Raw genomic sequence first — 72089 nt, forward strand, 5'->3', positions numbered from 1 at the left:
TGTTTCAAAAACAAGAGTTTGACTGCAAGCTATTTTTAATTTCCTTTTAATAATCCAAGAAAAATGTTCCCAGACTATCTGTAAGTTTTTTTCAGAAGACTTTCTTATGCTTTCAGAAAATAGGAATTCTTTGGTAAATCTGAGAAACGTTTTTATCATAAGACCTTTTAGCTCAGCACTCCTTGTGGAATATACTAAGAAGACTAGGAAAACATTATTAGGTGAAGAGGTTGCTATCCATTTGAGGGACAGGAGTTAGAATATTGCAGCTAATTCATAAAATTTATCTGCATCTCTACATTCTTTGCATCTAAAAATAAAAAGTAAAAGCACAGATGAGGATTTCATTCACCAAAATAAAATGCAGTGAATCGTAATTCCTGGTGGAAAGGGAATTCTTTCAACATAACTTCAGTGATGGAAAGATATAGCACTGAGACTTGCTGCCAGGAAATAACTAATATTCACTTTACATTTTATGCTATCGTTTGAACTCATAATGGAGAGGAAGATGTTCAAGGTGAAAGATTTTTTGCCTTGGTGGGACATTAAAAGGATGAGCTAAGGCAAGCAAAGTGATATCTTACTTTTTCCGAAATTCTCTTTTGAGTAAAAGAAAAAATAGGAGAGATGGAAGATTATTTCCTTTTTGTGGACCCATGTTTCAAACATCTAAAACAAATCACAGAAATACACAAAGAATTGGATTGAAAGGGACACTGAATATCATCTAGCTACAAATACCCTGCCTTGGACAGGCCACCTCCCACTGTGCCAGGTTGCTCAGCCCTTTCAGTCTGGCCTTGAACACCTCCAGGGATGGGGTATCCACAGCTCCTCTGGGCAATCTGTTCCAGTATCTCATCACCCTCACAACCGAGATCTTCCTCCCAACATCTAATCTAAAGCTACTCTCTCAGTTTGAATCCATTCCCCCTTATCCTGTCAGGCCCTTGTAAATCATGCCTCTCTCTTTCTTGTCAGCTCCCTTTAGTTTGGAAGTTCACAATTAGATCACCCCAAAGCCATCCTTCTCCTCTGCAGGATGAACAAACTCCATTGTCTCAGCCTTTCTTCATGTGAAAGGTGCTCTATCTCTCCAATCCCCTTGGTGATGTCCCGCCTCTGCACTCTCTCCAGCAGCTCCATGTCCTTCCTGTGCTGGGACCCCCGAGTTGGATGCAACCGTGCAGCAGGTGGGGTCTCAGCAGAGCAGAGGGGCAGAATTCCCTCTCTCACTCTGCTGGCCATGCTCATTTCTATGTAACCCAGGATATTATTGATTGGTGATCAGTGCAAAGCAAGAGAGAGAGATGGAGAATGAAAAACGTGCTTCCAGACAAGGCACGGACAGCTCAGGCAGGACAGTATGGATTTAACACCCTTAAAGTGGAATTTATTAGAATCAAAGCAGATGTGACATTATTTTACCTTGCTAAGTTCTGAATAATTTACTAGAATATGAAGTGTAATTATTATAATGTGTGGGACTATACCAAATGCATTGCAGATGCTAAGAATTTAGCTACACTGGGCAATGGAAAATAACTTTTATTGACAAAATCTGAAGAAAATACAGAAAGAATTTTTGTCTATCTTCTCTCAAGTTTAAAATTAATCCAAGTGAGGGTCTCTGATGAGTAGCTGAATTTCTGTTATGACAAATAAATGTTTCATAACATTGTGTTCCTATGAAATGGTCAGTTAGAAGAAACTGTAGAAGATAGGGTAAAGTGGGCTGGTTTTCCAATTTTGCCTCTTTATCTGCTCCCTTCAGAATGTGAATAAAACCTGAAGCCATGCTACTCATTCCTTTAGGCAGTATCTTAGGCTTTAAGTTTAGCTTAATGTTGTGCTTTGCTCCAGTGTTTAAGAGGCAACTGGTAAATAGTCTTTCTCCTTCAATCAGCCTTCCTGGAAAAGTAAGTCACACAAGAGCAAGGGATTTTTCTTTTGGATGGGTGGGCAGGAAGAATAAGAAGGCCAAAACTGAAGGTCAGGATCATGCTGGCAGACTAATTTAATGAGCAACCCACTACCACAGAGAAAGAGGAACAAAAGGAATGCCTCGGCATAACTGTTTTGACTCAAAAGCAAACAAACAAAAGTGCTATAAAGAAGAGATCTAGAGATGCTCAGCCAAGATAAAATAACACTGAAGCTAACATGCATGAAATGAAATGTTTATTTTTATATAAGTCTTGTTCATTTGAATGGTCTTACATGGATATCTCAGATATTTAGGAAGTTCTAACTTCTTTTCAGTAGCATCATCTATAGAGAACTAACTTAAAGGTAAATTCGTTTAGTGAGTTAAGGCTATTATTTACTTCTTGTTGTGTCAACCTTAGTTTTGTAAGGTAAAGCCAGACAAGGCAGCAGCTATGACAGTGAGTTGTATATAATACCTTCCTAAAGCTGAAATAAGTGAAAAAAATGACACAGCTTTGAACCTCTGAACCTGGCAGATTTGTCCCTCTACTTGTTCTTGAATATACTGGGGGCGAATAAGAGAGAAAGCTTTGCTTTGGCTAAATTTACTACAATAGAAATATATGGGAAATCTTCAAAGCTTTGCAAGAAAATGGTAGAGAACACTGCCAACAAAGGAAATGGAATGACAGCTGTTTAACTTGATCTGCTTTCAATTCAGATAAAAAAGAGGAAAAGAGTATAAGGAGAAGAACATTTTATTTCATATCCAGGTATGTAAGATTAAACTTTTACAGTGATCTGATATTTTCTCTTGAAATTACTTTAGTTGTCATGAAAGGATAAATTACTAAGAAAAGAAGTCAGTGAAGAAAGACAAATAGAGTAGATAACTTTCTCACTTTCGGGTCTTAAAAATATATTGTTACATATTTCTTATAATTCATTTTATGGGGAAAGAAAATAGACAAATTTTTAGAGAAAAATAGGGAGATGAAAATAAGGATCAAAATGGATATTAGAGGATATTAGTGAATAAAATGCGAACAAAGCCAGCACTTCAAAATCAAATTTCACTAAACCTTCAAACTTTTTTTTCTTGTCTTCTTGGTACAGAAGTACTGATGTATTTTCATTCATTTGGAGTCAAAAATTGTGGAATGACTGGAAAGGAAATTTCATTCCAGGAAATATTAAAGTGGGCTGTTACTTTTTTGTAAAATCTACGCTTTAACAACATGCATAGTCTTACCCTGGCAAAAAATCAAATCTCAGCTTGTTTCTTTTCTCTAGCATATGCTTGACTCCATTTATGATGTCAGGCTACTTTCTACAGTGAAAAATTAAAGTGATACTAAACACCAATAGCAGTCCAGGAATGGGAATGTTACACTGAAGGAAAAAAAAAATTCCTGCTGTTGTTTACGACAAAAAAATGTGTAATAAAACAATAGCCATTGCATAACATTTACCTCATTTTCCTGGTCTTAGAATTTTATTCTGAACTAAGGCAAACTGTAGCTAAATATTTTTAAAGAAAAGGAAGAAAATCAAATGCTTAAACTACTAGGCAGAATTTAGTACAACAGTGTTGATTCAGTTCCTATCTCAATAAAAGTGGCTAATTTTATCTTGCATTTTAGCAAGTTAAACAGGAACTGGAGATGTTTTATTCCTTTCTTTTTAAATGTTTTATCACTTAGGCTACACATTTCAACATGAAATGGCACCCAACTGTGCCTGATAGACACCAGTGAAATGAAACACGGATAGTTTTCAAATCAGTATTTTATCTCCAGTAATCATGAGATGATTTAAAATTGATTCAATTGAGTGGAGCACTTTATTCTTTCTAATAATATGATACTTTCTCAATCTGAGAAGGCCCAGTCTTCTGTTTTCACAGTTAGCATACATGATATTGCTTTCCACTTTGGTGATATGAGATCCCAGCTAGGCCTCTCACTTCAACCTGTTTCAGAGTATGTTTTACTGTGTCTCTCAAAAATATTTTCCTGTTTGTCCTTCAGCACATGCACACAAAGCTTTCTCTAACACAAGTGTCTACAGCTCACAAAATTAACTTAGAATGGCTGAATAATACCAGAAGAAAGAAAAATCTAGAGATATCTGAAAGTGAATCACAAAGAACTATAAACAGTTCAAGTTCAAAAGTGTCTAGAAGCAATTACAAAAGCAATATAAATTGTGGGATATGTTGGGTTCATATACTCATTTCAACAGCATTGATGAAAAAAGATGGTATTATTCCAGGGCACATGGAAGTGTGTGATATACTAGACCTGCCACAGGCTATCTGGATGAAAATAGCACTGATGTTTCCACCTTCCTATCTACACACCCAGCTAAGACCAATGAAAAAGCTCCTAGAATACATTCCAGAACTTGCAATGAAAAACCTCCTCTGACTACCTTACTCCTCAGAGAATATTTTAATTTTGTTGTTTTTAATAAAGTTGCAGATAAAGAGTGATTAAGTAAGGCATAAAGGAGAGAACTGAAACAACTGGGCCCTCTTGGAAGCCCCATTCCACATTACCCATCTGAACTCTCTTTTTCAAGGCTCCATTTATAAAATGAGTGATGTTTCTCTGCTTGCACAGAGTGATGGTTTTCAAGAATGGTATGCTATAAAAAATAATTTGAGAGATAAATAAAGACATGACAGCACAATGCACTTTTTGCTCCTAAACAATTGTGAGTTTAATAGGTGCTTTGTTCCCTTCAGTACATTTTTCACATCTGCATGTTGTTTTTTTCTCATAGAACAGCAAAACTTTCCTGTTTTGAGTCCTCCCCACACAGCCTCAGATGGGACCAGGAACTGAAGGAATTTTTAAATATAATTTTTATTTTTCTTTCTCTGTCAGTAGACTAAAGCCCTTTTGAACTTTACATATGTTACCACTTCAGAATCCCCTTTATCAGACCCATCATATGTTTGACATAATTGAGTGACATTTGCTATTTCTATGTCAGATATTCCAGTGAATCTTTGTGCAACAGACTAAATAATACTACTTTTTTTTTTTTTTTTTTTTAATGACACACCAGGTCCCATTTATCTATTTGAATAAGGTGTACAGTTTTACTGCTTGTATGGAAAACAGACTGCTTTTGAAATTAAGTTACACATTTTATAGAATGAATGACCCACTAGGTTAGTTAGATGCAGTGACTTTAGTGTCAGATATCACATTTTTACACATCAGCTTGTTATACCTGCATCTGAAGATTTAAAGCCTCAGACCTTTCTCAAGTAGTTTGTGCTCTAAGAAGGGCCTAACTGTTGGCCTGACAGGAAAGAATGCTGCTCTTTTCAGGGGAAATAAATAAACAAAATCTCAGCCTTCTCTGTTTAGTCCATCACTCTGTTTTAGGTAGTCTTTCCTTCTGCTTTTCTGAAGCTTTGTTGCTACTGGAAGTTTGTAGGAATGGATGGACATTAGAATCAGAGGGGTCCAAAAACAAGCACGCAGGAAAACTACTCATTCAATTCACAGAAACTTGGGGAGATGAGTGATACTTCAAAAAGGAATGGACACAAAAGTTGCAAGGTTCATAATTTACATGTATACAAGGGCAAATGTATTGCCCTTGAGATATTTGTACAGTTTGATATGATCAAGAAGTTTTAACCACAGAATTATCATGCAGTGAAATGAGCCATGTTATTCTCATATGGTACAAGCTTCTTTCTCTCATTTCATTTCTTGATTTTGTAACAAAAAATAAAAGAAAGACTGTTGATGTTTAATTCTAAGAGTTCATGTTCATGTCTCTTTTTATAAGATCAACAAAATTCAGATAATATTATTACCAAGACTGGCAGTGTGTGGGCTGTGCTCCACTGGTTCTGACTCACACTTACTCCCTTTTCTATTAGTACATAATTTTTAATACTATTTCCTAATAGTGCAAGCTTTGCACAGTGTGTAGTCTACATAAGACACAATTTCTGAATTGATAGCCATACAGATTTTTAAAATAAACTCTGATTCTCAAAACCCAGAAAAACCTTTCATTCTCCCCAGTATCATCCAAAAGCTTTCAGGAGGTGCTATTTATGTACCAAAAAATGTAGCAATACCCTCATCCATTAACACAGAGAGAATATAAACTCATTGCATTCATTTTTTCATTAAAAAAATATAACATAGTATTTTTTAATTCAAGCTAAACGGTAATAATGTTTTATTAAATAATTCGATTTTAATGTTGTTGGTTAAGGTAAGAAGTATAGATGTTTGTGAAGAAAAATCAGTCTGATCTCTCCCTCAATATGACAATTTCTCTTAAAAAGTCATAACTACATGGCAAGCTAAGGATCTAATTTATGATATTATTCATAGAATTTGTTGTATCATCACATAAAGTAAGAGCATAAGTTCTGTAGGAGATGACAATTGTCAGCCCAGTCTTCTTAAGTAGTGTAGTTCTGTGTAAAAATCAACAAACAATGTCCATCAGGTTCAAGACAGAGAGAAACATTTGAGTGGAGGATCCATTTCATGCATTTTCTTCTACCAGGAGGGCATTATTGCACTATTGCAATTATATGTTCTACATTTCATGTGAATTTACACAATTTACTCTGTGCTGTCATTTATTTCCTGGTCTTGGTTGGCTTTGGTTTGCTTTGATCAGTTTATTTTGCTTTAGTTTGGTTTGCCTTGGTTTGGTTTGGCTTGACTTGGTTTTTGGTGGCATTGGTGGATTTTTTTTTCTTGTTGTTGTTTTGCTGGGGATTTTTTTTTTTTTACATTGCAGATAATTTATTTTTCTGCAACCTGCATTTTCTCTGAAACAGACAACTTGTTCACCGAGCATTCAGAATACTGAGATTATCTTTACTTTAATGAACAATACAGAAGTAAAAAACCCCTCAATTTTGTAAACACAGCAGAAAGTAATGAAGGTGACATATTCTTTTCAGTAATTTTGGTTTGCAGGTTTGGAGAAAAAAGTATAGAAGCTTTCAGAAAATGTAACAGAATGGAACTAGAGCTAAATAACTTCAATGTGTCTAGGAGGGAAATAATATTTCTTTCAAATGGGTTCAGCAGAAGGAATGAAGGAAAACATTCAAAGGAAGTAAAACTCTTTGAATTGTTGATCGTTGTAAAATTTCCATGCTACTCATTCCAAAGGAAATAGTCTTTGCCTCCATTTCTCAGGCTGACAACCTCTTCCAATTTCCTTACTATGTCCTTCCTTAAAAATATTAAAAGCTGTTCAGATGAAAAAAAAAAAAAGTACATGCTCAAGAAGTGCATCCAGACATGCATGTGTCAATGCCTAACCAGTGCAATTTTTCTTTCAGAATGGCCCTTTTGTTGCATTTTCCATTCATCTTACAAGTTGTGTTTAAAAATGTAGATAAGTAAACTGAATGCCCTGTGTAACTTGAAAAAAGCTCCAATTAAGCATATTGTGGAACACATGTTTGAACTTGATTTGCTGACCTGAACAAAAGCAGTAAATATGTTAGCAGGCATCAAACTTTCTTTTTCTATGACTGCATTAGAGTCAGTCTGACAGATAAAATAAACATGGTAGCCCTAGTGAGGTTGATGGATTTACAGCCATTAAGGAGGTAGTTCATTATACTAAGCCAAGAGCCACTTTTGACAAGAAAAATCATTTAACCTTTTCACATATAGCCTTCCAATTAACTTCAGTCTGAGACATAGCAGACCCTTCTCTGTTTTCTCCTGTCCAAAGAGCTATGTGGCTAAGTATGAAGAGTCATGGTTTACAAACCCAATTATAGAGCAATTAAGATAGAGAATACTGCTTACTTTGCAATCAGAACATGTTTCTCTCTCCAGAATTTAAGTTTTAGAATTTAGAATTCTACCATTGTTTTGTAGGACAAAACTATGTAATATGTTTCTTTTATTCTGTTGAGTCAGATTTGGGGAGTGGTACTCGCCAATTCAGAGCCCCACAAAGAATCCAAAACCAGGCTGCTGGTCTCTGTCATTCCCCCAGTTTTGCCCTTCCTCTCTCCTTTGCTATGGGATGGAGTGAAGAATGGGAGACACAAAAAGCAAAGATCACTGGTTGAGATAAGAAAAATTTACTGGAAACTGCAAATGGCATAAGAAAATGAACAGTAACTGAACCCACCCCACACACCCCCAGTGACAATACTCAATACCAGATGGCTCCTCCTGCCATGTTTTCTGAACTGGAAGTAACCCTTTCTCCCCAGAAGAGAACTGCTGTCCCACACCCTCAGCCATGATTTGAGGTGGTGTAGAATAACCTCCAGGTCCTGGCCATCCCCGCTCCTAGCTACTAAGAAAAGTTAACTCTGTCCTGACCAGAACCAGATGTTGTTAAAATCATGGAAAAGACACCAAAACCCTCTCAATCCTCATGATTACCAGGCACATCTCTAAACAAGTCCTCAAATGCCATATCCACATATCACTTTTTGAATGCTCCCGATGATGGTGACTTTACTGCTTCCCTGGACATACTGTTCCAATGCCTGACCACCCTTTCAGTAAAGATTTTTTTTCCTAATATCTAATCTAAACTTCCCCTGGCACAGCTTGAGGCTATGTCTTCTCATCCTGTATCTTGTTACCTGGGAGAAGAGGCTGATCCTCATCTTGCCACAACATCCTTTCAAGCAGTTATAGAAAGCAATGTAGTTTCTACCCTCATCGTATTGGCCACACTGTTCTTGTTACAGCCCAGGAAGCCCCCGGCCTTCTTTGGCCACCTGGGCACATACTGACAGGTGTTCAGCCAGCTATCAACCAACATCCCCAGGTATTCTACCACTGGGTGGTTTTCTAGACACTCTTCCCCCAGTCTGTAGCACTGCCTGGGGTTGATGTGATCCAAAGGAAATAGCCAGCATTTAACCTTGTTGAACCTCATGCCACTGCCCTCAGTCCATTGATCCAGTCTGTGCAGATCCCTCTACAGAACATTCCTGTCTTCCAGCAGACCAACACTCTCACTAAAATTGGTGGGCGTTCTTCTTTTTTCTTCTAAGTACTTTGAATGGCAGTCTTTTTGCTTGTTAGACACCTTCATCTGAAGCCAGCCCATGTTTTTAATACAGATGTGATTCAAACTGCAGAAAAGGGCACAAACATTTCAACTAGTAGATGCTTCTTCAAACAAGACTTTTTAAAGTAGAATCATAGGATCATAGGAATCTTAAGCTGGAAAGGAATCTATAGAATCAAAAAATCCATCTCCTCACAGGACTACACAAAACTACACATGATTAAGATGTTTGATGAGATGGTCCTTGAAATATGACAAGCCTGGTGCTTTCACCACTTCACTGGGGATCCTGTTCCAGTGATGGACCCCACTCTGGGTGAAGAGGCTTTTCCAAAAATCTGGTCTGAACTACCCCTGAAGAAGCTTCAACCCATTTCCTCATGTTCTCTCCACTGAACATGCCAAGTGAACTCAGCCACTCATTGTAAGTCTTGCCCTCGGGATTTTCCACCATGTTTGTTGCCCTCCTCTGGACACACTCTAACAGTTTGATGTTCCTGTTTATTGTGACACCCAAAGCTTCTCAAAGTACTTGAGATGACACTTCAACAGTGCAGTGTAAAGTGGACACTAAAGGTCCATTTCCTTCCTTACTGCTGAAAAGGCATGAAAGACAAATGAAACCAGAAGAGGAACCAGATTAGAGATAGCAACAGGCTACAATTAGGTGATCTCTTCCTTCCAAGAGCAGTGCTGGTGGTTCTTTTTACCCTCCTCTGTGGTTCTCTTTAAAGTCACACAGGCTCTGAGAAGAGGTCAGATTTTCCTGATGGAAAACTGATATACATGGGGGGATAGCTGGGACAGAGGAGCAAGAGGGACAAAACCTCACTTCCATGAGCTGGCTGCAAAGTTGGTCTGCTTAGCTGTCCAGCTCCACAGTAAGAAAATACCTGTGCAGCAGAGCAGCTACAGGGTGCAGTGGTTGGTCTTGCCTGGTTCTTTCACTTCTCAACTACACACTGAGTCCTTGGAACTGGAAACCATTATTCATTTTTATATCTCAGTTTTGGTGTGGTTTTTTTTGTTTTGTTTTGGTTTGGTTTTGGTTTGTTTGTTTTTTGGGGTTTTTTTTTTGTTTGTTTTTGGGGTGGGGTTTTTTTTTGTGGGTTTTTTCTTTGTTTGGTTTGATTTGGGGTTTTTTTAATTAATTGGTTGAGGTTTTTGGTTTGAGTTTGGTTGGTTTTTTTAAAGAAATCTGGGCATGCAGAAGTCACCCTGGTCTGAGGAAGATGAGGCAACAGGGGAGACACAAGAGCTTGGAGGCTTAGAACGTTTGTGGAGATGGATGTCAGACTATACATGCTTAAGTTTAGATCTGGTCTAAATATGTTGATTTCATTCTCATGACTACATTTCTATTAATTATCCTAACTATTATTTCCAATTCATATGCCCACTAACTGAAACTTCGTTATAATTTCATATTTGGAAATCTTGATGAAGAAGATGAAAGCCAAGGATCCCTAAGTCAGCAAGGTCCTGTGTTATAGTTTGGTTTTTCAGCACAAATCAGTCCAACACCTAACAACAACAGGTAAAAAATTATTTTCTTAATGTTAGTATACCATGTTAGCACAATTCATGTGAACATCATATTCTAACTAGAAGGAAAATATTCTATCTTCATTGAAAAGTGATAAAAACGATTTCTTTGGGCTGCACTAGATCTGCTCTGATCCGAACCACTGACTAGCAGAGACTAAGTTGTCATAGATATTGAAGATATAAAATCTTTATATTTACAGTTACTGTTAGTCATCACTTATTCCATTTACAATAGAAAACAAATGATTGACTCCAAACTTCAAAAATTCTTTCTTAAAATATATGTCATGAACTCAAGTCATTCAGTGTGCATACAGTCATAAATATGGTGTTTTGGGGAAAAATTGAGTATTTCCCAGAAAGTAGTCCTGCACTTGTGAATGTGGCCTGCTATGTAACTTAAAGAAATGATATGCATAATAGAATGTGAGCATATTAAAAAAAGAACACTGATTCCATTGTCTTTACATTTTTGCTCTACACTGGTTTTCTTAGGATTCTCTAAAAACACTTTTTATTCTGATTAACAATGAACTATAACAAGCTAGATAGAGTATATATTTTGTGGCTATAATAGATTCCTTGGAAAAAATTATAATGTTTCTTTTTTGTTTCAGTGGGGCAGGAATCTCACTGTACACTTTTCATTTTATGAGCAAGGCTATGATTTACATCCTTAGTGAAGAAAGCATTTAAGTGTTTGTGCAAATTCAACACCATGTATGACACACAGAAAGTCATTGTTTTCCAGGTTTTGTTCACTAAAAATAAGCTTATTCATATGCCTTCCCTTGCCAAAATCTGCACTCACAGAAATTGGGATTAGACTCCTTTCTTCCTTACTAATGAAGTCCAACCAATATTGTAGAGATTACACTCCTCAGATTTTTCCTCTAAGTTACATGTTATGTGCCAGCGGCCAGCATAATGTATGGATAAGATCACAAACTTCAGAGATACCAGGTAAGCACTCTACAGAGCAAGCAGGGAAATAGTATAGGGAGAGGTCAGCAACAGAGAATGCAGGAGACACAGTCGAGCAGTCCCCATGCCTGGGAGATGTCCTGCCCAGAAGGATGGTCCTCTGCAGCTCCTCTGCCCAGCAGACAAGGACTCTGACTACCCATGCAAAATCCCCACATTTGGCTTTTGAGATACAGAAAGAAAAATGAGGTTTCAACCCTCTGGCTGCTGTGAGATGCTGAGTCTGAACCTTTCTTAAGATGAGAAGAAGGTATAACAACCTCTGTGTTTTTGAGATAAAAAGTCCTACCACAAAGTTACAATACTGCTGGAACACACTGCCCTACCCCCACATGGCAAGATGTATTTTCTTTAAAAATCAACATTCTCGTCTGCAAGAGAAAAATGTTCAAATTAGCTTGACCTCTTTGTTTATGATTTTTGCACTCATTCACATCTGTACACTAGATAAATCAAACGTATTTGAGTACTTAGCCTTCTCTCCAGGAGGCTCAAGCAAGACCTGGTGTTTAATTGTTGAGACCAGGGAGAAGTTAAGATGTCAAGAAGTGAAACTATAAATGCATGAGAACTTTTACTTTTCAATGTAAAGCATTTTCAGGATATTCTGAGTAATTCTGGGGTTGCAGGTTTCCATGAAGAGTTTTTCCATACTGATCTCGACCATACATGCTTCAATAGTCTATAAAATAAAACCAGATAACAATCTAAGAAAGTAAAACAATATATCACTATTAAATTTTAGGAGTTCCTTAGCACATGCATCCAGCCCATTTATCTGTGGAGGTAGGAAGTGGTCTGCAGCTTCTGGAAAAATTCTCACAATGGAGAAGTAGCAATCATTCAAAAGAAAAGTTAAGGCTAAAGATTATCCTGAGTTTTTATTTTTTTTCCTTAGCCAATGCATTGGTTCTTGTATATTAATCTTTCTGTTTTACTGTCTGTTATCATTATAAACAATATTATGAAAACGTACATGTTTCTCACAGAAATATACTATTAGCCTATTCTAAATTGTTATTAGTAATATAAACTTTTTCAAAATCTATCTATAGGCTAACTACACTAGCATTTTAGAATGAGAACACAACAAAATTGGGAAACTCTCAACTGGGAGATGAACTTTGTAGCACGTATTGATGCTTATTGCTTTAATGAATCATTCAGTTTTCACTGTGCCAGCCAGCAGAAATGCAGCAGAAACTCAGCAGAAACTCAGCAAATTGTCAGGGCAATTTTCAGCTATTCATAAACATGGTAGTGCACACCCACACTTGGCATGGAAAATGTGGTGTGAAACAACAGCAGATGATGGGTTATGATGATGGTAAATAACAATGATAATGGCTATTGATTTTTTTTTGGAGGGACATTTCACTGCGTATTGTATATGTAAACAGTGATACAAACAGCTGGTGTTACTAGAAATGGTGAATTCACATAAGGAAGCACAACATTTGCACAATTTATGGAGGTCAGGAAAGTCAACTCCATTTCCCATGTGGATAAGAGGCAAACATATCGTGCATTGCCTTTCTTTGTTTTTTGGGAATGTTTTTTTTGGGGGTGCTTGTTTTCTTCTTTAGTTTTTTTTCATTTTGTGGTTTTTTGTTCATTTGGTTGTAGGATTTTTTCTGGGTTTTGGTTTGTTGTTTTTTTTTTTTTGGTTTTTTTTTTGTTTGTTTTTTTGTTTTTTGTTTTTTGTTTGTTTTTTTGTTTTTTTGTTTTGTTTTGTTTTTTGTTTGGTTTTTTTTTTTCCTTTGTTTTTAGTTTTATGGGGGTTTATACAAAGTATATATAATATTATGAAATTATATTTAGTAAAAAACTTGGTAATGTCATTCATCAGGATGTTGTGTATGACTTAAGTGTTAAAAAGTGTGAAGCTTGGCCATTTTGTACCTATTGTATATTGATAAATAGAGTGGAAAGTTTCAACTAATTTGTGGGTAGGTGCATTTTTTGTAAGAAATAAATGGCTTTTCTAGGTACTTCAGGTTCCTTTGTTTTTAAAAATGTGCATGCAGCATATATCTACTGTGCATGTATGACATGTATAATGTGATAAGTAGCTACAGTACCTAGAACAACATTCAAGGTCAACATGTGCTTGGCTAACATACTTCAGGATACTATTGTTAAATGTGAAAAATTAAAATCAACACCAGTTTGCTTGGTTAGCTCCCATAATTTTCAACCTGCAACTTTAGTGATTTGTCTTTTCTTACTTCAGAGGGATTGCCTAAAACGAGGAATGCAAGCAAATGTTTAGAATACTAGCACTTCAATAACAATGTGATATATGGAACCTATCTTTTATCACTTCAAACTCACTCTGCCTCTTAATTTATTTGTATTAGGTTTGGTGAAACTACTTCATATCCTGAGCAACAGCAGTTATTTCCATCCTACCTGTAAATTATGTCTAGATTTTCCCCAGATTTCTTTTTCAAAATACTGAGTGAGTTTTCATAGTGAATTGGGAGTATATGCTTCCTCTCTTTCTTGCAGTTTTGCATGGCATCTGAAGAAAGATAAGAAGGGGTTTTTTGGCTTTGGGAAGCCTGGAGCCTCATTAGGTGATGGAAGGGAATTTTTTCCTCTAACGTGCCACACTAAAAAATATGCTCATCACAGAATGGCAAGAATCCAGTCCACTACAGCACAGACTAGACACCCAAACTGCTAATATCAATGCTAAACTTTTGAAAGTGTTTGCCTCTGTGGAGTGCAGCCAGATTTCCCATGTTAAGTAGAAGGCAAATATGTTGAAATAAATGCAGCATTTCCCCACCTCCATGAGAGAACAAAGATATTGGAGTACAGCTCTGCTGGTGGCCAACTGCTTATATATTTTCATGGATCTTTCAGAGTGGCTGGAATCTTTGATGTGTTATGAATTCCTTTGAACTTTAGGAATGCTTCAGTCTTGTTTATATTGCTGATTTTCATCTATTGCTTCTGCTGCATTTCCTCACAGTGTATATGGGGGCGGAGAGACTTTCCTTATGTGACAGAAACTCCCATTCTTTTGTTGATGGGTACAGATCTGTATTTAAATTACTTCTTTACGCTAGCTACAATAATAACATAGTTTTCTTTTAAGGAACTACCACTTTATATTTGTTGATCTGGAGAAAGAGTATCTTGCTAAAGGGTAACTCTAACTGAATATATTTCTGAGGCCTTGCTGAAATGTTTTTTATGTTTTTTTCTATGTCACTTGGAACAGAAAAACAAGCCAGAAGACACAATCATCCAGCTTCCTGTTAAAGCCCACAGACTCCAGTCTGGGAAATATGTAGAACTATGGAATGGAGATCACACACCACTTCATGACACCACATGTGAATTATTTTGTCATATCACAAGGTACAAAATAGCTGTTTAGTAAGAAGGCAATCTTTTGCTGTGTCTTAAAGCAGAAAGAGTGCATGAGCAGGCAGATATCAGGGTTTGGTGAATCTAACACAGGACTTGTATAGCTATTCTGCACATAATCTCATTAAACCAAAAGGATCTATATTAAAAACTTTAATAATTTGTGGGTGGTGATCATATTTTCAAAAGCATAAAATAACTTGGAAAAAATTCACTAAGCCAGTGGGAATTAATGATTCTTTTCAAAGCCAGTGGTTCTCTAAGTAGTCACATTTTGATTTCCAGTTTTAAAAATTATCTTTCTGGCACATTCCATTTAGCACATACGGCAAGATTGTTTACGTGCCATAGAGAACATTGTGTTTTGTCCACATAGATGCATGTGTTCCATAAAGACTATGTCCCTCTCCTGGAAGCTTGCACCACCCACAAGGTAATCTCAGATCAGGTGAAAGAGATAAAAAACTCTCTCCTGTGGATCTTAATTACTTTATTGCTTTTATGAAAAACCTGTAGTGTTCCTATATTTTCAAGGAAAGACTGATATTTTGTATCTGGTTTTCCCTGGGAAAACAACAACAACAATAACAACATCAATAATAATGATAATAAAGCAAGCTAAATGTCAGCTGAGTTTGCAAGGCTTTGCAAAGTAACAAACCTCAAATTACAAGTGCTAGCAGAGGTTGGCAACTAAATTTGCCACTGCAACAGAGCTATGTGAGAGAAAGAGGATCGCTGGGACTTAGCAAGACAACCTTGGAATTCTTCCTACTGGCACCCAAGATAGATTAATTGTGAACAGGAAAAAACTCAACCTTCACAGTCCTCCTTGCTAACAAGCAGGAACATGGAGCAGGGAAACACATATTGGAGCAGAGTGAGAGAGACAAACACACAGGAATGACATGAAAGCAGGTGGAGAAAGAAACAGGAACTGGGAGGAGATATTTCAGAGGGGCAAGGACACCACAACTGTAGCAAGCTGCAAGGAGCCAGGACAGAATTTATGCTGTGACAAAATGTTTCTTTGTACCCTCAAAGTTTTGGGTAACATCCCCAAATCCATGGATTTCTTTATTCCTTTACTGCTCTTGAGTAGGTATGGAAAATATGTATCAGGCCTCCTGGGATATCTGTTGCACTTGCTGCCAGTGTGGGTGGTAGCACATGCAAGGGAGGGTTGTTACTTGTTGTTCTAATGTCTGCTGAATATGATGCAAAATTATTTTCTGTGGTGAAATTCTAATATTTCTCTCTAATTTAAGGCTATCTTCAGAAACACGAAACAGGCACATGACTGTGCAATTAAAGGTTGTACCAGAGCTTGCATGCAAAAATAGGAAATTAGTATTGCATGTGAATAATCCTAATGATAAGAGTCTTTCACTTTTAATGTCTCTACTTTGTAGCTTCAATATTTTTAGTGATGATTTTGTGTACTCTGGTATATGTGCATTTTTTATTTAGAAAAATTTGTAGAAATGCTTTAATTGCTACATGAACACTTTCCTTTTCTCATCTTTACCCACAGAATCAGGTGACTGGAATGTCTAAGTTTCTGAGTTTGCCTTGCAGAAATATACACAATGAATTAACAAATTTTGTTTTCTCAGTTAAATCATTCATAAAATTGAAAGCAAGGTACTGAATTTTCTTTAGATGTGTTTCAGTTGTTTCACAGGGCTGTAAGTTTGAGTACTTTCTTTTTTACTTTTTTTTTTTCCCTTCCTCTTTTTTGTTATTTTTACCAATCTGCCTGCTGGTAATTCTCAGCTTGTGGCAGAGGAACAGAAACATGAACATATGCTCTGAAAGAGAGGTTCTTTCACATTTGTATTTCAGAGAGTTTTGTTGCTTGTTGAGCCCAATAACCTCACAAATTAATTCCTTTTGCTTGCAGTGACATCTGTTGGTGAGGGCAGAGCTGATTAACTGTGGGGCTGGTATCACTGAAGCATTTAAATGCAGCAGATGTTTCTTCTCTCTTCCCACCATCTTATTTCCAAGAAAGTGGAAATATTTTTGGAGAATTGATATAAACCTTGTTCACACGGATAAATTAAATCCCTAAATCTGGATACTTACCATGGCTGCTAACTAAATGACCACTGGGCCAGGGGTATTAATCACCAAGTCTATAAACACAAGAACAAGCAAAACAAACAAACAAACAAACAAACAAATTTACATAATCAAAGGATGTTTCTGGCAAGAAAATACCATTTGTCGGTTACTGTGTGCACACAATAATTGGTCCCCATATCCTTGTAGAACTCTGCACTGAGTCAAAGGAAAAGAATATGAAAAGAGATACTTCAAAATTTGAACCATAGTCTTTATTAAACCAAAGAAAACAGTTACATTCTTAAGTCTCAACATTTTTACTTTATGTTTTTTTCCATTAACTTTTTCTCTAATGTTTTCTTACTGCGCTAAGAAAAATATCATATGTTGGCTTCCAAGTATCTTTTATATTTAGCATCCATTTCTGGTTTTAACATTAAAAAAACCCCACTTCTCTACCAACAAATGCATGTAAAGTTTTAGAAACTTTCAAAATCTTAAGTAATACTTTTGCATATGTAATTAACTGTATGAGACAAAAGTTGGTCTTTACTTTTGAGTCAAAATTGAAATATAAACTGTTGTTAGTCTTGGGCCACATCATATTTTCCATGTCTGAAAAGATATATTTGTTCCTTTTTCTGTAACCCTTTTGATATATTTGCTCCTTTTTCTGTAACCCTTTTGACATATATGCTATGGAAATATTTTGGCAACCGATATGTTACTATTTTTTAAAGAAGCAAGTTTGGGGCATCTTTTGAAAGAAAAATATTATCTAGGATGGTTTCTTAGTTTCAGTTGTGTGCAGTAAGAACACCACAGCTCGAGTACATTGAAAAGCATTTCATTTACGCAAGGATAAAGATTTGATTCTGTTGTGTTCTATTCAACCCCAGCAGTGAGATTTCATCATATACGTGGTCTTTTCTTAATGTGATTTTATTATTTCCCCTATAATTTTAATGAGAAACAATTTCTTGTGTCTAGGATTACAAATTATGTAGGACGAGCCATACAGCAGTGGCAGTCTCACATGTTCTGCAGCAGGATGAACTCACCAAGGCTGTGTTTAATAGCCCCAGCCTGTTATTAGCTTTCAACTCACATGGTAAAGGTGCAGCTTCTAAACACTAGTTGAGTGTCTCTAGTGGCCCACAGCACACAACATTAAAAAAGTAGGATAGGAGATGGGCTAAGGAATCAACATCAGCTTAACAATTCCCGCTGTCTCGGGACCTGAGATAATGAGCATGACACTTTCCTTTCATATCTGAGCTCTAGTACACAAATAAGAGGGGCTGCACATGGGAAGAATGTGCACGTTCTTTTCACTATGTGCATATGGTAAACCACCCAGAACACAAAATACAGTTAGACCACTCAAAAGCAGTCGAGATTTTTGTCAGACTTCCCCATTGTTAGACTCTCCTACAGATGTTCGACTCAAAAGTTAGGAGCAGGAGGACTGTAAAAGTCTATTCGTTGTTTCAAAGGATTGCATGAAAAACAGGGAGCTGACACTATTACAATCTTACCCTTTAATTTGCTATATACAAATTCGCAGAGAAAACACCCTAACTAAAACAAAATGCAAACAAATAACACTAATCCTCCAATGTGAAAAGCATTCATCTGTTCTTGTAGAGGATTTTTCCTTAAAATAATAACACGGATGAATGCTACAACATTGTCATTTAAGTCTCAGTCCACTTGCAGTTATTTGAGCTATGATTAATTCAATTGATTTAAATGTGAGTTACATCATTGGCTGTAGTGGTAGTGGGTGACTTCAGGTTACTAATGAAATCAAAGTCCAACTTTCATTGCAGCATGGATCTGCTTAAGACATTGCAACCACTGAAGATAAAATCTGGCAAAATATGAAAACATGGTGCCAAGAGAAAGCAGTGTTCTCTATTCATATGTGTCCTTTGGGATCACCTTTATAAAATAAGCTGAGTCTTCAGCCGATCACAATGTCTATCCCTCCAAAACTTAACTGTTAAAATGCCTAACAGATGGTCAAACGTACCAATAAGAGCTGATCAAAATTCTAGGAGGAGGTGTTTGTATCAATGCTAATTTCTAAGTGTCTGCTGAAATAGGATATTGACATTCACTGTTTCTAAGCAGACACAGTTACAAGGGGGAAAAATGTCTACTAATGTCACACAAGCCTGTCAATAAAAGGAAATCAAAAAGACAGAAGGCTGGTTGCAGGTTCACCATCAACATATCTTAATTCATAATACTGTTCACCATAAATTTCTCATACTTAAAAGATCTGTTGATTTTTTTGGTGTTATCCTCTTCTCATGAAGACAGTTGTCAGCATGTTTTTATGGAGTTCCTTTTGAGCCATTTAGCCATTGGGGGAAAGGGGGTGTTTTTTGTCATTTTTGAATGTCACCAAAATTTGACCCTTGAATTTTACAACTTAATTTACTTTCCTGTAAGAAGTAAGTGTATATATTTCTAAATAGCTTGAAAACTTCTAGTAAAATCTTGCTACTGTAAACTAAGGCCAAAGTTTTAAAACTATTTTGAAGTCAAGATATAGGCATTATGGAGTGGAGTTTTTTTAGTGTGTTTAAGTAGACTAGATCAGTAGATTCCTCTATAAGGAATCCCAGGGTTTCCTATCTCTCCCTGTGCTCTTGTTTCAGGGACTGTTTTCATGGTTTTGCAGCTACTTGCTGCAAAAAAACTTAGGGGATAGTTTGCATGTAATTTCTTTGTGAGTGTTGCAAGGCTCTGAACATTCTCTCTGAAAAAATAGAGTGGTCTGGTTGGTTTTTTTCATGGTGGATATTTGAAAAAAATCAGGTATGGTAAAACAGGTAAAAAGATACATAAATAACTTTGTAGCTTAATTTTAACACCTCTGAGAATTATGATGTTACACACTATTATATTTTAATATATTTGGGGTTTTTTCTGTGCCTGGCATGGATATCCTCTCAGTATGAGGAAAAATAAAATACTAGGAACAATGGAACTGGAAAAGCTATACAAAGGAATATCACTTACTGCTGCTTTGTAAACGTTAGGAAGTCTGACTTGCAAGACTCCATTACCTTTCTCAGTTACCCAATACATTCTTCGCAGCTGAGAGGAATTTGGATTCAAAGCCCTTTTCATCCTGTGGGATCACGAACCCCTTTGCTACACCCCGAGGCCCCAGGCTAGCTGCCAGCATTGCGGCATGAGCTGCAGCCTCCTCAACACCCTGCCCGAGCTGTGCCTCCTTTCTGCAGCTGGGGAGGGCAAGGAGAGCCCCCTTGGCATGTCCTTGGGACCACCAGACCCACAGGGAGCTGCTGTCCTCTGCCTGTTGAGGCGTTTCCACTGGAGGACAAGAGACTGGCAACGCCTGGGGTCCTTGGCAAGCCCTGGCAGTGCGGGTGTGCTGGCCTGCTCGGCCCCTTCTGTCACAGTGAAAGTGTGCAGAATTCCTCCTTTCTGCTGAATCAACTGCTGCTATGCTATTTGCTCTTGAGCTGGCTGAGAGAGCTGTGTCTCTGAGGTTCTTTCCAAACACAACCCATTAAAACACCAGGCTGAAAAATGAACCCAGAATGATCAATGGAAATTGGCAGCATTATTTTTCCAAAGAACTACCATTACCAGTATTCTCAGATTTGAAATTTTTCTATTTTTTAAAATATACTCTCTTTTTTAGATTTGTTTTTCATTTATTTTGTTTCAAGAATTTTCAAAAAATTGAAATATCAGTGTTTTCTAATTCCTTCCCCTTGGCAGGAGAAAATATAAGCTTTCCCATTTTTTGAAGCCTAAAAATATATTTGGCATTTTCAAGATATTTTGAAAGCAGCCCTTCAAATCCGCAGTGCATTTTGGTCTTACTTCTTACTTACAGGTTCACAATCTCAATTTTCATTGATAAATACATTCTCTAAAAATATAATAATTCCTTTTTATATTACATAACCAAAAAGAGAAAGAGTTGTTCCTGTCAAGCAAGACTTGAGCAAGAGATGAACATATCAGGGTGTCTTTTCCCCAAATGTCATTTTGACACCGAAACAGACAAGAAGGTGTGAATAAACCACATTTATAACTTTTTTGCCTGATAAGATGATACAGAGATATTTCTCTAGACTCAACGTCACCACTTGCTCGAAGACAATGAAACAAGCACTCCGTAGGACTCATGGACTATGTTGTTGTGCACTTTTGACAAAAAAAGCCTAATAAACAGTGTTGTTTAAGCTTTCCAAGCTGTCAAAACTAATTTTCAAACATTACATTATGATTTCTCTTTTAAATTATGTAACTAATAATCCAGTACCCATATTAGGTTTTTCAAAGATATATTCTTAAATATAATTGATATAATTTTACTTTTCTCATCATTTAAGTAGAAAAAGTCAATCATATGTTAGTTTCAGCTGTAAAACATGCAGTATAATTATGAATATAATTACAGCATAGTTGAGGAAATAGAAGAAATAAAACAGCATCTGTGCCTAGACTTTAACAATATTGTCAGGCCCATGAATCTATACTAAGAAAAGGTTAAGGACTTCTACAGTCACTAGAAAAAACTAGTGTTAGAAAAGTTTAAATACAGCATGAAGCTTTTCTCCTGACCCATGAATATTTTTCTTTTAAAAGTGTGCGTAACTATTACAATATCCTTAATTCCATGAATATTTATGAAAAAAATGTATATTTAACCTAAATCATGCTACTAAATCCCACTATGGCCCACAGGCCATGAGCAAGTGTTTAGTTTTATTAGATAATATTTCTCACTTAAGTCCTTTGACACTGTCATCTGGCAATTTGCTAGTAAGGAGAGAAGAAAAGAAAAAGAAAAGCTGCTACTGAGGCTCCCAAGACCAGTAATTTTCACTTTCAATCTATGTGGCTTAAATGTCTTGAAGGGTAAAGGCCTGAAAAACTGAGCAAAACTACACTAAGAAAGAAGTAACTTTGTCTTGCACAATATTTTTGATAGGAAGAACTGTTTTGCAGCTGATTAAACTATAATTAAAGTGATGTATTTGCATTACATATGAACTAGCAGCAGGTTTCAACACAGGAGTACATTTGGGATGAAAACAATTTTACATTTTACACAGATGAACTCAGCAACTCAAGGAGTATGAAGGAATTAAGAGAAAGGATGCCATATTTTGGGTTTGCTCCTACAGCTGAGGTAGTTCCAGTTCACAGAAAAGAATTCAAGGCAATGAGGACATTAAACCAACATAACTCCTTTCCTATTAGAGGTGCAAATACTCTTGCCTCCAGAATATCTCATTTCCTAGACAGGAAATCTTGAAGAAAAAAAGCCTTCATGGTAGCTCCACTGAAATATCACAAACAAACAAACAAACAAACCTAACAAACAAACCAAAACCCAACCAACCAAAAACAAACAAACAAAAAACCACCCCCCCCCCCAAAAAAAAAAAAAAAAAAAAAAAAAAAAAAAAAAAAAAAAAAAAAAAGGTCAAAACGGGTATTTGTTCTGGAACCTTACAAGAACAACGTTTTTCAGAAAAAGTTGGCACAATTCAGTGAATACACCCACTGTTTATACACGTGGGCTCCTGCTGTCTTTGGCAGAGAGAGGAGGGACACTCTCACATCAGTTCTGATGACTTCTGGTTCCTTTCAGATTTACTGGGTAGGAAATTTGAGAGTCAGATCAGGAAACTTCTGTTTGTCAATCTTTGTGGGAAATAAGCTAGACCATTTGTCAGCAATTCAGGTAGTCAGGAACCTTGTTAAGGGAAAACTGCAAAACTGTGAATTATCTGAGTAACATAGGAACAGTTTTACTTTGTATTGTGATAACAATTAATTGGCATAAATTTTTGATGCACAGCAATAATTCAAATTTCACAGAAATTCATCTGTTACCTGAGGAATAAAACATGTAGTTCTACAAGGCTCTCTCTCTCCTTCTCCTTCCAACAATTGCCTCTTGAAAATTTCACTGAAGTCATTAGTTCTAAGCATAATGTGCCAATAAAGAAATGAGAAAGCATCATTAAACCTCTGTAATAAGGAATAATCCTTTGACATTTAGTTCTAGGTCTTCTACTACATCTGCACACAGCAGAGAGTGCTCACAGTGTTTTTTATAAATTCAATTTATACCATTTTTCATAATTCAGTTTTCTCATTTCCAGGACACATTACTCATAATAAAGCACTGAGGTATTACAATATACGTTATTTCCAGCAATCCAAACTTGGATCAAGCAAACTTGTCTTCTTTCAGTTTCCATAGGTTTAGGGTTGGATTCTACTTGCTTTTTCCTTCTTTCTTTCTTTCTTTGCTTTTCTGAATAGTATTTCTGGTAAGACAAGAGGTTTTGAACATATCAAGACACTTAGTCTGAGCAATTTGCTCAGAAAAGGCAGAACACAGCAAAGATCCGGCAGCTAATGTCATAGCCAAGGTCGATGATACTGAACTGGAAGTCTCATTAAATAATAAAGGACAATGTAAAATGCAATCAGATTCAAAATTACTAGAGTCATTTATGTACCTGCATAATAGATTGCAAATAGACTTCACTGCAGATCCAAATACATTGGTAAATTCTAAAGTAAAAGAGTACAAGACATGAAAAAAAATAGTAATGCATGTAATAAACCAGCAAATATGTAAATTTCAAGGAAAGCATAGGAAAAAGCTGTACTAAAGAATATCAGGCTGTTCACTTCAATAAAGAAAACAGCCAGGAATATTTGTTGGAGAAAAGTTTCAAATAATAAATCCTATAAAGGGCATTCAGTTCTCCTTCCCAGAATGCAGTTATCGGTCTTATCATCATGTCTTCCTTGATTTGTGGTATAAAAAACATGAGAAACTAGAAATCATTCATGCTGGAGAAGAGCAAGATTTTATAAGGTCCTCATTTCAAGCTTTGGAACTGTGAAGGGATTGATAATATTGATCCCCATTGCACTTAGCAGTTGTACTTCTGCCTTGAAGAAGTTTGCAATCTCAAGAGTAGTAAATAATTGAATTTTATCAAAGGGTCCAGGGTAAGTAGAAATCAAGATCTTGGATATATTTATTGTTTATTTTTCATCTATGACAGGAAAAAAGATAACCAGAGGGGTAGACTTAGTAGACAGAATAGTTTGGAACAGTTCCAAATTTACCACTAAAAATTTGCACTAGGTTTGCTCACTGCTGATACTTGGGTTGCAGTCTCTGAAGTACTGGAGAGATTTACAGGTGCAATTATGCCACACTTGTGTAAAGCTCTGCCACTATTCATGGGACAGATATCAAAAGAGTGTTTTCCAGGGAAGATCCTAAAGACCATTCTATGCAGACACAGGTTATAAGAACATTTTTTCCTTTAAAAAAAGAGAAACTTTCCATCTCTTCATCATTTTAGATTTTAAACAGAAGGTGTGCAGTTAGAGGGCTATAGTTAGGACGAAGTGATAACTAACAAAAAGGGGCAAGGGTTGCAGCCAAGATTATTTTTTTACGTTTTTTAATAGGCCATGCAAAAATTCATAAAATTAGGGCAAAGAAGGGCAGGCTTGAAAACAGAGAGTACACTTTAGCAATCATTCTGAATAAATGATTTTGGTTATTTGTGGAGGACACTGGCGGAAAATAATGTGTTCTAGAAGAAGGATAGTGAAGGAGTCAACAAACACATTCAGTGCATGTTTTAGAAAAGATTTGGGAGCACCATTTTCCTTTATTTGGAAGTCAGAAGCAGTACTTCTGTGGTTAACCCTATCAAATTGCATCCAGCTGCTTTTCTCTAGTTGTTGTCTTTCAAACTGCTTTCAGCTTGAATGCCAAATAACAGGAAACAGAACTTGATTTTTCAAAACCCCAACATTTGGTAAGATTATGGCAGGTAGGACACACTCTAGAAATTTATAGGGGTTCGCCCCATTTTGACAGAGTTTTGAGCTCTACTACCAGCAGCTGGAGATGAGAATCATTTTATTTCAAGACTAAAAGGCGACTCTAAGAGAAAAAACTCTTCTCATACATCTGATTGTTATAGCCATCCAGAATTGTTTTCTTTTTGCTTGTTGGATATTAAGTTTCCTCTTTGCAGACCACTTAATCAGTGGAAATCCTCTCTATATTTGCATGGGGTTTGTAAGGTGGACATGACATTTCCTGGATTAGTGATGGAGTCTTGTGCCTCTACTAGTCTTATACTAGTTAGAATAAAGTCCTCATCTGAGACTAGGCAACAAGCTTGTATTCAATAACTGAATATGGAAATTTCTGTTTAAAATGAAATGCTATTGTAACCACTACTTACTAAACTGGTAGATTAGGTGGGGTCATTTTTGTTCTGTCTCCTTGAAGGGTTACTGACCACTGCATTATCTATGGTTCTCTGAATACACTAAATATTTAGGTATATTAGTGTAATAAATCAGGAAGGAAGTATTCACATGGAATATTTTTTGAAGATTCTGAAGGAGAATGTATCTGCAGTAAGCTTATGTATATATAAAAAGTACATGTATTTGCCTAGAGTAACATTTGGTCTTAATTCACCATATTATAAGACAATAAAACTATATTACTTAGTAGTTTTTTGGGTTATAACTGTCTTTTTTTTTGATGTTGATGATATTTCATTTCCTAATTCTTTGATACACTGACTAGAGATGAGCAGTTATGAAGGGTAAAATCCCATTCCTTTAAAAATATTTTATTAAAGCATTTCATTCTTGGATTAAGCTGGTTATATTTTAAATAAATATTCCTTAGGCCCATAGTAAATGTTCTTTTTCTTGTAAAGACTTTCCCCCCCCTTTTTAATAATAGCAAGATTTGCTAAGACTTAACTGTCTGAATCAGTATTATAACCATATCAACTCAAGACAAAAAAGTAAAATAATTACTGCCTCAGCTTTTCAGATATAGGGTTACACCTCTGGCACCTGTTCAAAATCAGAAGGAATAATGAAAGAAGTGGTTCAAACTTCAAACAAGAAATGCATTTATATAAAACTATGAACAATTAATCTGGTAGCCGTCAGCTCCTAGGAAGTGGCAAAGTGAGTCATAATTAATGATTCCAAAAATAATTTTAAGATCTAATAATTTTAAGACTACTATTTTTGCTTCCTATTTTACTCTTATTTTAACAGGTGAAGTAATGTTCTACTTCAAAATTACCATGACCTCTTCTTAGAATAAATGAAGCATAGAAACACATTTTTTTTAAATATGGTACAGATTTCATTAACACAATTACAAATGGCAAATAATGTATCTGAGTAACTCAAAATATGCAAGGATAGACATAGGGAACAGAAGCTGTTTAATCTGGAGGAAAGAAAGGAGGCTCAGGGAGAATCTTATCACTCTCAGCTACCTGAGAGGATGTTGTAGCCATGCGGAAGTTGATCCACGCTCCCGGATTACAAGTTATAGGACGAGAGGAAATGGCCTCCAGCTGCACTTGCAACAGGCCATTTCTACAGGTTGAAAGATCTTAAAGGTCCAAAAGCATTTTGAAGTTTATGCAAAATTGTTTATTACATAAATGCATGGGTCTGAAGGCAAAAGAGTTCTGAATGAGTGGTTTTACAATGGTTATAGGTATAAAATCCAAGAAAGATGAAACACCAGGATAAATGCCAATTTAGCACAGAATCCCAGCCTCAGAGCAAAGAAACATTCCACTCCAGCTCTGGTCCCCAGGCAGCGTTCCCAGGAGCAGCGCCACAGTGGCAGGAAGGGGTCCCGGGCTCTCCTGTCCCCAGGCAGCGTTCCCAGGAGCAGGGCTGCAGTGGCAGGAAGGGGTCTCCTGTCCCCTGTCCCCAGGCAGCGTTCCCAGGAGCAGGGCCGCAGTGGCTGGAAGGGGTCTCCTGTCCCCTGTCCCCAGGCAGCGTTCCCAGGAGCAGGGCTGCAGTGGCTGGAAGGGGTCTCCTGTCCCCTGTCCCCAGGCAGCGTTCCCAGGAGCAGGGCCGCAGTGGCAGGAAGGGGTCCCGGGCTCTCCTGTCCCCAGGCAGCGTTCCCAGGAGCAGGGCCGCAGTGGCAGGAAGGGGTCCCGGGCTCTCCTGTCTCCTGTCCCCAGGCAGCGTTCCCAGGAGCAGGGCTGCAGTGGCTGGAAGGGATCCCGGGCTCTCCTGTCTCCTGTCCCCAGGCAGCGTTCCCAGGAGCAGGGCTGCAGTGGCAGGAAGGGGTCCCGGGGTCCCGAGCCCCAAACTGAGTTCTTGCAGCAGACACTACAGAGGCGGGGACACCCCAGGGCCCTGATCCCAAGGACTGCAATAGACAGTGCCTTATAAATCCCGTCCCAGATCCCTGGCAGGGCTCTTCCCTCGGGCTGTGGATGGCGGAGGTTGGATTGATAGATTGGAAACCAATTGATTGATGCCTCCACTCCCAACACAGAGGCCTTTTATCCATAAATCATAAATGCATATTCATATCCTTATCTGTAGGCTACCCAATCTAAGTCCAATTCTTAAAGTCTGTAAAACTATGAAAAGCAGTATCAAAAACTTACACATATAGCATATCATATAGCATATCTATTAACATAAAAAGCTCTATCTTACTAACATAAAAACTCTATCTTATTGTGCGTAAAAAACTTTATCTTACTTGCGTAAAGTTTATATCTAAAGTTATAAGCAGTGTTATACTATATTTTTGTTATGTCTAAAATTATATCACTAAACCTGAAGCTCTGACCTCTATGCTAGCAGTTAGGCATTTGGAGTGTATTTTCTTAAAGTTAAAGCTTAAACCTCTACTCTATGTATGTGTGGCTTAATATGTTCTATTTTCTCTAAAGGCTTTAATTCAACCCCTGTACTTTTTTTCTCCCTCTCTGGAGAATACATGGAAACATGGGTTCAACAGCACCTGCAAGGTTTATGTTGGCTTTTAGTATAAATTTCTTCAGTGAAAGACTGTCAAATATTGTGACAGTCTGCCCAGGAAAGTGATGGAGTTACCATCCCTGGTTATATTTAAGAAATATGAAGATGTGGCTGTGAGGGACATGGTTTAGTGCTGAACTTGGCGGTGCTGGGTTAACTGATGGACTTGATGATTAAAGGTCTTTTCCAACCTAAATTACTCTATGATTCTATGGCTTTATTTTTTCTGACTGACCAGTGCTCTTAGAACTAAATTCATGGACAGAAAAAACTGTGTGAATGGATGTTCTTTTGGTCAGCACAGGGTCTATGTCCTTGACACCTGAAGGTCTTGCTAAGATTATTCATGGTAAAGCAGAAGGAAACTTGAACATGGGGACTCCATTTAAACGAAGAGATCATTTGACTACTATCTAATACTACTAGTTCTGAAACTAGATTTCCTTATACATTTCTTTCAAGTGTATTTATTTTATATGATAATAAATTACCGTAGCAAAACAGAGAACAAACTAAAAATCAGTAAAAAATTTTGATTCAAAACAAGAGTAACAAATTCTTCATTAACATTTAGCTTCTGATTTTGGTTTATCAATTGTCCTTTCCAATTCCTCGGCTCTCAGGAAACTCTTTTCTGTGATCTCAAATCATCAGAATATCTTTGTATCTAGACATCTTGTATCTGGGTTTGTAGGGGTCTTGTTCAGAACTAGCTGGGAACATTATTGTGTTTTGTCTAAAATGGCAGAGTAATAGGCCTCAAGTTCTTAGAAAGTTATATATAAACTTTATATAGAAATACTCTTGAAGGAGTGCTTAAAGTTTCCAGGTGGTTCCGTGTTCCTAAGCCATAAATCAACATTAGTTCACAGATTTCACATATAATCATTGTTATCTCTTTTTTCTTCAGGTTTTTCAGGTTTTTTAATGATTTTGTGATTTGTTTTGGGTTTGTTTAATTTCTGGTTTGTTCATGTATTTTAAGCTATCTTGTAGCTGTGAAAGAGAGAGAGATCCAACCTCTGTGTACCAGGTACCAGGGTTCACCACAGTACACTAAGTATGACTTCATACAAAAAAAATATTATGACTGATATGTGCTTAATCATTCATCTTGTGAACAGTGTTCTCTGCTAGTACAAAGTACATCACTTTGTTGAAACAGATGAAGCATTGATTATTTACACCAGTGACATTCACCCTGTATCTAAATGTTTAAGAGATTAAGAGACAACCCACATTTAGAGCCCGTACCTGATTTTTATTGTTTAACCAGAATCATCTTCCAATTTGAGCTTGTTGGTGAAGGGAAGTGATCAAAGTCTTAATCTATGACCTCTTGAAGGCCTGTATCTCTCACTGACCACGTGACTGCTTTTTTAAACCCTTGAAACCTGTTTCAAGCACTTATGACAACTAATTCTATTTTCTTGATTTTATTCCTGCCATTAGTAAGTAACTGTGGAACATTCATTTTGAAATATTGACCTTTGATATGAAACAGAGTTCTAGTACCCAAAAAAAGCCTTTTTGAGAGTAAGATAAATATGAGTCATAAGAGACCCTTGAGATGATGAAGACCAAGCATACATATTAGCAAGAATACAAACAGTGAGTGATAGAACAGCCCAGCTTGAAAGGGGCTGAATCAGGTCTAAATTTTTATGGATCAGGTACAGATTAGGTACAACTTTTCATGGGAAAGGGAGCCTAGATGAGATTGCCACCCTGTTTAACTGAGTCTTGAAAAACTACAGCAATGTAGTCAGAGAGAAAAGGTAATAATGATAGACATGTAGGAAATATATCCTTTGAGGAGATGTAGAGGGATGCTCTTGAACATTTACAGAAAGTAAAACCTAAGAGAGAAGTCTATGATGTAGTACATGTATTGTGGCAATATTCCATCAGAAAAAAAATGGTCCCAGAATCCCCAATTGTTTTCTGAAAAGAAATACAGAAGATTCAGACCTGATTTACAGTAGAGACAGAGCTTAGGCCTTACACAGTTCTTAAAAGGTGAAACAGTCACAGTATACCTAGAAGTTGTGGATGTCTTCCACTGAAAAATTTTAACAAAAGGTTTGATGAATCTGTGCAATGGGTTATGCACAAAAATATGTATGATGTTCCATGTTGTCCTGTTCTGGTCTTCACATTCTTCTCAGCCCCACGTTTATGATTATGTCCTTTCCCATAACTTGTGCTGTGGAAACTGCTTGTACTCTCAGAATAGTCTTATAGCCAACAGGCACGTATTATTACTATGTGTTTTGATGATAAAGTTGGAAATGTCAGTGCAGAGATTACTAATTCCATAAAGATTTTAATAACTGCCCAGACTTGATCAGACTCCACTATGCCACTGTCCAGTAAACCTACCAAGACTTCAGAACAATCTCAGTGGCCACCACAAAACAAGTAGTATTTTAATGATTCGGATGTTTTACACAAAAGTCTAAACCATCTTATTACAGCATTTGACAGCAAGTTTGGCTACCTGTGCTCAGAAATATTGTATGTTGATCCAGCATTTTACAAGTGTGAAAAGTGAAATTTTTAAATGTTAACATAGAATCTGAACAAGAGCTAGTACAAGTATCAGAATGACATACAAATGTTGTAATTTTAAATCATTTAAATCTATCATCAAATCTTCCATTAATTTAGTCTAATTAGTATATAATAAAATTATATCTCTCCAATTTGAAAATATTATTGTAATCTTTATAACAGTGGTTAAATGACTATAATTTCACAATTAAATGATGTTTCAAGGTTTAATAGAATTCTTCTTAGAATATTTGCTTTTCATCAAAAAGATACATACAGTTGTGAATTCATAATTTCACCTCTACTTTCTCACCTAATAAGTGATTGAAGTTTGTTTATACAAAGTTTAACTAGTTTTGTCTGCTTTCTTCATTCCAGAAAATGTCTATCAGCAATCCATTCTAAATAGCAGGATTTGTAAAAGATCATGTCATTCTATGGAAATATTTAATCAGTTTAGATGTGCCTTTAATAAAATTGTCATAATATAATATAAGGTGACCATTGCCAAGAGGTAATTTATTTGCATTCACTATGCTCCAGGCAATTTTTTATTCCCATTTCCCAGGAGTGAAACAAACATGACATTTAAAATTGCGTGCCATATTGTGATTATCTGAGGAGATAATTCAAGTCATCACACAAATATTAATTCTGAGCAGAAACTAGCTTAACAAGGCCATGCAGTACTTTTGTTTTGGAACAAAAACTTCAACTGAGCATTCACAGCAGTGTTTGAGTGACAGCAGTGCAAAATGCAGTATAAATACTACAGTTTCAGGCACAACCATGTTAAAGAATATTACACAGGATGATCAGCCTTCCAGAACCTGCAAATGTCATATTTTTCCTCTCAGACTGCAAAGTCTGAATCATAAGCTTTTGTATCTGCTTCAAGAAAAGCATAGATTTGAACTTTAGGACTAATGGTGCCGGGAAGCTGTGGATGAATGATTCATTGTAAGCCCTTTCCTCTCCAGAGGTAGGAGGCACATGATTATCCTTCTGTTTCCATTGCTCCATATTTTAATGACAATCACAACAATCTTCTGTTGGCAGTCTTTATCATTATTATTATACCTATCATTTGATTTATTATACCACCTCACATTTGGTTTTGGATTTAGGGATTTTTTGGGTTGGACAACTTCCAAGCTGCTAGTATCAATTAAGATTATTAATTATCATTCTTTATGTCAGAAATTACTCTAACCATTGATATGCTTTGTACCTTAAGAACCTTCTGTGCTAGGTTTTTATTTTTGCAAAGTGCTATAATTCTACAGAGGCAGATTCTGGTTCTGCTATTACTTGTGTTACACACGCAAAATTTAAAGATAGTAACTTTGGGAGGGCTAGTGCCAATGTAATATCTTTAAAATTCACTTGTCAAAATAGCAGTTTATGGTAGAGAACATGTGTATTTTACTGCTAGCTTGCAAAGAAAATGTGGAACACGACATTTAATATGAGAATATGAAAGACTATAAGGGCCAGTGTTTAGTTTATTGAAAAGGAATTTCTTGGCATAGAGTCATACATGCCTTTTTTAGAAATCTCTGTTTTACTGAAATCAGACAGTAGCCTCATTCCATTGCCCCCTTGATTCCTTGTCCAAGAAAGCAGTAATTTCTAAGTCCAATACCCTAATACAATTGTCAGTATAAATCAGGAAACTAGAGCAAGCCCTTGAAAGAATATGTGAAATTAATTTGGCAGCTGAGACATGTAACTAACACCTAAAGACAAAATCAGAGAAATATAGAAACCCCTAATAAATGATGTTACATTACCATAGATACTCAGTCTAAACATCCAAAGCCAAACAACAGCATAGGGCTTTTCATATAACAATAGCTTAGACATAAAATTCAGATTAGATTGTTTACAGGTTGGAATGTAAACAAGAAAATATCCAGAAAAAATCAACTTCTAACTATTTTAAGTTAATTATGAGTCATGCTTATAGAATCCTTACATTACATATTTTTCAGCAATGTTTGTGAGTTGGTGCACGGACAGATGCGAGAGAAGAGAGTTGCGAAAGAGAAAGCTCCTTTTCTTTTGAATCAGTCAGAACAAAAGATCTTTCTAAGAGCAAGTTTTCCCTCTGAGTAAGTTGTATGGGAATATCCAGGCTAATGACAGTAATTTTCTTTTATCTGGTCAGTGTGTTGTTGCTTCTTTTCTCTGCCTTTGATAGCTTATGGCTGACTTTGCTTTCTGACATATATGTTAAAACAACCACTCGGTCAGTCACTGTGCTTCTTGTTTTCAGTCACAGAAATTTGGAGGTCCAATCAAGCATTTTGCTCAGTCTCTTCATAATTCCTTTGAAGGAATGGCATTATCAGATTTCTACAAATATCACCAGAGATATTTTTGTTCACCTTTAGCAAAGGACTAGTGATTTTATGAAGGAAGGTATTTCCAGGCTTTTAGAGTCTCTTGTGTACTCAAAGGAAACAGCACTAGGAGGTTTGGGGTGACAGGTGCTAATGTCCTCTACCACTGTGATCCCTGAACTATCCAGCTTTGGTACTAAACAACATTTATGAGAAAACAGTTCTTTAGGAAAAAAAACTGGTTCAAATATACGTGCAGTGTGGAGACTACTTCTGGGGATAAAAGATGAGGTCTCTTTTCTATTTATCTGCCAACCAGCAACTATTTTCTCCTCATCAAAGATAGCCCAGCATGGTGTAGATTAGATTTTCTTTGATGTTTTCAAATGCTGAAAAGAAACTCCTTTGTCTGAGAGCTACTTGGCTTCAGGTAAAGAGAAAAAGCTTCATCCTTTGTGAATACCAGTTAAAGCCAATTATAACCCAACTGATTTTTCTTGGCATTAAAAAACCAACAACAATTCAATACAAAATACAACTCCACCACAAATTTAGCTCTAATTCTTTAGTGTTTCTGGGTGGATTCTTAACTGATAGTAGATATGCCCATGTGTGAGAAGGAGGTATTTTATGTTTAAAATGGAGATGTCACATGTGGAAAACACTGATTTTTAAAATCTTGCTAAGGCAAGAGGAAATATATAAGCCACTGTTCTTGCCAGGTGTAAAATGTGAAATTAACTAATTACATTTCGAGCATGGTTTACATTGTTACTTATTCAGTGCGCCTAAAATACCTTCCCCATAGTTTGTTAAATGGCAGAAAATGAACAGATTTTTCATGTGCAAAACATATTGTAAATGCCCTCTAGCTCTGATTTCACCAAAAGTGCATTTTTAAACTTGCTGTAGAGCAAAAAACCTTTTGGGCACCTTATTATACGTATGGAAAGAAGTTATTGTCTTTCCTTACACAAACATATAGCAGAAAAATCTCTTAAGAATCTGTAGGTGGTATTAATAGGGGAAGCACCGCATGCAACTCAAAATGAAAATTCAAGTAGAAATGATCCCTTACTTATAGTTAGTTTGCTAACAGAAAAATGAGAGGGTTCAGAAGAAAGGAAAAAAGTATCCATGTGCCTCTCTGTCTCTCTGTATACACATATATACATGAACACACATATATATATACACATATATATCCACAGATATATATATATACACATGCACAAGTAGCATATATCCATGTAAAGTTACTAGGGCATTAATAACAAGCAACAGCTTATGACAGGAAATGAAGAATGTGATATCTACTTTGTACAGAGCAAACTTGTAGGAATGAAGACAGATGTTCATTAGATGACTGTTAAATACAAATACCATGCTTTACTCTAGGCTGTTATTAAAGCAATTACTTTTTTTCAAGTGCACAGTAGCTGTAGCTTTGTGGTATTCTAGTAAGCATTATCATATTAATATAGTGAATTTACCTGATTTATCTTTCATTACCAAACCTCACAATGATATTCTGATTAATGGTGCATACTGTAGATTTTGCAGATGCCAGCCAGATGTTCAGAGAAAACAAATGTTTTTGGCCTGGGAAGTTAAGTATTAATCATATACATATGCTGACACACCTAGTGGAACAAACAGAAGGCATTCCTTAGTGTATTTGCTGTCTAGCTCTTTATTCTTAGACAAGATACACAACACAACACCCTTCAGCTTCTAGATAAAGCTAAATCTAAAGCTAAATAGATGAGAAGAAAATGCAAATAATTAAAAACAAAATTTGACCTCTATTGGGAATCTCTTTTGCTGTAAGTACTCCCTCACCTCTTCCAGCTGTCTGCCTCACAGGACAGGCGCCTGAGCACACAGCTCCAGGTCACTGTAAAGGAAAAAGGAAAGGAGGAGCTGCTGACAGCACAGTCCCCAGCAGGGAGCAGGGTCAAGCAGGTGTCTCATATCCATTACCATATCCTCTCCTCTACTCCTGTTTCTACTCTTGTATGTATGTAACTGCTGCTATGAAAGGATGAGTGCTTTTTAAATTAATTATTTTAATTAGTTAATATTGCTTTTTCTGCAATATTAATTAATTTCAAAGCCCTTATTTTTCAGCCTTCATAAGATCCTAAGATGGTGTGTCTACACTAGCATGTTAGTCAAGAGACAGGAGAAAGTAAACCTGAGTGCAACAAATCTTAGTGATATCTAGGAAAAAAAAGGGTGTATCCTTATCTGTCTCTAGGGCCACTCTCCTGTCCTCCAGACACTCATAGCAGCTTCCATGTCTTGTTTATCTTAGCAAAGGAAATGAAACATAAACCTCATAAATGTCTGCCTGGTCACTCTGTCCCTAATTACAAATATGTTGCTTTTAAAGACAACAGCTGAAGATCCTTTGCCCCACTCGGGTACGGATGAATGGCCAAGAACTGAAGTTTAGGGACAGACAGAAAATAGCAAGGGGAAAGTGTATTGTGTGCAGAGAACTCAGCAGTTCTCTGATCCCCGCCACTTTTCCTGCTTACTACTCTTCACTGCTTCCAGAGCATCACAAATGCATCAAGCTCAGCTACTGCTTGAAAGCTTTCTGCAGGGTACAGATTTTAGTCACACTGCATTGAACAGTGAAAGTGGAGCAGAACTGCCCTGCGCAGAAGCAAAAGAAACTAATAACGTATTTTCCACCTTGCCAAACAATAAAGGTTTACTCAATTTACATCCACTCAGGGCCTGCAAATGGTGGTCTGTTGGGTGAAGTGTAGTGCAAGCAATAGTGGGGATTTGAAAGCAAACATCATTATTGCTGTCAGATCCTGGTCTTTCATTTGGATTATACCAGTTCTTTTGATTTTTAAGGGAGATAAGAAAGCAAGAAGACATACAACATAGTTTATTTAATCTACTGCATCTATTACTGTTCATTGCACTGTGCACTAAATCTGGACAGTTTGTCCTTGATTCATTTGGACAGGTCATAAACTACTAAAGCAGCCCTCTTTCCAGTGCACAGGACAGTGTTGGTGATCTCCTAATTTTATCATGTCTTTCTCCAACACAGTACTGATGCTGGATCTAAGTGTTTGAAAGGGCAAGAAAAACATGTTTCCTCTTTTGTTTGCCTTTTACTCCTGTTCAGAATAACATAATAGGGGCTCCAGTGTGTCCGCAGATTTTTTTTATAACATAATAGAAATTAATCAGTGTATTTGGGTCAGTTTTAATAACTCTAGACTGCTGTCATATGATCATGCCAATTTTCTAACTCACATGAGATCACAGAACCACAGAAACACTAGCTGGAAGTCCAACCTTCTGCTGAAAGCAAGACTATTTCCAACACTGTGTTACTATCTCATCAGTTCTTGAGTAAGATGGAGACTTCACAGTGTCTCAGGGCAACAAGTGCTGCAGTATCCTTCCCAATGAAAGTTTTTTCCTGATGCAATTTGTCCCTAGGTGCAATGTGTCACTTGTTATATCCACCAACACTGAGGAGCTTGGCTGTGTAATATCTGTAAAGCCTCCAAAGAAGTTGACTGCTATTAGACGACACCGACCTCCTTTTCCACCAGGCTACAGAAGCCTCTTTCATTACTAATTGCCAGATTTTGAACCTTTGGCTATTAATATTATAGCATGCTATTTGTTCCAGATGAAAATGCCACTGGAGGCAGTGTCAGAAGTGTTTATAGGTATCTTCTGTTTGCTGCTGTCCCAGGCTGGTCAGGTATAATTTTATATTGACAGATACTTATTGATTGTTCCTGATTTTTGTATTGTTCTTCATGTATATGTCAATTTATTAAAAAATTACTTAGCCTATAAACTATCCAGAAAACCTAAGAAAAGTCAGCTTACATGACATCGACTCAATCCTGCTTCTGCCTTAAGCAGTAAAATCAAAATGCAGTAGAGGTGTACTGGTTTGAAAGCAAAACCAGTGAGACTCCAAGTCAGAAATACAATTTAATAGAGAGAGAACAAACAACAAGAAAGATAAAAATAAAATAAAAATAAAATAAGACAAATGCAATAGTACGAAGGACCACTGACAGAGTCAGAATGCAAACCTGACACCCTGTTGGTCAGGGTGTTGGAAACAACCTGAAACAAGTCCTCCTGGAGTGACAGATGTAGCTCCATTGGAATAGAAATGATCCTCAAGAAGTCCAGTTGTCCTCTGGGAATCCAGTGGAAACAGGCTATCTTGGTGTTTGGGATGGTTTTATGGTGGTGGAAAGGCTTTGGCTCCTCCCACTGGGTGGAGCATCTCCCAATGGAATGAGGTGATGTTATCAGTCACCTGAGAGGCCTTAAATGGCCCATTCACAGGTGATGTCCCTCGGAGGAGGATGGGTGGAGGAAGAGATAAGGAGGCACTGCCTTATCTGGTGTCATCAGGTGTCCCATTAACAGAAAGAATCCACCCTCTTTCCACCCCTAGAATTGCAAGAGATAAAATACAATATCTCCCAACCGACTTCAACAGATGGAAAATAGAATACACATCTTTGGTAACATTTCTCAACCCAAGACAAGAGGTTATACTCGTCCCTGACCAACAGGAGAAAAAACTGCATGATAGGCCTCACAAAGATACACAGGGAAGATTTTATGTCCTCAAATTCATATAAATTAAATAGCAATGCAAATCATCAACCAAATATTCACTGAGAAAGACCACTAGAGATCTTCTCCCTGGTTGACCTGTTCTTATTCTCCAGTGTTTGACATTTAGGACTTCAGGGAAGCAAGATATTCATGGTTTCATTTGTGCCAGGACATGTTAACCTAAATGATTCATGTTTCCATGTATTTTCCTCAGGCAGATAAATATAGAAATCCATTTGTTATAGTGTATGAGCAGAGCAGAGTGGCAGGAGAATGAAGTAGGGCTGTTTTGCCCAATTGTATTAACTATCGTAGGAATTAAAGATTATTTTGTGCTACAACTGTTGACTAGCACACACCAATCAATTTCCATGATATGTTATAGATATGCAGTATAAGTTTTCAATCTATTGCCAAATATGAAAGGCATTACTATGAAATCAAAGTAAACTTCAGTGCACTGTAGCTTTTCTTTTTGCTGTTTCCATTGTCTATTATCCATTGTCAGCATAATAACCTTGGCTGTTTTTTTCAACCATAATTTCAAAATTTGTTAGAAAAAAATGTATAAATCCCAGAATTTTATCAGCTCCTGCATGAGATTGTTAAAAAGCCAAACATTAGTGTCACAACTTCTATGAACTTAACAAACATATTTCATTAATCTTTTTTTCATTATTAAAATAACCTTATTAAGGCACCTGCTTTTTAGCCTTGTACAGGTAATACAATAGTCCTGTGTCCATTTTGGTCCTTACTTTTTAAAATATCTTTTGGAGAAAAGAAAAATTATACCATTAGAAACATTAGTGCCTTGTACATACCAAAAATTTGTATTTATTGCTCTATCTGCACCTATAAGACTATTTACAGAGTACTAGATATCCAGGGAGCTTGTGCTCCCCGAATTATGAGCTGTGTGAATATGTTTCCTTTACAGTGGCAGGTGGAAGAAATTATGACTTCCTCTGGTCCTGTGAAAGGGTAGCCAGAGGAGATAAAATACATTGTCAGTCTTGAAAGAGTGTCAGATTCCTTCTTTCTACAAGAGTGAAATGTGAGCACTGTGAAGCAGTCCTGGGTTTCTGCCCAGGTGCCCAAGCCATTAGTGCCTCCTCTCCGTGGCACTGGGTCACCCAACCCTTCTGAACCCCTCCAGATCAAATGTGTGACTGCACCTCTGTAATTAGACAAAGCAAGGCGTGGAGCTCATCAGGCACAAAGGAACCTGCCTGCGCAAAATTAACACATCAAAATGTTTTCACTGAATTTGAATTGGGTGGGTTTGTATCAGATCAGTGCTTTGTGTGAAGCAGCTACTGGCTTCTTGATTTGATATCAGGAGACCTAAAATGGGTATTACTGACAGAAGTACTTAATTCATAAGTATTTTTTCTACTTATTTTTGTATAAGGAGACAGCTCTTAGATTTAAGCTTTAATTAATTTGTTTTATCAAGCTCTGTCTAAAAATATGTTTGCTTTCATCATCTCAAGATCCATTGGTCTAAATTCAGAGAAACAGAATATTGTGATTTCTTGTCTGGAAAATCAAGTTTTTTCTCTCTTCTCCTTGCCTGACTTGGAACAGCAAAAAGCTGGACATATAAGTTTTTAATACTTGGGTTTTTTAGATAGTACTTCTGTCCTGCCCCATGGAAGTCATGACATAAAAGGAAGTCATGACATAAACAAAAGTCATGACATTTTTTGGTTGCTCATCAAAACCTACTGTGTACAGATACAGAACACAAGGGGTTGCCAGACACATTTCTGCAGTCTTTGCTTAAAGTGGTAATTTCCAGCCAGATGGAGATTTTTTTGGATGTGGAAATGCTGGCCCAGTCCCTGTCCAGCTTCCCATCCAGGTCAGCACACTGGGTAGGTGTGGCAGGCATGAGGCTGTCTAAAGCGTGGGAAGGGGGGCATTCATACAAGTGCTAACACACCAAGGCTTCCTCCTCACAGAATTTGTACTCTGAGGAGATGTTCCCAGGGTTGTCAGACTGCAGTGGTGGCTGGCCCCTATACAGACACAGACTCACGACAGAGGATAATGCTTGCGTGCCACACACACACAAGCTGGACCTCAGAAAAATACAGCGCCCTGTGGACCAGTCTGCCTTACAGGCTCTCAGGGAGGCTACGTGGTAGAAGTACATCCTTCTCCCTCAGAAATTCTCCAGATAGGGGTGTGGCTGCAGAAAACACCATCAATTTCCTTATTAATTGTGTTTTTATTGCCATTAAGAGCACTAACGATTCAGAGAAGTATGATGCTAGAGCACAGAGGAAGTTATGATGCTGCAGGTGAATGAATTTATCTCTTTCTCGTACTAGTGTTTATAGCCTTTTCATACCCATCTCTTTTTTCCTCCAAAAAGTGTCAGAATTTTTTTGAGTAGAGCAGCCATAAATGTGTTCTTTGGAAATATATCCCCTAACTTACAGAAAAATGTGCATGTAAGATCATTTTAGTATGCAGTTTAGTCATCTAAATTTTTATGGTTCTTTTTCTTTCTTCTTGTTGGTTTACTTTTCTCTTCCTAATCTACATAAACTATTTTTCATTTGTTATAGCTATCTTAGCCAACAGATGGTGCTATGTATAACATTTTTATGATATTGTATAAAATAAAAATAAATACTACAGTTAAATTGTACATGTAATTACTTTGTTAGAAAATAAACGTGGAATTGAAGTTCACAATAATAAACGCTTATCATAAAAATTAGATGCAAGGAACAATAAATGTTGAGAGTCACTGATGAATGTTCACTTCATCCTCCAGGTAGGGAAGGATGGAGTAGCATAGATAAAGCTGGCTGTGGTATCAGTGCTACTGTGCTTGTACAGAAGGATCTTCTGCAAAATCAGGACTTCAGGTTGGTAGATTTTACGAGCACTAAAATTATTGGGGTCTCTTCTGGTTTCTGCTTTCTGGGATTAATCTAAACTACATTTTATCTAAATTGAAATAGAAAGGTATGGTATGCCATGAGTACTCATACAACAGAAACAGACCATTCCAGTATATACAAACTATGAAATGCAATTATAAACACCAAAGTTGAGTACCACCAGTGTTTCACACTATGCCAATATTTCATCATCCAAACAGTGCAATTAAGTTTGATGGTACTACTCACGCCTATAGAATTAATCATGTACATGCATGATTGTACATGCAAAACAGATTCTGTTTTCTCTGGGCTTGGACTTTCTGTCTGTAAAAAGGATGAGAGCTTCACTAAACAAGACATGACCAAGTCTCCTGTGGTGAATATATTCTGCTAAAGCTGTTGTCAAGCTTGTGTAGTCCTTTCTCTTTCCAATAACAATTTTTTTTCTAAATTCACTGTTTTAGGTGTGGCTTTTATTTTGTGGTTTTTTTTTTTATTTTGGGGGGGATTTTTTTTTTTTTTGGTTGTTTGTTTGGGGTTTTTTGTTGGTTTGTTATTGTTGTTGTTTTTGTTTTGTTCTTTTTGTTTTGTTTTGTTTTGTTTGTTTTGTTTTTTAACTAGGACTAGGATTAATCTTATTTATCCAGTTTCATCCATCTCAATGAATTCAATGAGGATTTTATCTTACTTTTAAAATACTTTCAAGAAAGGTAGATATTTTTACAACATCAATATAAATAGACCAAGCCAATTACAAATATTACAAATATCCTATGTGGAAAAATCATGTACTTCATTCTTTACTGGAATGATGTGTCAAAGACACAATCAGTGTGGAATTTTATAAGAGGGCTCATCATATATTTCAGTGAATACTGAAAAAAATACACCCAGTCTTACAAATGCTGATACTCAGATCCTTGTTCAGAGGAGTAAATGTATTTTTTCCCTAGATTTTGAAAATACTTCATTTCATTACACAAATGTTTAAAGTTTGAGAAAGTGATCTTCATTTTACAGTTTCATAATACCGAATTTCTGGTGACAACTGCTAAAAATACCTCAATTAGCTATTTCCCATCTTATTTTATTCTGTTATTGTTCACACAATTAGGAACAAAGGCATGTACTATCCATGAAACAATCATTGCTGTTGAATGAGGATTTAAAGTTTCAGGCACAATGTAACATGTGAAATGATAATTTCACATACTCAAAAAATACTTTTAATAAAAAAGAAACTTCTATTTTAGTCTGCCTCATAGATTTCATTAAATTCTATATTGATTAATGATCAGGAATTATAGAATACTGCAATAATTTGGCAGTATGTCAAGACAATTTTTGACTGAAATTTAATTACTGGTGTTTGCTAGTCTGAGGGAGGAGAACATTTTTTTTCTTTTTAGAATGAACACAAGTTTGGAGTGAAAATTATTACAACTTCAAGCCACTTTCAGCATGGCCAAAATAAAACATGACGTTGTGTAGGGAGAGGTTTAGGTTGGATTTCAGGTAAAGGTTCTTCCCCAGAGGGTGTTTGGGCACTGAACAGGCTCCCCAGGGAAGTGGTCAGAGCAGCAGCCTGACCAAGCTCAAGAAGTGTTTGGACAATGCTCTGGGGCACATGGGGTGACTTGGAGCTGTCCTGTTCACAGGCAGGAGCTGCACTTCAGGGATCCTCTTGGGTCCTTTCCAACCCAGGACACTATGGGACTCTATTGTTCTATTTTCAATCATTCTTCTGCAGCCTTTAGTCCTGTTTCTGTAGAATAAGAATGCTTTTACAAAGAGCTCTTAGGGCCATTTCCCTGTCAGAATCTGGAAACAAGGAAAGGATATTCATTACTGGTGCATAGGTTGTATAATGTTTCATATCAACTGAGATCACTGAAAAAAATGTATCCTCCTTACAGCTGGTAGAATAGTTCTTCTGCTGGATCATCCAAATTTGCCACAAAGACGAGGAAGACAGGGGTGGTGGGGTTGTAAATGGAAAGAAATTATATGAATTTGGCCCTCAGAATTGTATTGGGGAAATGAATGCAGAAGCCTGGGAATAATGCCAGGAGTAAAACTGATGGGAAGTTCATGGGTTTTTACAGGAGAGTGACACAGAAGTGGAATTCTCTATCATTTTTTTAATCCTCAGTGGCACACTACAAACTGTGATCTGTATTACACATTGCCCTGTGAAGAAAGGGTACACGCGTGATCTCACCCTCTCTGTCTCTCTCTTCAGGAGGAAGATCCTGTTGATATAAAGACTTAAAGGCAACAATGGGAGAATGGCAACAGTTGCCATGATGATTCTACCAGAGATCCATCTCCTTACACTTCTAGGAGGAAAGTTTCAGATATAGTATTTGCTACCCAGAGTTTTTTTCTTCCCTGGAGATTCTAGTTTTTATTTTATTTATTGATTAATTACTTCATAATGTTTACATAAATTACTTTGTGATGACTACACATCTACAATGCAGTCTTGAAGCTATTCAAGCCAGTAAAATGTTAACTGTAGCTGAAGAGTCAGGAGATACCAAACAAATTGAATAGGTCTAAAACACATACTTGAAGAGCACTAGCACTGGCATCTCTATTTCAGCCAGCTAAGCAGCCCTGAGTTAATTCCAGTGTGAGTGTTCCTTGCCTCTGGGTTTAAACTCTGAGCATCCAGCCTGCTTGTCCACTCATACTGTGGATTAAGCCAGCTGTGATCTTACTGGATAGTTCCCCTGCAAAATTTCCAATCCATCCACAACAGACTCCCACCTGACCTAGGACATCCTCTGGCTTCACTTCTGTGGTGGATGACCTTGGCTGGATGTCTGATGCACACCAAATCACTCTATCTTTTCCCTTTCTCAGCTATACAGGAGGAAGGAACTAGTACAGAGAGCAACCCATAGGTTAACATAAAGCAATTTACTAAAGCAAAAGTGAAAAAGAGCTGAAAACAGCTTCTCAGCACCTATTTTGAATAGACACTATGGTTTTGTGTCCTCTCCCTGCTGCTCTCTGAGAAGAGGAGCATCAGCTCCAACATCAGCTGCAAATGTCTGCTTGGACCAGATGCAATAAAAGAAGGCACTTAGAAACCCCTTGACTTCTGTATATGTGGCTAGTGGAATCCTGGGGACTGGCTACTTACATCTGCTTTGGCTTCTCAATGGCTTTAGGTCTCCTTGCTCTAGCTTGTTGAAGAGTAGGGCAGAGGTTTTTCCTTCTGCACTGGAGCCAAATCATCTCTCACTCCTGAGAAGCCACAGAATAATCTTCTCCAGTGATGGGGTCATGGCCTGTACTCAGGTGGCATAAGGAAATGGGTGGCATACATGTCACTTATTGACATAGGGCACACACTCTACCAGTAAGTGCAGCATTCTCAACCACATGACATAAAAGTTGGGATGTCAGACTCATCTGATTTTTTAACAGTACATTTGAACTCCGAGATTTCATATCACCATGAGAGCACTGAGTGTTCCAAGCTGAACAGGGACCCACTTGTTCCCATGCTCAGTAAGGGACTATTGCCAGAATTGCACAGTTATTCTATGCCTCTCTTCCCTCACTTGCTTTATTCCAGCTCTTTTGACTTTATGTTCATACGGGTCTCAGATTCCTTCATCTGAGAAAATAGCTCCCACCAGGTTGGAATATGCTGCTGGGTCATACAAAAGTTTGTTAAGAGCCTTTTAACTGAAATTGTGGGAAGTCAGCTTTGATCAATTTGTGTTCTTACTTGCAATTTAGCTTTTTCCTGAGAAATGTCGCATACTGCCAAGAGTTGTTCACTACCTGAGTTGCTATAGCCTTATTTCTCTGGTACACATTGAGGTCACCGCTATAAGGACACAGGGGAAGAAAAATTTCATCCTTGGAATACGTAAAGCAAGTTTTATTTTTATTATAAGATTTTCTTATTAGATAACAATCTACATGAATATATATTCAATAATTCTGATCATAAGGAGGACTGCCTTAGTGAGGAAGAGTCTTAGTTATGACTGTCATGCCTCATTGTGTCATCATGTTGGATGTTAACAGGGGCACAGACAGGGAACAACACAGAATATCTTGAATTCCCTGTAAGCTGGATATGAATGTCAGCAATATTAATTCACAACACCATTACTTTGTCAAAGTTAGTTACACGTGCCATTGTTTTGAGAATATTTGACTGATATGGTTGCCTCTATAATTAGGAATCTGTCACATTTCAATTATAATTTCATACCACTTTCCTAAAGGCTTATAAATCAGATAAACTCCCTTTGGGCTGAAATGTGCCATGATAATTAGTGTGGGGACAATTTTCTTTGTGTGCTGTGGTCCAGTGTTTTGTTAGAGGAGTATTATGCAAATAGGGTAGGTGTGTTGTCATATCTCTTAGATCTTCAAAAAAAAAAAAATTAAGGATTGTATTTTCAGTTTTCACTTAACAATTTTGTTATAAAAGACATTCAGAGTTTTATCACTGCTTTGTCACAGCATCCTAGCAATCCTAAGTACTTACTAAAAGACATATGCAATATAAAAGTAGTATATATTTCATAAATAAATCATACTGTCTCAATAAACTGTTAAAGGAAAAAATAGAGCATCAAATGTTAAATTATCTTATTTCTGAACACCTTTCCAAGCAGCAGCTCTTGACAAGAGTACATCATGTAAGTGTACAATGTAAAACAGTTGGATAAGTTGCAATTGTATGTAATTAGAAATGCATTTTTGGAGATTGTGGAGGAAGAACAATTAATAACTTAAATTTGTTTTCTCATGTAAAAGTTTTAGGAAAAAACTATGGTGTCCGAGAAAACCCTTAAAACATAGGGTGATGGACAGCTGTGTTGTGAAATACTTAAAATGTGAGATAATGTTAAGAAGATCCTCACTGAATATTAAACCACCTCAGAAACTACTACCCAGAAATAGCATTTTTGCTCTGTTCTTGGTGTAGGGGTGGAGTGCCGAGAGCTCATTTTTTCAGGAAAGAGGCAGTTGTCATTTTTTTCAGCCTAATCCTGTTTTGTGTGTAAGTTTGAATGCAAATCCTAATCCTGGATTTGCATTCAGGGGTTGTTATTAGAGAGGAACTTGTGTTTTTAGAGCTGTGTCATGCAGACTAAAGAATCCTTAAGTTTTTGCCTGTATTTATCCATAAATATTGGAATGAATAAAGGCATCAAAAGGGTGGCAGTTTTTTGTCTAAGCGGGCAGTGCACTGGGGATGGCTCTTCCTGCGTGCAGCCCAGCTGCTTTCAGTGACATCCTTTTCTCTCTGGGGAGAGCATTTTACGGGTAAGAGAGGGAGGCAAATACGGCAAAAAGATGTTGGGAAAAAAACATAGACAAACATTCTGAAGTTCTATTTTCATGCTAGCAATCCAAACTGGAACTGTGGAAAAGAGTAGGCTTTTTTTGTATCTGAATACAAGATGTATTTTTCAATTACCTTTTCTCTTCCAACAGATTGTCATTATTCTTAAGCATAGAAAAATTATTATTGCAGAGGAAACTGGAGCAGGCCAGCTGTGAGACTGTTTAGCTTAACAGTGTTCATCTTCTAATGGTCACATAGATAAGATTTAGTACACCTTCTGTCCTGGGCAGAGAACAATATATTTTCAGAGAAACATAGAATTGTTTGGGTTGGAAAGGACTTTTAGAGACGTTTCAATACAACCCTCCACTGCCATGAGCAGGGATTTATTTCACAAGAACAATTTGCTTAGAGCCCCACCAACCCAGCCTTGAATATTTACAGAGATGGGGCATTCACAACTTCTCCGGACAAAACATGTTACAGTGTCTCACCAAAAGCTCTGGTTTATAGCTAATATAAATTTATTCTATTTTACTTTAAAGTGATTTTCTCTTGTCCTATATATGCTTGCCAAAAGTCCCTAACTGGCTTTCTTGTAGGCACTCTTCAGGTACTGAAAGGCATCCAAAGCCTTCTCTTCTCCAGGCTGAACAACCTCAACTTCCTCCATCTGCTTTCACAGCAGAGGTGCTCCATCCTTTTATCTCTGCCCAAACCTTTCTTGTGCTTAGGATTGGTCCAACAAGACCTTAGAGTTGTTCTTGTTGAACTTCAAGGTTTGGATGGCCCAGGACTAAGGCATGCTATTTTTATTTTTTCCATCACATTTCCTTTTGTGAGGTTCTCCCAGCTGTCTAGTACCTTCTGAGCAAGTTTCTCTGCATGGTGTGAGAGAGAGAGCCTAGGGTACAGGGTAGTATCGATGCCCTCATTACTTTCTGGAAATAAAAAGAACCCATCTACACAGATGAGGGATGCTAGACCCTCAGGTCCTACTTCTCTGTTTTGTCTATGAATATAATTTGGAATGGACACAATTAACAATACTAAAACCATAGTGTTAAATAGCAGGCAGAATTAAGGAGGGAGAGAAGGAAAATCACTTTTCAGAAATCACCTCATTCAGGAGAGTACAGAAGCATATATTTGTGTTCTTCTGGAGATCAGGAGGTACTGAAGATCCACTTATATTAAAACACGTTTGTGAGCATACCATTTAAAGCAAGATTTTCCTTTCAAGTCATGCAGTATTATAAGAACAATTAAAACTGCAGTTTCTATTTGCCTAATTATGGAAATCAGGATTTATTAAGCAAGGCTTCCTTTTTTTCCATACATAGGTTTGGTATTTGTCCTTTTATACAAAAAAAAAGCCTTAAAATCAGAGAGGAATAGACACCTTGTACTACTTTATGATATCTTGCTAAAATGTAAGAGAGGAAAAAAAATGTAAACTTCAATAGTCCTAGGATTTGGTTCTGCAGCTGAGATTTCTTCAACCTTAATTAACTTATGCTTACTTTTGTTTGCATTTAAATACAGTAAAATATTTGTTGTTAAGATCTCAAACATAGCCATAAAAAGTTAGTCTCAGTTGAATAATTATTTGGCTTGACCTTCACTGCTTGTTTTATTCCTTCTAGATTCCAAAAGTTGTAAGTGAACTTGGTTTTTCATAACTTGTCTGGAACACTACCAGCAGCACTACAAAATTTTCAATTTAATTTTCAATATTGTTTCTTCACTTTAGAAAAGTTAGGGGTTGGCTTTTCTTTTTTTTTTTTAAGACACACAGATGACTGCAGCATACATATTTACATACATTAAGTGTTGTACTTGTGTTTATATTAGGAGTTAAATTTTTTTAGTGCCAACATGTTCATTCATGTCTGTATGTCTAATGCAGTCCATGATTTGTTCCCGTTAGACGAAGTCTTCTCTTTCTCTCTTCAATAATAAATGAGCAGAACTCCAACAACAGCCAGGGACTGCCTAATTAGAGTGCCAAATAACAGAGCTATCATCTGCAAAGTCAGGTGTCAGTTCTCAAACATGAAGGCGATTGACTCCTCTGACATGTTTAAATGTATTCTAGATCCCAGAGATCAGCTCATGGTGCCACAGTCACCTCTGCCAGAAGCAGTGCCTCTGCATAGGCCCTGCTGTGGTGTGCCAATCTCCTTGGTTCATGAAAGAACCATCCTTAAGAGACATTCCTCTCTTCCAGCTGCTCTCAGTTCAAGGGTTTGGGACAGGAAATATCTTCCATTTGTCATGCTTCAGTCAAACAGAGGACAGAAGGCATCTTGATCTTTCACTTTCTACTTTGAGATCTGAATTCATTCTCCTAGATGATTAATTTCTGAAGGTTAAGAAGACTATACTAGCCTTTTAGGGAATCTGGCTTCAGAGTTTCCCCTGCAAAGGGGTTGTCCACAGCATAGTCTTTCACCTCATCATCCACTGTAATGCTGCAGTTAATATTAGCTAATATCTAATCTATTTCCTTGCTGTTAAGTACTGCTCAAAATAGTGCAAATGCCTCTGCTATTGAACTGCATCATGTTAGAAGAACCTTATTTTGGGAAGGATCAATAGTACGCAATACTAATATGAAAAGCCTTTGTGTACAAACTTCAGTTGATTAGAGCTATTAGCGCAAAGAGAAATGGGTAACTTCTATTTTCCTTGCTTTATTTTTTCCTAGACCAGAATTGAATGCCTACAGTGAATAAGAAGAAAATAAAACTCTTTTCTAGTTTTATTTTCATTCATTAGATAACAGTACTTGCATTGTGTCTATGCAAAACTCCATGAACCACCATTTTTGAGTTGTGTGCTCACCTCCAGACTAAGTCCTCTTGGTCTGTAATTTGCAGCACAATAGTAGTTGTGTCCAGTTGTGCCCATTGCTAGGCAATGACAATGAAGAATGTTGAATTCCCCTGAATTTTCTTGATACTTCATGCTTATTTTTTTTGAGAGATAAGATTTATTTTTATATTTGTTAAAATGTCTCACTTTGATAATAAAAGACATTACTGAATACTTATCATTGGATGGATTCAACAAAGTGCCATCAAAATGCCTTGAAGTGTGAACAAGCCAGTTTACAAATATTTGTTTGACAGCTTTTAGTCCTTCCTGTACCTGTACATACACTTCTCAACCATCTAAACTATCTAGTAATTTTTTAAGTTGTGCAATTTTTTTGTCCTTAATATGCTAGTCATAGAAGTTTTTCTGCTATTCACAAAGTACACTGTCCTAGATAGTGCAAAATATTGCAGGGTGTATGAGAGAAACCTAGCTCTTTGCAGGAAGATATTTTAGACAACAGAAAAATGGGAATAAAAATGTTCTTTATCAGATTTGACAGGACTCCACTTAACAGCTCAGTTTATAAATTATATGTGAGTTACAGAGCATATTGTTCTTTTTAATTCATTGTACAAGTACTCCCTGTTGGAATACAATGATTAGTTCACTTCTGAGAGATATCCTATTTTTCTGTGAAGAGCATAGATTTAAACCTTCCAAGCACACTCGCATTAGTAAATTCATGGTGGTAGAAGGGTGACTTGAAAGTCCTTGATAAATGTTGCAACAGTGCAGATGTAGATGGAAACACCTCCAAGACCAGTTCCAGCAGAGGAAGGGTGATGCAAGCCACAGATGCTGATTATACACCCACACAAACATAGGCTCCAGCTGTAGCTTGTGTTCCTGTACAACAAAAAAGGATATTGTGAGTACTATCTTCTATGAAATCATCCTAAGAAATGGTTGGAGGGCAAGAACACTTCCGTGGAAATGACCCAAGAGAGTTGTGGCTGCTCACCCTGAAGACAAGAGGAATTCACGGAAACCTCACATCAAGATTTCGGTACCAAAAGAAGCCAATAAGAAAGATAGAGAGGGACTTCTGACCAGACCAAGTCGTGACAGGACAAAGACTAATGGTTTTAGAGTAAAATAGGGCAGGTTGACCTTGGATATAAAGAAGAATTGATTTTTTTCCAATGATGTTGCCCAGAGAAAGTGTGTGTGTCCCTTCAGTGTTTAGGTCAAGTTGATTGGGGCTTTTAGCAACCTTGTCTTGTGAGCGCCGTCATGGAAGACAGTGTTGGACTTAGAAGGTCTTTCTAGATTCCTTCCAGCCCAAATAATTCTATGATTTTTGATCTACTAACTGACCACTTGTTATGCTCATTTACTCTAATTTTTTCTTGAAGGTACTGCTGCTGAGCTGCTTTTCAGCACCTGGGCACAACCAACTGTTCTGTGAGATTCCTTTTTCCATTTTGATAGTCTAGAAGAGTTTCAGGGCAGACCACTCAGAAATGGAAAATGGTAAAAGAGGGGAGCATCAATTCTGACTGTCCTGAGAGTGCAAGAGGAGAGGAAGTTGGTCCAGAGGTTTCACAGGCAGTGACCATCTCCTGTTTAGGACACCTTCCAGAACTCGTGTTGCAATGCTGGTCGCATTCCCGGTTCCTTTAAGGGTAAAAACATCTTGGGGATCTCCAAGCTGTCACAAAAGGAATCTGCCAGGAGCAACATAAAGGGAATAACTCTATTTAAATGCCTTGAGGACAGCTGAAAAAACCACATTTCATGTGAGGAGTTTTCTGGCATCTATTATCTCCTGTCACCTCAAGATAAGTTATGGGGCCTGGGATGGATATTTTGTAACCAAAAGAGAGAATATGAATTATTGAGTACCATTAGACCGTGCTGCACCTGTATATGATGTTGCAGTAACACAAAAGCTTTGGAAAGTTTCATATTAATATGCCACCCACTGGAAAACAGACTGAGAAAAACAAAGTAAAATTTAAAAAGGAAATTAATATACTGCATGTCAAAAGTTCCATCAGTTAAGACTAAAAGTGAAAAAAGTATTATTTAATTGATGATCTGCAAAGACAGTACCTAAAAATTAATTTTCATTATTTTTTACAAATATGATATTTTTTCTCGTCAATTACAATTTGAAATATAATATTGCAATCATTTAGCACTTTTAAAGATTTCAAACATCCCTCTAATGCAGGAGGCACAAATGGAAAACAGAAGTGTGTCTAATAGAAAAGCATTAGAATAGAACAGGTCTAGTCTCTATTTATGCAATAATAAAAAATAAACAAAAGTCCTTTTGTTGAGGGAATGTTGGTAGTCTGACCATTTTAACTTATAACTTTACCTGTGGCTGTAATGATATTTTTAACAACTTAAGAATGCACTGTGAGCTGGTTAACTTTAATATAAATTATATACTTGAACTAAGTTAGGAAAACACTTAAAGTGATATTGTCTTAACAGAACAATGTTAGGTGATAAGCAGTCCCTGGAAATACTGAAAGAAGTACTTACTGTTACAGGCTCTTTTCAGAGTTTTCAGTGATGGAAATCACAGTGGTAAACAGTCTTCCTGGCACTTAAATCTCCACATCTCCCTGTTAAGAATAAATTGATTGTGAGAGTTTTTGGGCCACTTCAGTGCCTTCCATTTTATTTATGGAGAAAACTTGGTACTGATGGTGTTTGAGAACTGAGTGGCTTTGCACAATCTGTATGCCTGTTTTACACCTGGATGACCAGAGAAGGTCTAAAGGGCAGAAGGACAACAGCACATCCTTCCTTAGAAATATGTCTTGATCAATATTTATCCAGATGTTTCTGGGAATGAGTTTGCTCTTGCTGTGATTTCACACTGGAATACTCCATTCTGAGTAGCTAATCTTACATATACTGGACTGAGTTCAGAATCAGACATGATTTTTCTGTCTCTACTGTATGCTGCAGTCTCTATTAATGTTTATAAACCACATCTGCTATTTAGAAAACCTATCCGAACAGATGTACAAGATCACTTAATAATTAAAGGTTTGCTCAGACTTCTCTAGGTCAACTGCTTCAGAAAAAAATATATAAGAAACCCCCATTGTTGAATTTTACTCCAGAAGTTGCCAACCCAACAGTCTAGGGTGACTTTGCATTTGTTTGTGTACTGTTTATCTTTCACTCTTCTAACACTTGATATGCATCTGTAGGACATTTTTACACTGCCTTTATTATGGGCAGGCAGATGGAGTAGAATTTTACAATATTTATTTCTTCTATGAGTCATTTTTGTGTTCCCAAGATATCAAAGAGCAAGATTGTTATAATGAAAGCAAGATTATGCTTTCATTATACTTCTCTCTCTTAAATTTTACTTTGGTTGTTTAAGTAAAACCTACATCTCAGATTTCTGTCATTGTCTCTAGAATCTTCTTATTACCTATCTAATAAATTCAAGGCATTTCTTATTTTTGTTGCATAGAGTTGTTCTTCAGCAGTTAATGCCACTAATAAGGCACTTGTCCTGAGTAGAGGATTTGGTGTCCATTATTATATTTTGTTTTTCTCATATGGCTATAATGTTTCAGTCATAATATTTTAATTTTCAGTAAATGCATTTGTCCTTTTTATTTAACGTGAATGTAGTTCAAGTAATTTAAATGTATGTAGCTTTCACTCACATAATGGACTTTACATCTGAGCTACAAAAAAGTGGAGGAAAATTGCCAGCAAATTAAAAGAAATTCTCCTTCATCTGGCATTTAAGCTTTCTCCTACAGCTTTTTAAAACATTATTTGAGTACAGTTTTACAAAGAGAAGAAATGTGAAGACTTATGTTTGCATATCATGCAAATTTAAAAGAAACACAATTCAGTCAGTCTCCTTAAACAGCAATTAACTGCTGATTTCAAATCCCTTCACTTCAGTAATATATTACTTTTTTTGAGATATGAGCTTATCAGAAGTTTAAAAATATAAAAAATCCCTCTCCTGTCCCTATTTTTCTGTTCTTCTGACATTTCAAGTGAGAAGGAAATTTTACCAACCAAATTCATTGGTTAAGCTCTCTTTACCAAACAGAAGTGTCTACCCTTACTTTGCAATCAAAATGGGAAATATCCATTACACTTGCAATGTTCACAGATTGGCTGCTGGCTGGCAGATTGTCCAAAATGGTAATTTCACACATATCAATGGGAAATTTAAAGGCAATTTATTGTGATATATACTTTCAAAGTTATGGAAAACTGATATTTTTACAATTTTTGACCTAAGAATTTTAAGGTGATGAGAGGGAGTTGCTCAAAAATACAACATACAATATTACTGCAGCAAAATGCACAAGTTTGGAAGCTCTACCTCATGCACATCAAATGCTTGGCTCATAGGAATTTCCTGATGAATTTTAAAAGCCATACATGTCATTTGCTGAATAAATTGCTGGTGGTTTTTCCTACCAGTTCAATTGCTCAGTGAATATCTTCGAAGACAAGGACCTTTACCAAGGTTGTAAGATATCCATGTATGGCAGTCCTGATCTATAGCCTACCTGACAGTGCCCTTCCACCTCATTCAGAACTGTTTCTGGAGACTTTGGAATTCTGAAGTTGAAAGGTATGGAAAGGAGAGATACTGCTTCTGATAAGATGCTGTTAGTGATAAAACTGGAATTTTTAACTCAGTTCTTTGATTACCAGTAAAAAAATTGATCTTGCCTTCAACGAACATTTACAAAACCCTAGATATTTTCAGTGAAGTTTCTCTCAAATTCTATCGCTGATATTTACATTATTATGTATGAGTTTTACTGATTACCTGAAGTCATGTCTGTTAGTGTCTTCATATTCATTAGCATCATCTTTCACTGTATTCACATTCTCAAATATCCTTAATTCTCAGCACCAAAAGCTTGTGGGCACCTTAAAAAAATATCCAGCACTTGAGTCAGCATTTGGTACTTAGCAAATTTTGACAGTTTAATAAATGGCTTGCATTAAGCTGTGGCAACTGGACATGCAGTGCTCCCCACAGTCTGGAAGGAGCCCAAATCCTTCAGTGCATAGCTAATCCTTGTTCGTAGACACACATAAACACCTGGTGGAAAAGGACCGATATCCTATACAGACGAATCTTTGGAAACACACAGGAGCCTGAACATACATGTTACGGAGTTGAAAATTACACTAAAGAAATGTGATATTTGGAAGGAGAACATGCCCCTGGGTTCCCAAGTCCTTTTGCTTTCAGAGCCCCAGGGAAGGATGTGTATAAATTTCCCCAGCTTGCCAGCTCATCCATTGAATCTGGCAATCTGCCTTGAAATAAGATAGGCATGGAGTCCTGCAGAGAAGGAGTCACTGTCTTTTACATTGACCAAGCCTATTATTTTGTCAATAAAATTAACTCACTTCAGTTAAAGACTGAATAGCAGAAGGCATCTACAAAGGTCTCACTATTACAGACAAACATGTTTAGCTAAATATGCAGAGCAATCCATACTCAATGTATTAATTCTTGCTAGGGTAGGTCTGTCCTGGTTTGGGATGATGGAAATAGGTTAACATAATATTTTTCTGAAAAACAGATGGAAAACCACTAAAGATCTGGTCTGGATGATTCATGTGGTTCTGTCAAGGAATTACCCTTTTGGCAAAAAGCTTTTGCTCTGTGAGAGTGCAAATCCTAAGCATCACCTTCATTTACACCTGTTGACACACAGGTGCCAAAAAATATAAAATCTAAGACAAAAAAGATGTAGAGAAGATAGCAACTCTAGGTTTTAGTGACTTTGTCACTAAAAAACTAAAAAACTAGTTTTAGTTTTTACAAGAAAGAAAGGTTGCCTTGCAGATGATGAATGGAAAAGTCATTAAGACCTCTCTGAGTGTCATTAAATCCAGGGTGTAACTTGAGAGTGCAGCCTACCATCACTCCATGAGCAGAGGGTAAATCCACTGGCAAGACAGCCCAGGCAGGAACTTAGCTGAGCTGCAGGCAGGGGCACAGAAGAGTTCAAGACATACATTGGGTGCTTTCCCCAAGAAGCTGTCAGCTAGTGGATGATATATAGGCATGGATGGTAGGGATGCCAAAACAGGACAAGGAAAATGCGAACTGGTCTGAATTTCACATTCCACATCTTGGGCAACATTGTTGATGTGGGAAGTGCATCTGCAAATAAAATCTCAGTCCAGAGAATGTTTGAATATATGATTTGCAAGTACCAAATCATTCCAGTAAATACCTTAATAATACTTGTAAAATAAATTGGCTTATTTGAAGGAACGGGCCTTGGTAAAACAAAGGATAGATGCTTCTAAAGGAATCATATATGTTTCACAAAGGTGAATAATCTGACATCAAAACAATGATGCAGTGGTAAAATACAATATTTCCACTGAAAAATATATTTCCACACTAACAACAATCTAGTAACAATAAGAAATGTTAGAATTGGGTTTATTTGCTTCAGGGGTAAAAACAAGGTGTGGGTTGTTGGTTTTTTGGTGGTTTTTTGTTTGTTTTTTGTTTGTTTGTTTTGGTTGGTTTGTTTGTTTGTTTGTTTTGAGAATGTCTTCTTTACTTTGAAAGTTTCTTTCATTTTCTAGATATTTTGGAAAAATGGCCAAACTGTAAAATACTTGTAAAATCAGTAACATCCTTTTTTCCTTAGGGTTTTCTCTTTCCATGAGTAACTGTTACACAATTTTGGTTCACTAATGCAGCAGACCACAAGAGATTTTTGGGACTGTGAGTCAAAAATTAAAATTAAGTTAGTTTGCAAACGTTTACACAAGGATTTTGATGGGGAGAATTATTGTTGTGCAGTACAATTAAAATATATGTAATGTTTCTTTCTCAATAAGTCTAACTCAAATTCAGAATTCTGAGTATCCAAGATTAAATTTGTGAGTCTAATGTAGAGATTTGCATCCTTTTTGGTGCATAATTGATGCATCTTTAAAAAAATATGATTCCATGTAAGAAAGTTAAGAAGAATAGTTGTAATGAATCTGGGTTTTCACAAACACTGACACCTGACAAAATTGTAGGAAACAGTTGTGCAGGTTTTGTTTTTCTTTACTCCCTACCTTTTAGAAAAAGGCAACTGATCCTACAAGCTGCTTTTTTAAAGAGTAATACTCTCTCTTAACTCATTAATCCTATAAGACCATAACTAATTATGAGGTACAGGACATAAATATTATTGGTGACTATTAAGCAACTTAGGAGGTCTGTAGATGTGAAAAACTAGATATGTCAAGGTGTGATACTGAACGCTAGATATTCTTTTCTGAACTCAATGCACTGTCTTTGTTTGTTTTCTTTGGTAAATGCTTATTTTTTGTTGTAGAAAAACCTTTAAGTACAAGGGGAAGGAAACAAGGCATGTTTATGTGAGAAAAAAATGTAGAAATGGGACTCTTTTCCTCCAGGGTCTCACCAAAAGAAGTTTTCCTTTGTCTCCTGGCAGGTATTGGCAATAGGTGTCTAGGCAACTATAAGATGCCACATCAACTTAAAATAATCTGGATGCAGAGATGTTTGTCTTGCCTTATATTTTACTGCAACCTGAATATATGTCACAAATTTTACTTTCTAAATCCATTTCTGTAGAACCACAAACTTATTACTTCTGTTGTTAACTACCAGCCTTCTTTCTTCAGTGGAATAACTTTTATGAGAAGTATAAGACAAATTTCTCTCTCTATCAGATGGAATTTTCCCACTCACTCTGAACCTTAAGGTTTCTCCCTAGGCTGCTGTTGTCTGGGGAGTGGGACCTGGTGCCCCTCAGATGCCTCAGGAATGTGCACAGGGGGTGGTTTATGCTGGTGGATTTCAGGGATGGGACTTGCATGGGTCCTGAAGTCACAACACACTATGTCAGCTTCTGAGGCCAACAATTGCTCACACACTTAATAATAACAACCTCCAACCTCTAATTTAAAAAATGTACATTAGAAACCCAGTGCTATCAATCATCCTCCTCAGTCAGGAGATGGAAATAGCCCTTTAGCTTGGGTGAGAGTAAACAATCATCAAACAGTTCCAGTACTTGGGGAACTGAAGATCTTTTTATGATGCAAATATTAAGTGATTTTCCTTAGCCACAGGAAGCAGCCCTACAGTACACATGAATATGGTATACTCTGGAACTGAAATTTATTATCCATTTCTTTAAAAAATTGGCATAAAGTAAGCCAAAGAAATAATGGTGTTCTTGACAAGTGATCTTTAAAAACATTTTCTGAGGCTGTTCTTTTTCCAGCAACCTTTTCACATTTGATTAACATTCCTTCCTGTTTTCTGGTTCAGAACATTACTTCTTTGAGCTGTGTTGGATCTAAAACTGAAAGCAAGAAAACTCCACAACCTTTGTGATCCTAGGAAAACTGACTCTATTATTTCTGTATCTCAGGCTTATCTTGTACGTTGTCAAGGCACCAAAAAGATATGCAATTTTGTCATATGATGCAAGAAAAAAAGAAAAGTAAAAAGAAGCTAAAGCTTTTCAAGCTAAATTTTCTTTGCAGCTAAACACTTTTCAGATGTTCCAAATATAGCAGGTAAAATATTCTAGGATGATGGTCAGAGCTCTCTGAGAGCATAAGAGTTCATTCAAAATACTCCATAAAAGAAAACAAAAGACAAATTCATTTAATAGGGATAACAGAATTCCCCTCAGTTAAAAGCCATGTGTTAATAACTAACAGAAAACACTGAATCTGTTTTAGTGAAATAACTGACTCCCCCCTAATAATGTCTCCCCCCTGGAGACATTAACAATACTACTCCAAATATTTGTGGATTAGGCTGATGGAGTCTTTCAGTTACCTGGAAATGTCTTGGACACAGAGGATTGTGTACATGTGTTATTCAGCAGAATAGAAAGGCTGTATGGACACAAAAATCTTCTTGCAAGCACGAGGATGAGGTGTCACATGCTTCTGAGATGCAGTCTACAATAGGAAGGTAGTGTCTAGGAATGTGTGGATTTTCCATAAGTAATGTCCTAACCTACCTGCTTTAGTTAAATCCAAGTACTCGGCTAACCTACTGCCGTAATAGCAGAGCTATAACCTCAAACACACAGAGAAAGCTTGTGTGCTTATTTGATTTTTTTTTAACATTTAAGAGCATTTTTTTCATTTTTTAAAAGGAGATGTATTATAGCTTGGGACAAAAGTGTGAAAAATATGAGGCGATTTTGAGGGTTACAATATAAGAAATACATTAAACTACTAGAGATTGTCCAAAAGAGGGAAACGAGGATGGTGAAGAACCTTGAGCTGCATCTGAGGTCACCTGGTCATTTCATCTCTGAATTACAGTTGGACTATCTCAGCTTTATATCAAAGATTTCCTCTCCTGACAGCAGCCATCATTAATCACTAAGATTTAAAAAACAAACCAAACCAAAATAAAAATAAAACCAAAACCATGTAAACCTCTGGAAACCAGCAAGGCTTGTACTGTGAGATAGTGACATTAATTTGGCTTTTTTGTTTAAAAACTCAAAGGAATAAATTCCTGGATTCTGTCACTCCTTAGCATAGGTTATCATTTTCATTCATCATTTTTTCACTCTTTGCTTTTGCTTTTAAGGTGCTCTCATTTCCTGCTTCACCAGATTTGATCCAGAACTTACTATCGCTCCTTAAACTTTAATGGATACTGAAAAATACTCAGGTGGACACTGACTACATATTTTTAAAAAGTCTGTGTCTCACTTTTCTACACCATGATAATTCAGAAGTTTTCCCAATTTATTTAGTGCTACCCGAACCATGTATAAAAGATAAGATATAAAAGATAAGATACTCATAGTAAAGAAAATGTGTCCATGGGAAATTTGACAAGGGTCCCGCTATAAGTGTTTGAAATCATTAGGCATCAGTTAAAATTTGGCATTAATCAACATATATGTAAGGAGCATTTCCATAGGCCTACAAGGAACACCAGAATCAGTCTAATGTTCAGTCCCTGGGCAGCTCCAAAGACTCCAGAGAGATGAGGGATCTAGAGAAATGAGGAAGGCTGAAAGAAAAGGAAAAAGGACATTGATATACTTCAAAATAACTTTTCTTGGTTTTTTAGCATCCTGATAAAAGCAGTTATTTGTGCTTAATTGTCAATCTGAACGTGCATTGGTTGAGGCTGTCTCTGTATTTTGTCAGGTATCCACTAAGGAAATATCAGGGTGTGCCAATCTAGGATAAGAAACCAGTTAACTAGTTTGTTCTTGCTGTTGCTGTAATGGAAAACAATATTGTACATTGTAAGGAATAAATGTCTGTTTTTGCAGGTGTTGTTAAGGCTGTCTGTAATGCCCACCACACAATCCCATGAAAACAATGAGATTAGATCCCACCTACTCTGTCTCTGTTATTAGATGGGTAGTGAAGATAAGTGTTGCAGCCCAATAGTTTCTGTATATCAGGAGTGGTGCTATAGCAAGACGCTTCCAGACCCTTACTTATAGATTCTCCTCCCTTCAGATTTCTGTCTGCCTTAAATTCACCCATGAATCTCAAATGGTTTTTAGTCATACTATGGTGTATGTCAAACTAAAAAGCCTGTTACATAGAAGGAAAGAAAGGGGATGTTTATACTAAAATCCAAATCAAGACAACATACACACCCTTTGCTCTTGAGGGAAGGTAACAGGGAAGCAGCAGTACATAAGGGTTGAAGAAGATCATGTTTTGCTGGGAGAATTGATGTGTCTTTTCTCAACAGGACAACTTCTAAGGCCATATGAAACTGGTATGATTTGAAGCAAGATCTGCCATGGTCTTTTATCTTGAGCACAAATGAATCTAGAGGTGTCTTTTCCCCCAGTGCAGCAGATTGGTGCTGTCTGTGAGGGGGATGCAGATCCTGTACCCACCTCAGGGCTCCTTCTCCAGGTGTCTGACAGGCATCCAGCCCACCTGGCAGCCTGCAAGTCCTGGGACTGCAAACTGCAGATAAGTCTCCTCCACAACTTTTACTTCCAGGAATGTCCAGCTGTGCACACAGGTGTAGTACCACTGGCTGTCTGCTGGCAGCCACAAGCCACTGAGATTAAGAATCCTGGTTTATATTTATATGAAAATATAAGATTAAGTTATCAGATTCCTAGGAACTGCAATGCAGCTATAAACTTTGGTGTGTCTGTTTGCATGTGAATTCAGTTTGACATAACAAGAGCACTTTAGAGAATGGATGCATTTTAAAATCATATTATCTCCTTGGGAAGTTTGACTTCTGATTACTTCAAAAACTACTAGGAATTATATCACCCTCTTCATTATACTTGAGATGTCTGAAAGTTGTTTTCTTTCCTTACTGTTTCCCATTTTTCAGTTTTGATAAATTACGGCAATCTGCATTTGAGGAATTCATATTACTTCACTATAAGCTGTTTAAATCCAGAGAGAAGTGCTAGCAATTTTATGGTGTGTTATTCTGCAGTCAGCAATAGAGAGAGACAGCAGAGAAAGGTGTAGAATTGGCTATTAAGGACAATTGAATTGTTAAAGTTACCACCCAGGCTGTGATGCTAGAAATCAATACTTGACATGGTAACTTCAAATCCAGTAGATAAAGACACAATGATTATGGTATCCAGTGAAAATACAAAGGAGTCTCTTGAACAACCAGCAGTTACTGAGCAGTGAAAGAATGTGTAAAGATAAATTTGAAAATTGGGGGCAGGAAAAGGAGTGTAAAATTTTGTGATCTGTAAGAGTACACCCATAGTACATCCCAATTCACCTTTTTGCAGCCTGGTAGTTTTCTCATCTATGAACTAAGAGCTCTTGTTTCTGCTCAGCAAAAGAGCAGAAACATCTATGAACTAAGAGCTCTTGTTTCTGCTCAGCAAAAGAGAAACACAAAGTTGTACCATTGACACGGTACAACTTTGTGTATAGGACAGCAGCTTTGCCTTGTTGTACAAAAAAAACCCCAAACCCAAAACCAAAACCAAAACAAAAAAACCAAAAAACCACACAAAAACCAACCAACCAACCAACCAAACCAACAAAAAACACACACCAAAAAAAAAAACCAACCCACCAGAAAACAACCCACCACAAAAAAACCCAAAAAAACCACACTACCAAACAGAAACCACAAGCAAATCCAACCCACTACATCCAGTACGTGAGCAGCAGTCACTTCAGAAAAAGCTGCTGAACCTGTGACTCAGTGGGCTTGCTTGCCTCTCCAGAAGGAGTTTGGCTCCCTGATCTCTCTCTCTCTCTTTGCTTTTTGTCTTCAAATCTTAGTGGAAGATTATTGCTTATTGCTACTGGCAGATTTAGGACTTGGGAAGCTTGTGAGAGTTTTTGTCAGAGAGCGAAAAGTAAATGAAGACAAAACTAATTCTTGCACTGAATCTGCCTAACACAAATGTCCAGTGATTCTGTGGGCACTGGTGGACAACTTCTAAGGTCATATGAAATCTGGTGGACAGCTTTTTCTTATTTGAAAAAAAATTAAGAAAAAAAAAATAAAGAAAAAGAGAAGAGAGAAGAGAGAAAAGAGAAGAGACGAGAGAGAGGAGAGAGGAGAGAGGAGAGAGGAGAGAGGAGAGAGGAGAGAGGAGAGAGGAGAGAGGAGAGAGGAGAGAGGAGAGAGGAGAGAGGAGAGAGGAGAGAGGAGAGAGGAGAGAGGAGAGAGGAGAGAGGAGAGAGGAGAGAGGAGAGAGGAGAGAGACGGCTATATGCCATATAAGTATTTTACCAATAAAAATGTCTAAAAGGAGCTAAAAATTTTTAGAGGTCCACAGGCAAAAACAACAACAACAACAACAACAAAAACCAAAAAAGCAACAAAATTTAAAAGAACTGGTTCCTCATATTTTCTCTTCAAGAGATGACAATTGATATCATTTTTCAGAAATTATTTTTTCCATACTGAACCTCTAATTTTTGCCATGTGTCTGTCTTGTTTGTATCACAGCTCTCCATTTTGGACTGGATGTCTTGGAAAGTGCTTACCTGAAGATTCTAGCAAGAAACTGAGGTGATCCAGTAATTCCTCCTCTACGTCATGACTGGGAAATGTCACTCAGATTTCCTTTGGATTTTTCCATTGACTAGAGGCTGCTGGTGGGAAGAAAGGACACAAAGACCTTGTGCCATTGGGTTAAGATCCTTCTGTCTTCTGCTGAAATCAATGTGATTTTAGAGGTATCCACACAGCAAAGTTGCAGCTTCCAAACAGCATCTTGTATCACTGAGCTGCAATAAGGACCCTAGCACTCTCCATGGCTATAGAGGAATAAAATCATCAAGAACTAGGAGTTTATTTTTAAGTTTCAAAGAAGATAATGAACATGTTCACTTGTGTAGGTTCTTCTTTTGACATAGTATCATTGCTGATGAGGGCAGAATTGAATACTTCAAAATTTGTTTTGTTTTGTTTTGTTCAGTCTTTTGACTTGGTAGTAACCATTACTTCTCAGTATTAATTTTTAAAGTTCATAACAAAAAAGTTTCAGATCTAATTCTGGAAATGATTTTTTTGTGCCAGAATCTTTGTTTGGATTAGCAACAAGAACTCAGTCACTCTAATTCAATCTGAACAAAAGACTTGCTGGCAAGATAATTACAAGATGAGCCAAAAAACTTGCATTCTGGATTTACTCTCTCCCTTAAAGACACCTTTTTGTCCTGTTGCTCTTGGTCTTTCTGATATCAAGTGATGGAAAAATATCATCAGCACAATTCTGCTGCAGCCATTTCACCTGTATGCCTGTGTTCAGTGAGGTGAACTAAAAAGTGAGAAACTTTTTTCCTTTAATAAGAAAAAAAGTTGTTCTAAAGAGATATGTTTGCTGTTGATAAAACCAGAGTGATTAATTTACAAGTACAGCTGCCTCCAAGGCTGACAGACATCCTCTTGACAGTGTTGAGCAGCTGGATCTACCAGAAATGAATATTTCATAGCAAAGCTTGGCTCTTTCTGACAAACATGGAAGAGGTGCTGGTGGCAGAATTGCCATAGGCCAACTTCTGTCAGCAATGAGCTTTGTAGTGTGTAAATGGTGTCTTTGACATTCCACTATTTGACTAAGGGTGCTTTTCCAATCTCCTCTCACATCTTAATGTTATTTTTAAATCTTCCATGATGTCAACATATTTCTCCTTGGAAGAAACTAACCTGGTGTAGGTAGTAATTACCTATGTGATAAAGCTCCAAAGGTAGAATGATAATTTTGTTTTCTGGTAAGGAATGATAATCAGGGTCCTTATTTTAGTTAAGGATGGTTTGGGGTGACTAAGGACAGTCACAAGGACAACTGGTTTATTCAGTCTAAAAAAGAGAAGGTGTCTACCAATGAATAACATATCTTTGTATAAGCACTATTATATCTAATATCTATATTGATATTTATTAGTATATCTTCTGTATTATGCATGTACATGTTCTTACACTATATAACCTATTCAGCTATGTTACTGATTTTTTAAGAATAACTCTTTATTTTTTTTCTGAATGAATAATTAGGATTTGATTAAAATATATGCATAGGCACCTAATCAAATGCTAAACCACCTTAAATGAATACCTGGACTTTTGAAAAAGAAATGTGGTCTCTAACTTGGAGATATCCATCTTTTGAAGTCTGCTATTCGTCTGAATACTGTATGTTATCAGACCACTGCAGACCAGCTATCCTTTGCTTAGGACAGAACTGGACAATTACTCACTTCAAGTTTTTAGTGTCAGAATCATCCAGGATCCACAAATCTCAGCAAAAATTAGTGATGTTTAAATCTCATTGATGGCTTGTTGGATCTGAATCAACAATGCAGAAACAAAAGCATTAAGCAGTCACTTTCTGATCTACATATGCATAAATCAACCATTTCTTCTTTCTGAGCAAGATGGCTTGCTGTAAAGCTGTTTTTCCCAAGATGTTAATATTTTTACTGAAAATCTAGGTCTTACACACTCCCTTTGAAAAAATTAGGTGACAAGACTCCTGGCTTGATTCATTGCACATCTTTTGTTTTCCAGAAAAATAAAATATGCAGTCAGGTTTATGTGCTTATTACATAAAACTTAGAGACTAACTGGTTGTCAGAGACACCTTTCCCATTGTGCTATTAATAAACAAAAAAAGCAGCAAAATTAGCAGAAAATTTAAACATTTTTAATCCCTCAGAGATGGGACAAAATTCATGATCAATCTTATGTAAAGATCAATCCTTGTCTAAAGAAAAAAAATAAACATAATTCTCCTGTCTGCCTATATTTTACAACTTAAATGATTATGTTGATACTTTACTAGCATTCTATACACAAATTAGGTTTGGGGATAGAAAAAATGAACTAATGTTGCAAAAATTTATTTTCTTATAGAGGGAACTATTGTTCATTGACTTTTACCCGAAAGTATAACAAATTGTTCTGAAAAAGTGTTCTTTGCGTGTTTACTTGCAGTAAATACCTACCAGGCCCCTAGGAAGGCAAATATAAATATAGGGGTCTGCATTATGTTTAGCAAAATTTTTTTTTCACATAAAAAAAAAATTATCTGGTACTCTTAGGTGCACTGAGAGACTAATTCTTTGTAGCTATGCTGGACAGATATAAGGAGAAAGCTAAAAAGAAATCTGGCTGTTGTTCTTTATGAAACTCAGAGGATAATGCAAAAAAATTCTTACTCATTAATATCTACTTCATAAGCATCTAAAGTTGTTTTCTGGGAAAAAATGAACAGATTCACTTGAGATCCTTTTGAGGGTGTCTGGGTTTTGGTGATCACTGCCATTGTTCCTTCAGTCCCTTACAGTGAAAGGTGAGCTCAGTGTTGGCTTCTGCCATGGCCCAGATAAAGGGAGAAAGAATTGCTCCTCTTCCCCTTTCCCAGTGCCCTTGAATGGCTATGTTCATAATATAATAGTGTTCATATATTTTTAAACTATAGATAAAAATATAAGAACTCAAAACATATAAAAGACTCTCTTCTTTTTCTTTTTTCTTTCAGAGTATTATCATGAAAAGAGACAGTTTTTTGACTTGTTCCAGCACAGTGTCTGTGGGAAAGAGGTGCTTTCAGGTCAACACAGGCTATTTTAGGAAAAGATGCTGGAAATATCAGACCAGGGCTTCCATCAGGGAAGTCGCACAGGTCATTGTGGAGGAAAACTCTCATTAATGGTGCAGGTGTTGGTCTCAGAACTCACCAGGGTTTGCTTTTAACTTAAAAAAGTGAAAGTCTCAGTTCTTTTAAAATAGTTTTTTTTTAAATAGTATAAATTTTTCAAAGTGAAATGTTAGATGCATGCATTCTCCTACCCCCTGAGGGCTATTAAGCAGAATATAATTGATTTCTTTGACAACAGAGTTACAAAAACTATAGCAAGAGCTGTGGTAATGATTGATGGCAAGATAAGTTATGAGGTAAATGCAAATTACTAAATACTCATTAAATGTTGGGAAGCAGCTGAAATGTTTTGCACCTTCAGAAAATAGTTAAGAATAGGGTAATGACTGCAGAGGAAGGTGTAGATTTGGAATTGTTCTCAGGAAATTGTAATTTTGTAATTGCTACTAAGAAGGATCAACTGGACCCTGAAAAAGTCTCTCAAGAAAAGTGACAGGAGCCTTAAATATATGACTCTAACTGTGCAGAACATTTAAGAATATGGCACCGGTGATGGGATGAACAGGTGGTCCATATTAATTTCCTTTATAAGCTTTTTCTGTGGCTCCATGAACACACTCAAGAAATCTACAGTATATAAAAATCTTCTGTGCACTCCTATAACACATAAAGGGGCCCTTAAAAACTTGTATGACTGTAATAGCCGCCATATGTTCTTATTGTCAAAAATAGCAGCAAAAACCACAGTAATGGAAGAGAGCTTCTGAGTCTGGTCCATTTTTAACATCAGAAAACACACCACATAATCTCATTCAGAGATGTGTGAAGCTTCATTTCAAACCTAATTAAATTTTGCCCCTCTGATTCAATCCAGTAACTGCAGTCCCAGTACCTCATTCCTTTCACACAAACCTTCATTTAATTTTAGTCCATACTTATTCATGTCTGCTTACACTCATTTGTTCTTGTGCCAGCACCATCCTTTGGCTTTAATAGCTCTTCTCTTCCCCGGTATTTTTTAGAGAGGGCAATTATACCCTGTTTTCTTCCCTTGTGTGGCAATACTAAACAAGTCAAGTGCCTTCTTGTGTAAGATAGGTTTGTCACTACTCTGATCATCTTAGGAGCACTAATTGCCACTTTCTGCAGCCTGAATTAATCTTTCTTGTGTGTGTGTGACCATGCAGGAGCTTATCAAGAGCTTTATTCAGACCGATTTGTAAGTTCCCTGTCTTGAGTGGGAATACCTCACCTGATACATTTATTTTCATGACAATAGCAACGTTTGAGGGTCACAGACATCCTGTGATTGATTAAAACACTAAATCTTTCTTTTTCTCTGTTTATATTAGTGGATCTTGCCAAATGCATGAGATGCCACTTTGCATGATTAAATTTTGTCCCTTCTCAGTTAGTTTCCTTGACCAGGTCATTTAGTTCTTCCTGAGTATTGATGATGCTTCTCAAATTTGCACTATCAGTAAATTTAATTACTACATTCTCATTTCTTGTTCCCAAGTCATTACTAAGATCAGACTGTCAAGCTTTCGAAGGTTCCACCAGTAGCTTCTGCCCAGTCCTTTCAGCAGTGTCTGTCACAATTTCCTTTCACCATTTCTTCCTTTCTACTGGCTTCTGCAGTAATGACCATTTCCATCATCTTAGCCTGGCTATGAGTTACCATTCTATGATATGTTTTCTTGAAATCTAGTGCGATAAGTCCATCATCCACATTTTGTTCAAATAATACATTATCAAAGTGCCTATTTAACATGACTAAAACCATCCTTGGCAATCCTTTTTTTAATGAGTTTTGCCAATGTACTCAATACAACCTATTTTTTATATACTCCTATGTCATTCTTCTAAAATTTATTCACAAGATTTGTGTTGGACAGATTGTATCATGTTTTTCTTTAATACCTTTCCTTGACATGTATCTTTACTCTTCTGCAGTCAAGCAGTATCACTTCAAGCAGCTCAATCATAAAATCTTTCTACTAGACCTGACTCTGTAGACCAGACAATATTCTAGAGACTTCATTTGCTATCTCAGTGTGTGTATGCTGGCTTTATACAGGTAGACATGTCTATTTCTGGTTCTAAATATAATTCTGCTGGTGATTTTGCATCATCCTTCTTACTGGAAAATGAAGCAAAGATCACATCACTTTTGTCCTACATCTGAATCCCTTCTACACTGCATCATAGCCCCTGAATGTTTTTCCTGTCTTTTCTTTTTCTGCAACAAGAAATCTCCTTCTCTGCTATGTGTGTATTTTTGATTTTCCTTAGCAAGGCTTAATGTGGTTTGATTTTCTTGGCTATTCTGGCTTTATCATATGCCCTCTGCTCTCTAAAAGATAGCTGACAGTCTTTTTTAAAAAATTACCCCTCTGCTCCATTTCTTACAGCTTTCTGTTTGTTTTCAGTATTTTTTACTGAGAGGAAGAATGATATTCTTTGTCAGTAGGATATCAGATAATAATTTTTAAGCCTAGGAGAACTTTTCTAAGGCACCTTCTTTTTAAAAAGTGCAATAATACAAGTATAAAAAGGCTCTCAAGAACAGAAGAGACCTGAGGTTTATAAAAAGTAGGATCTGTTTCCTTCAGTGAAAATAAAGGTGACTGGGATGCTTTAAGTGTGCTAAAATAAGAAAAAACACACTGAGAAGGGGAAGGAGAGGTGGAAAATTAAAGACCTGAGTATTATCTGGGATTTTCTTACTCAGGTAACTAGCTGGGATGGAAAATACTTAGCACAGCCATTATAAATATTTTCACAGGTCTCTAAAGAGAAAGTACTATTTTGCCTTACTTTTTTTTTTATTCCATCTTGCTTTTCTCTCATATGCATGTATCCCTGCTAGATATTTTTGTAGCACTGAATGAGGTTTTCTAATGTGATAATTATGTTTTGAAAGCAGAGAGACTGTGACAAACGGCAGGTAAAGCAAGAATACCTGAGGCAAGGGGACAAGAAGCAAGATACTAGAAGAAAGAAATATTTTATAAGCCGATGAGTGAAGACTGAAAGATGAAATGGATGGATGGATGGATGGATGGATGGATGAAAAGAAGATAATCACAGTGAGTGACTGGAAATAAAGCACTTGCTGTTCTTAATATTCTCTTCTATTTACAAATAAACTCTAAAAAATATTGAAATTAAGAAGGAAACAAAAGGTAATTAATTTGTGTGTGTGTGTTTCATCAGTTTACCCTCTGTCTTTACTTTTTCAGTTTTATTAAGAATGTGCTGTCTAGAAAATTCATATCACATCATCTTTTAGAGACTGGTGATTGGAGACAGTAGTGAAGTGAAGCTCAGGCTTCTGTGTGGCTCAAAAACCTGAGCCACACCTCAGGCATTATCAGTCTTGGTGCTTCACAATGTTCCATGGCTACACTGACACAGGTGGCAGCACAGCCATCTGTGGCTGTGCTGCCACAAATTTCTTGGTTGAGTAGAAACCTCTGAAATGACAGCTAGAAATACAGCAGAAGGATGACACTATAATATAATGAACCAATAGCACAGGAAAACATTATTTAAAAAAAAATCATAGGAGACAGGCTGGGGAACACGATGCTAAGGATCAGCACCAAAGAAAGGGATCTGAAGGTCCTGGCTGATGGTGAGTTGAACATGAACCAGCGGTGCCCTGGCAGCCAGAAGGGCTAGCCCTGTCCTGGGGGGCATCACAGACAGCACTGACAGCCGGGCAAAGGATGGGACTGTCCTGCTCTGCTCTGCACTGGGGTGGCCTCAGCTTGAGGCCTGAGAGCAGTTTGAGTCCCAAAACACAAAAAAGACACTAAACTGCTAGGCAAGTGTCCAAAGAAGAGCAGTGAAGATGGTGAAGGGCCTTGAGGGAAAGTGATTTGAGCTGCAGCTGACATCACTTGGTCTGTTCAGCCTGGAGAATAGACAGAGGTGAGACCTCATTGCAGTTACAACTTCCTCACGAGGAGAAGCAAAGGGGCAGTGATCTCTTTTGTCAGGTGACCAGTAAGAGGACCCAAGGAAATGGCATGAAACTGTGTCAGAGGCGGGTTAAGTTGGATATTAGAAAAAAGTTCTTCCTCTAGAGGATTTTGAGGCACTGGAAGAGGCTCCCCAGAGAAGTGGTCACAGAATCAAGCCTGACAGTGTTCAAGAAGCATTTGAATAAAGCTCTCAGGCACATGGTGTGACTCCTGGGTCTGGCCTGTGCAGAATATCACTAAGCCTACTGGGTCCTTTCAAACTCTGGATATTCTATGATTTGGAATATAAATAAGGTAAGGTCTCGATCAAGTGCTGGATCAGTGTTAAATTGTTAAAATCAATTTCAAGGACATAACTTTGTAGTATTAGTTCAGAGCTTATTAGTTTATAGATGTACTATATAATAGTTTTTATTTCTTATTCTGCTTCCTACTGTTACAGTTCCAGGAATAAGAGAAAAACCCTGTAAGGAAGAAATTGATATTTTGTCCTTGAACCTTGCTTGCAACTGAAAATTGAGGAGCAGATAGAAAGTGTGCTCAGTTACAGGCCAATGCACATACACTAAAATTCAGTGATGTTTCTGTTGAGTCAAGAGAAGGAGATGATCCACATCTCATCCTATTCTTATTTGCTATTACTTGGTCTGAAGTGTGGAAGACCTTAAAAAGAGCTCTTCAAATTTTGTGTCACCATGGGATGGGTAATCTCAAACAAAATATGGTGCTTTTGTTAAAAATACCATGGAGAAAGATGACTTGTTTTAGTAGGACAAATATCTGAAAGAAATGTTGGATCTTGTAGCTAAATTAGGTGAAATACAATAACTGCTACTAATATGTGTGGCAACTGCAAAATATTAATGAATACACCAGTTTACATGTACAGGGAAAAGACATTCTTGCAGAAACTAGACATTAATCTCTAAACACTAAAATAAACATTCTGGAAAGTATTCACATCTGTTCACATTTTCTCTATGTCCAGAAAATTGTGTAAGTATTTTTAGTAGTTAGAAAACTAATAAATATTGAGAGGCATATCAACGGTTAATTGAAAATATATTAAGAGAGAATGTATTACATAAGCAACTTTGCTAACTTAATTGTTCTAAGTCCTGAAGCATTCCATTTGATACAGATTTTTAAGAGCAACTGCAGCAATCATACTGTGCACCTGTAAAACACGCACCAAAACAGTAATGGACATAGAAGTGAGCAATAGCCAAGCTATTCACATGAAGCTTGGGTGCCATGACATCATGTTCTATTCCAGAGAAACATTTCATCAAAGTTACTGTTTTCCTGCACTGTATTGGCTTTGTCCTCAGTAAGTACACCTGAAAAGTAAATTGTTAGGGACACATGTCAATAACCAGATTTTAGAGGCAAGGACTTTATGTCCTTACATACTTGAACCAGACTCCCCGTAGATCAGTAAGAGCAGCTTTCTGGACACAGCAGTTTCTGCCATCTATTTTAGGTGCCTGCCTTGCAATTTCTTGTTTGTGACCCATCTATATCCACTGGCTGCCAAGGTGCACACCTGACATTTAGTGTCACTGATGTCTGACAGATGCTGTCTTCAAGGTGAGACACCATCCAAGATGAGGGTGTCCAGATACAGAGCTACTGATCCTGGTAATTATAAGCCAGTTACCTAACCTCCATACCTGGTAAGGTACTGGAACAGTTTATATTGAATGTTATCATGCAGCACTTATAGGATGGCCAGGGTATCAGATCCAACCAGCATGGGTTTAGGAGGGATAGGTCATGTTTGACCAACCTGGTCTCCTTTTATGACCAGCTGACCCGCCTTGTGGATGTGGGAAAGGCTGTGGGTGTTCCCTGTTTGGACTTCAGCAAGGCCTTTGACACTGTCTCTCCCTCAGCACACTCCTGGAAAAGCTGGCAGCCCACGGCTGGGACAGGAGCACTCTGTGCTGGGTCAGGAACTGGCTGCATGGCAGGACCAGAGAGTGGAGGTGAACAGTGCTGCATCCAGCTGGCAGCCAGTGAGCAGTGGTGTCCCTCAGGGGTCTGTGCTGGGGCCAGCTCTGTTCAATATCTTCACTGATGACATGCATGAGGGGATTGAGCCTTTCATTAATAAATTTGCAGACAACACTAAGCTGGGAGCGTGTGTTGATCTACTGGAAGTTAGGAAGGCTCTGCAGAGAGACCTGGAACAGTTGGATGGATGAGCAGAGTCCAATGGGATGAAGTTTAGTAGGCGGAGTCACCATCCCTGAATGTGTTTAAAAAAAGTCTGGATGAGGCACTCGGTGCCTTGGTCTAGTTGGGGTGTTAGGGCATGGATTGGACTTGATGATCTTGGAGGTCTCTGTCAATCAACACAGATTCTGTGATTCTGTGACTCTGTGATTCCCTGATTCTGTGATACCTTACATGGTCATAAGCATCCTACCTGGACAACAATTTAAGTAGCATGGTCTTATTTCAGGAAGCTTTGGGCATGTCTTACCTTACTAGCTGTTTAGAGACAGATCATACTGATTTTTGTCCTCACCTTGGCTCATGAAAGGCTCTCTACATAAGGTGCTAGCCTCCTGAATACAGGTCAATTGCCACAACAGCCCATATATAAAATTTCTGTATATACGTATACATACCTATATATATATATAGCTTTTCCGCTGAGAGAGGAGAGAGACAGCGTTGTTTAATTCACAAAAGTAGAAAAAACACCTTCAAACTGGGCAACAACCACCCTTTTATCCTTTTTAAGACAGATACCTCTTCCTAAGAAAAAAATTGCTGCATTCACCTCCTGCTTCCTGAACTAGAAGATTCTTAAACTACAGAAGTTTAAAGCACATGTGAGGGCAGGGGTGTATGCTGGCCGTGGGACTTCCCTTTTGAATAATAACCTGGCCAGCATGGCATGCGAGCCTGCAGACTTGTGCATTTAGAAGGAATCATGCTAGAGATTGTTTTTAGGTACAGATCCAGCCACACTGCAGCATACAAATAAGAGAGAAAGCAAGGAAAAGAAGGTGTAGAAAGGGATGATAATGGAAGGAGTGTTAAATTAATGTGAAGAGCTATCTCTCAGCTAGATGTGTAAAAACTGCAGGCTAGGTATTCAGTATCCAAATGAATTACTTGCAAAGTGATTGCTTGGAACTGCACCAGGTTTTGCCTTGTTAACATTCATCAACACAACTGCCACAGCTCTGCTTGCAGGCCTGCAATACAAGCCCACATGCATGCCAAGAAAGGGAAACATGAGAAGGGATAAAATGAGAGAGAAAAGCCTCATCAGCACAGCACGGTCATTCATTCTGACCCAAACAGCCTTGCCCAGTTTTCCCAGGGCAAAGCCACAGAGATATAATGGTGATTACAGCAGCTATGCATATCAGGCACACAAGATTTCAGTGCAAAGATCTTTGTCAGTGTAAGGAAAACACAATAGGGGCTTCTCTGTTACTTGACATATATGGAAGATTCCTGTGGTATCTACATTTTATCAATACACAGAAACAAAGAACAAAGTAGTCAAA

Source organism: Prinia subflava, chromosome Z (genome assembly GCF_021018805.1).
Source record: "Prinia subflava isolate CZ2003 ecotype Zambia chromosome Z, Cam_Psub_1.2, whole genome shotgun sequence".
Taxonomy (NCBI): domain Eukaryota; kingdom Metazoa; phylum Chordata; class Aves; order Passeriformes; family Cisticolidae; genus Prinia; species Prinia subflava.